Source organism: Dipteris shenzhenensis, chromosome 12 (assembly GCF_047967505.1).
Source record: "Dipteris shenzhenensis isolate YYH24624 ecotype China chromosome 12, Dip_SZ_1.0, whole genome shotgun sequence".
Lineage (NCBI taxonomy): Eukaryota > Viridiplantae > Streptophyta > Polypodiopsida > Gleicheniales > Dipteridaceae > Dipteris > Dipteris shenzhenensis.
In genome coordinates this window covers 20,685,717-20,757,805 of record NC_141607.1, presented here as the reverse complement: position 1 = coordinate 20,757,805, position 72,089 = coordinate 20,685,717, and the positions used below count along the sequence as shown (strand labels likewise).

Here is a 72,089-nt window from a genome sequence, read left to right as displayed (position 1 = left end):
CCATCAATAATTGAGTCATACAATTAATTCCATCAATTGGATAAAAAGTTAAAAAAAGGAAAACATATAAGGAAAAAATGTTTGAGACATCTAAGTTGCAAAATGCAACTAGAGTTTGCAAAAATTTCGATCAAAATTAAGAATTTTTTAATAATAGTGAGTTTGACAAACATAATATTGAAAAAAGATGTCGAATCCTTAGGTAGTCCACGTTTTGAGGTCAGGGTCCACTTAGCCCTCCACTTAGCCACCACCATCCAAAAAAACTAGGTGTTATGACATCATAGTTACATTTGGGTAGACAGGTAATGCCTGTTTTCCCCAGCTTGTTATCGCTTTCCCTAGGAATATAGACAACCATATGGATTCTTAAGTGAAGTTTAAGTCACAAGTGGAGTAAGGAGCAAATGACTGCATGGGTTAAGAAGGAATTAGAGAAGGTATGGGATGATTAGTGGGCTTGGTATGTGGGGTGGTTAAAAAGAAAGTGCACTGGGGTACATAAAAGAATAATTCATAGTTAGGGAAGTATTCATGTGGGTATGGGTGTGTGTGTGTGTGTGTGTGTGTGTGTGTTTGCTTCCACCAAAACAAAAAAAGTGTGTGTGTGTTCATGTGTAAAGAAATAAGTGTATGTGTGTGTGAGATACAGTTACTAATCAAATTTATTGTGTGTGTGTGTGTGTGGCCCACCACCCCCAACCGAGAGGGTAAGACCACATGGTGGAGAATAAGCCCACCATGTGGAACTTACTCCTCACCTACCGATAATAAGTGAATAAAAGTGGATCTATATGATAAGTGTCAAAATGAAATAATAACGCCAATAGTAAATGCGTAAACAACTTCTGCAAAATAGATATACAAGTTAGTAAAAGATAAGGTGGATCACAACATAACTAGGGATTATTATCCAATGGATGTGAATTAATTGTATGGCATGAGCCCCCGACCAAAGGCTAGTTGGGAAATCAAAGTGTGTGTTTAGATTAAAAAGTCCCATCAATAATTGAGTCACACAATTAATTTCATCAATTGGATAAAAAGTTAAAAAAAGTAAAACATATAAGGAAACAATGTTTGAGACACCTAAGTTGAAAAATGCAACTAGAGTTTGCAAAAATTTTGTCCAAAGTTAAGAATTTTTTAATAATATCAAGTTTGACAAACATAATATTGAAAAAAGATGTCGAATCCTCAGGCAGCAGTCCAGGTTCCGAGGTCGGGGTCCACTTACCTGCCACCATCCAAACAAACTAGAAGTTAGAACATCATAGTTATGTTTGGGTAGACAGGTAATACCTACTTTCCCCGGCTTGTTATTGCTTTACCTAGGAATATAGACAACCATATGGAATCTTAAGTGAAGTTTAAGTCACAAGTGGAGTAAGGAGCAAATGATTGCATGGGTTAAGAAGGGATTAAAGAAGGTATGGGACAATTAGTCAGCGTGTGTGTGTGTGTCTGTGTGTGTTCATGTGTAAAGAAATAAGTGTTTGTGTGTGTGAGATACATTTACTAATCAAATTTATTGTGTGTGTGTGTGTGCGCATGCGTGTATGTGCGTGTATGCACGTGCATGCACTCACGTGCACGTTTGGGTAGGCACACACGCACTCATGCAATAGTGTGTATTGGGAATTTTGCACACCACCAAACTATAACATGGCTATATTTTCTTTTTTTTGGATGTGAGTCCTATTTCCTAGCTAATCAATCCTATAAATTCATGTTTCTATTTAAAGCGATAGCGCTATAGCAGATTTGCACATGTGAAGCTGCCACATCTTTCTTATTTTTATTACCTTCTATTTATCTCAACATGCATGCATATATATTTTTTAGCTAAGCAGTTGCCCTTTTTTATGTGGTCATAAGCTCAAGCTCTCAAGTATAACCAAAGTCAAACCCAATCAAATGGTCTTTAATAGAAGATGCAAGACCAAGAGGTAATACCATGTGGCAAGCAAATGCATAGTTCCCATTAAGGCATGAAAAGATGTTTTTTTCTCAATGGGTGCAAATCCTTGTAATAGTCATGTCCATGTCAAATTGATCCTCCTAGCATCTACAAAGCAAGGTAGATAGGCAAGGAGCTTTGGGCAATGTAAGACCCTAGTATGTGAATAAACTCAAAGACGAGATTGTAAGAGTGATCATTGTTATCAGAAGCATACATGAATTTTAGTGCATCTCCGCACAAAACTACACATACATCAATGAGCAATCGACCATGCATGACGGGTCGACCATGCATGACGGGCCATGACGCTTTGGTATTTTTGCACTATTCTAGATTTGTGACCCCCATGCTGACAAGGTGTTGATGTTGAATTGGAACGACCACCACACTAGTTCTTGGAGTTATTTTAGTGGTGGTTGTAGCTACTCCTAGGTAAACCAAATGAAATGTATTTGACATTCCAATTTTCTACCAAGATCGATTTTAAAACTAATCTTGGTGAAATGCAAAGCCTCCTTTAATCCCCCAACCTATTGTTTGGGGGATGAAAGGAGGCTTTGCCTTTCACCAAGTTCAAATTTAAAACCAATCTTAATTGGGTGAAAGACTGAGCATATGGACTTTCATCCCCTATGTCCAAGATGAAGTTTAGAACCGATCTTGGGGATGAAAAGACAATGCTTTGGCTTTCACCAAGAAAGGCTTTAAAACCAACCTTGGGGGGGTGGGGTGGCGGGGGGGGGTTTGAAAGGCTGAGCATATGGCCTTTCATCACCCATGCAAGATTGGTTTTAATTAAAACTGATCTTGGTATTGGGGTGAAAGGCTAATGCTTTGCCTTTCACCCCCCCATCTGAGATTGATTTCAATCTTGGTTTGGGAATGAAAGGGTCAATGCACTGTCTGGTGTAGCCAATCAAACTACTAGCATGTTATGAGACACAATCTATCAAAACTTGTTGTTTTGAACACGTGATAGAGATCTTGACACATGTCGCTATATGAGCAAGTTTGCCCTCCTTCGTGCAGTCTTTGTGCATCAACTATCCACACTCTATCTTACCATCTATCCATATCTTATCACCTCTACGTGTAGCTTTCCTGATCTACATTCACAACCACCATGATGACATTGGCTTAGTGTGACCACCATGTTGGTTCTTAGATGTGGCTATAGCTACTCCTAATTAAACAAAATAAAATGCATTCACATTAATTGGCTTGAGACCCTCGTTGGAGTCCCACAATTGATCATATATTTTGGATCGAGTTTAAAACAAGTGGTTAAATGCTAATCCTAAACGTATTTCCTTGTGCAACCACCACGCTGATTCTATTTTAGTGCAAGTTAAAATGTAGTTCCTTGCAACCACCACACTAGTTGTATTTTAGTGCGGTGGCTGCACAAAGTTAAAATTTTTCCTTCGTGCTATCTTTGTGTTGCATCTTTGTGCATCAAACTATCCACACTCCGTTCTATCATCTACTCATAGCTCACCACTATCGTCTCCATGTAGCTTTTCTGTGCTAATCTAGATTTGCAACCACCACACTGACGTTGTCCTGGTGGTTCTTTGAGTTATTTCAAGTGGGTATACTCCTAATTAAACCAAAGAAAATGTATTTACCTCAATTGGTTGGATCTCCATTCATGTCAATATGGCCCTTGAGGGGTCCCCTTTAGGGGCATGGGCCATATAGACATGCCACATATGTCTAGTGGCATGCCACTTATATCCTTGTGCAACCACTGCATTGGTTCTTGAAACCAAGGAAAATGTATTTCTTAGACCAAGATCGATAGACCAGGATCGAGATAGCAATGCATTTGAGAGATTATCTCTTTGGGTGGAACATGCTTTTCACCTTTGTTTTAAATGAATATATAGATTCAACTTTAGCTTGACCTTCAAGATTAAACTCATGTGAAGTATTTTCCCTCTCCATAAGTATACCACCTTTTTGTTTATTCCAAACAATGTACATAGAGGTCTGTTTCTTGCATTTTCCAAACAACCATACATAGAGGTCTATTTTTATGAGAGCAGGGAACATGCTTCTGGACATCTATTTTTCCCATGCCGCTTTGCATCATGCCTCCTCTTGCAATGTTTGTTATCATCAATTTTTGTGTTTGCAATTCTATTCCTATTTTCCAGCCACGCAGTAATCTCTATGTATGCTATTTGGAAGGCACAAGAGATATCATGGGATAGGACAAGTGGGGCATATTATGGAGAAGGAGAAGACTTCACAAGAGGTCCAAGGATAATTTTTAAGGTCAAAATATGGCCAACTCTGGAGATTCATTCAAACTATAGGTGAAAACCACTTAGAGCGATAATCTCTCAACTACATTGCTAGCTTGATCATGAAATTGTCTCTTTCTCCTGTTGTTTACAAATATAGTTTGGCAAACAAGTTATGTTCTTATAGGCTTTAGAAGAAAAGTTAATTCTAAATGAAGAAAATTTTATCTCCTTCACACTAAAACCAGTCCAAAAATTAAACTGAACTAATTTAATTACTAGTAAACTAAACTAATTTAACTACTTGTTGGAAAGACAACAATTTCAACTATAGGCTATTCATCAATTATTTTGGTTGTGAAATATATTTCTATTTTCAATTTTTATAATTAGATAGTAAGAAAACTCAGTTTAGGACAATCACATCAACCAACTGAATTATATATTGCTATTAAAACCATCGGACTGGTTTTGGACAATCATTGTCCAAGCCATAGCCCCAGAAACTAAAGCTTTAAACTAATTTAACTACTAGTAAGCAATCCAGAAACTAAATTAAACTAATTTAGCTACTCATAAACTAAACTAATTTAACTACTTGGAAAATACCACCACCACCATACTGGTCATCAATTGCCACCAGCTAGCATTAAATAGGCAAGAAATGGAGACATATAATAATGATGGAGCGGAGAGAGAAATGATGGTGTGGTAAGGATTAAATGGCGGCCCTTCGAGATCAATTAGGATTAAGTGTGATGACTTAATGTCACTACTTTTTAGTCACGGGGCTCCTACAACCACCTGGCTTGCATGATGGGATGATCATCTAGTCAACAAAGATTGCAACTCTCTTGAGCAACCTCAGTGTGACTGGAGGCTTGATGGTGCCATCTAAATAATCACATGAGCCATCTTAATAAGCCACCTTAAATTAATCAAAATCTGAGCTAGTCTGGTGATTGGATGTCGCCATCCACATAATCATGAGCCAACCTTAAATTTATAGTAATCACATGCTGGGCCACCCAATCAAACGGGGTTGGGGGTTTTTTGCTTTTCCTTTAACAAAATAAAGTGCCAAAATTTATTATGATACCCCTTTTGAAGGGATCAAGTAGCTCATTGCTAGCAATTTGATCAAAATAGCTTAACTAGAAGGATGACAAGCTTGTCGAGGTGGCTCAGTGGGGGTACTAGCTATTTAAGTGACATGTAGCCTTGTGTACTTCACATTGACCCACCCGCATCTCCGCCACCTTTGTTGACTTCACGATTGTCTACCATCACTCTACCACCCTCGTTGATTTCACACAACTCCACCCTCATCTCCCACCCTCGTCTCTTCCTCCATCGTCTCCCACCCTCATCTCCACCATCTTCGTTGACTTCGCACTGCTCTACCTCATCTCTACCAACTTCCTTGACTTCACAAAGCTCCACCCTCTTTGTGCTTGATCCTTGTGTCCACCCTCTGGCTGTGTCCCACATTTAGTTGATTATGTTTGTATTCCTAATTGTCTCCAAAGTAGTGGTAGTTCACTCCCACAATCGTAGAGTGGATGAGATGCTAATGGACCTTAATTGGATGGGCAATCTTCCTGATTTAGTCACTTAAGAACTGCAATTCATTCCTACATCGATGATGTATATTTGTGGATTCTATATGGGCTACATAGCCAAGTTGAACAGGCCAAGGAAATGATCTTGCAGAAGTTTTTGCGACATCAAGTGCAGCCAAATCAAGATGAAGCTCATCTTTAGAAATGTTGGGTAGGTCACCATCTGAGAGTAGTGTCAAGTAAGCATTTTTAGGTACCTAGCTCACCAACTGAGCTAATCTTTCTTGTGTCAAAACTCCTAGCTGAGATGAGGTCTTTGTATATAATTTGAGCTTTCTTTATAATAGAAATTTTCACTTTAAGTTCTCCACGGGGACATATTAAGCTAATATTTCTTGTATCAACAAAATAACAAGGGAAACTCAATCAATTAGATCCCTCCTCTCCTTCACAAATCAATGAGGATTTTTGCAAAAATACTTTCTATATATTAATATAAGAAAAAATAACGATCAGTCTCATAAAAGATAGTTAGAACAAAGATCTCTATCCATCAATCTTACAACTTATCACCTGCATGATATCTATTTTAACAGCAATAGCAGTGAGAGCTAGTCTCAAAGAAATCCCACTTCTCGAGAACATCATGACTATACTGGTAGTCAAAAATTATCTTCTTTCTCCTTCTACATGTGCAAGTAATTATTGTCACCCTAATGACTTGCCACACCTAGTGGGAGGCAGTCGATAAAGTGAGCGGTGAAAAGCAAGTGAGCTGAAGGAAGCGAGCGGCAAAAAGCACACAGAACCCCATTATTTCTCTGTTGACTCCATCTTTAAAAAAACACTTCCAAATAAAGTGCATCACCACTACTGTAACTTGCCACTTTATTGAGGTGTATCACCCAATCCGAACTTGCCAAAGCAACCCTACCTCTTCCAAAACCCACATCTCCCCTTTATGCCCCAAAGCAGCCCCTACCGTATCCCTCATCCCTCCAAGAGTTGCCCTTTTTCTCTCCACAAATGCCCCTACCTTTTCCACTCTGTAGTAGGCCTAAAACTCCCTCTTGTAACAAAAACTCTCCTTCTTCCTCAAACCTCCAAAGTAGCTGCCTACTCCACTCCACTTACCTACACCACTCCTCCTCCTTCGTCTAGCCCCCCTCTTTCCCTGGGCTACTCTTCTCTCCCCCTGGCTGCCCTTCTCCCCCCTTGGGCTACTCTCCTCCCCCCTTGGGCTGCTCTCCCCCCCGCGGGCTGCTCTCCTCCCCCCTCAATCTACTCTCTTTACCCCCAAGCTGCTCTCCAACTTGGATTCCTCCTTCTTGGGCTGCTCTTCTCCCTCTTGAATATCCTCCTCCTCTCCCTCTTGGTTGTCCTATCCATCTTTGTTTGCTACACTCTCCCTATCTGTCCAAAGCAGCCCCTATCGATTCCACCCTCTCCCCTATCTATCCAAAGCAGCCTCTACCCTTTCCCTCATCCCTCCAAGAGTTGCCCTTTTTCTCTCCACAGAAGCCCCCACGTTTTCCACCCTATAGCATGCCTAAAAATCCCTCTTCTAAGAAAAACTCTCTCTTCCTCAAACCTCCAAAACAGCCCCAAACTCCTCCAAAACTCCTACTTCCACTCCTCCAAAGCAGCCCCAAAACTCATCTTTCCACTCCACTTGCCTACTCCTCCAAAGCAGCCCCAAAACTCATCTTTCCACTAAACTTGCCTACTCCACTCCACTTGCCTACTCCACTCCTCTTTCAACTCCAAGTGCCTACACCACTCCATCCCTCCACCTTCCTTCACCCCCCCTCTTCCCAAGGCTACTATTCTCTCCTCTATCCCCTTGGTTGCCCTCCTCCACCCTTGGGCTTTTTTCCCCACCCTCAGGCTACTCTCCCCGCTCAGGTTGCTCTCCTTTCCCCTCGGGCAACTTCCCCCCCTCTAGTTGCTCTTCTCGCCTCTCAATATGCTCTCTTTGCCTTTGAGCTACTCTCCCCCTCGGACTACTCCTTTGTGGGCTACTCTTCTCCCTCTTGGCTGCACTCTCCCTCTCCCTCTTTGTTGTCCTCTCCATCTTTGTTTGCTACCCTCTCCCTATCGGCCATCCAAAGCCCCATCTATTGATGACATACAAATTCTTGCTAAAGGAGACTTAATTAAACGATACAATACTTTGAGGTAGCAATTCTTAGCTAAGTGGAGAAACAAAATACTGCTTCACAAAGTCGAATCGGGAGATGAAAGCAAAACTTTCCACTAAATAAATACATGGAGAGAGCATCCGAACACTTGGAGATTGAATTTATAAAAGATCAAGTCAAATTGATAACAATCCTCATACAATTAAATCTCTTCTAGATTGTCACTTCTCAATAACAACGCTCATATAAAGCAACATTTTAGCACGGAATGGAAGGCAAATATGAACTTGAAGCACAATAAAAGGACATAAGCCAATTCCATTATCAACTCGACGAGCATTAATCATCCACATAAATGGAACGGACCCATGTCCTTTCCTTCAGGCTTTTATCAAATTTATCTATTTTCACCATTTTCCTCGCCATTGCTTCAGCATAGCATGGAAGTTTACTACAAAGACAGTACAAACCAAAAAACAAACTCATTGTCTGCAAGTCATGATTCTAGCTTGTAATTCAAAACATGAAGCAACATTCCAACAATAGAAAGTACTAAACAACATATGACAATGCCATGCCTTGGACCATCATGCACAAAGAAGGGCTTTAGATGTCACTTGTTGAGGACCTTCTCTCCATGTGATTCCTGCAACTCATGGACTTCCACTAATCCATTGTTGTGTTCTTTGATGACCTTGTATGTTCTTGACCACCTCGGAAGAAACGTTTTATCCATTTGGTGGTCCAATGATCTATCAAAGCACATCACTATATCACCTTTCACAAAATGCCACTCCAAATCCTTGTGATCTTAGCACTCATACAAGCCTTTTGTCGATTCTTTTGTATCTCTGCATGGTGCAATGCATGCCATCGGATTTCACCTAATCTTTCAAGCTATATTAACTTGGCTTCTACCTATTCTTCTTCAATCATCTTATAGATGAGAGAAGATGAAGATCTAGGTGGTATTCTTAACCGAATGTGTAAAGTTGTTGCTTCAAATTTGCTTTTGAGTGCCTCATCTTGTTTTCAAATATTGCTTCAAGAATGATCCAATTTTCTATTGTAGACTTGGTGGCATCCAAATGATGAAAATGACAAACACCTGGACTCTTATCTCAAAATCCTATTGTGACATTGATTTGCATCCTTTTGTTGAGGCTTCATGCCTATAGAGTCACAGCTTATAGCTACCCTTAGAAGTCTTGTTTAGAGTCATGATGAAGGTTGATATCAAGTCTTTGTAATGAGCAAAAAGCTTGATTAGGATGACCTCCTTTTCTTAAATGAATAACAGTGTGCTTTTGGTCTACAATTTTGTCTTGCAATCATGTCATTTCATTTGAGTATTGAGAGAGAGCCATATTTTTTGGAAGCTTGTCATTTATGTGAGGCAATTGGTATTTTATGTGCAGACAAAATGTGTTGAGTTTATTTGAGTTTCAGCAAGTGGTATCAGGGCCAATCTTCTAAAAGCCTGAGAGATTTTGAGTACAGGCTCTAAGAAATTTGTTGTGGCATCATCATTGTGAAGGTCTTGGAGAGCTTGAGCATGTCATTCTAGAAGTGTGTGAGAATTTTGAGATAAGAGTCCGATAAGCTTGAGCATGTCATTATAGAGGTGTGAGAATTTTGAGATAAGAGTCCGTGTACTTATCGGAATCTTATCTCAAAATTCTCACACACCTCTAGAACGACATGCTCAAGCTCTCCTAATGATGATGGCACAACAAATTTCTTAGAGCTTATCAAACCTCACGATGACACTATATGCATGCATTGCTCCAAGTTCCAAGTGACAAGTTTGGAACCATTAGTTTTAGGTTGATTAGACCCAAAACTTACAAAATAGGCCTAACTTACAAGATCAAGATCACCAGATCTTGCTTGAGTACTCATTCTAGACCACCAGTTCTAATTGTGGATCCACCCACAGTCATGCGTCCATGACTTACCAACAATTACTTGTTGAGATCTCTCGAAGGTCACCAGACCTTACTAAGCGCTTACATATCCATCACCTAGTCCAACATCAAGGTAGGACTATGGCCCCTTTCAGTAATGATTCCAAATGAATCACTCTTTTAAATGTCCTAACTTCTTAAGATTTCAACTAAACTAATCTCATCTAATTAAAGGTTACCAAACCTATGGCCATGTATAGCACCCTCTTGCTTGGGAAGAGCCCAAGTACTACCTTGGCTCGTCAACCCAACCTAAGAGAATGACTTAACCATCTCTAGTACTCCAACTTCAAGACTCTTGGCACCATGGATGCCTTCCAAAGCCCACCTTGCCTAACATCTCTGTATGATACCATTGTGTACATTTTCAAGGTAATAATTGTGCACATGCTCAATTCTTGACTTTTTCCTATTTCTATTGTATGATCCTACATGCAAATGCATCTACTACTTTATTATCCTACATGCAAATGCATTATTAATTCATTATTTGTCTTAAATGCTCATCTCGAGTTTAAGTAGGTCAATCCTTTGACCAATGTCAAGATTCAAACTTTGTCTTTGACAATAATTGTCCACCATTCAAACTGTGTTTGACCATAATTGCCCATATGATCTAGTACCATCACTTTGGTTTTTACCAAAAGTTTTGATTTGTTGCATTCCCTCCTTGCTATTCGTGAAGTGACTATGCTCACGCGGGATTCACTAGTAGTAATAAGGAGACGTCACCTACATGCAATAAATATATGAAAATTCCCCTTATCTACCCCCTATTTATGGGACCTTACCTTATAAAATGTACCTTCCTTCCCTCATATAACCCCCCTCCCTTACACTCACGTGGTACCATACGATAAATCCTAGTGGACCCCCCGGGACTATGCTTCATTCAATAATCTTTTGCTTTCTTATTCTTCTTTTCTAGCCTTTCTTTTTTACCTTGTCTTTTTTCTTTTCTTTTCTTTTTTCACAATCCTTTATTTTCTCAATAATCTCCTTTTTTTTTAATAAATGGTGTCTTTTATATTATTTTCTCTATAGCTTATCTTCTATTCTGTTATATTATTTTCTTTAATCCTCATTTTTATTTTAAGCTCTATGTTTTAACTTCTTTCTATTCTATCTTTTCCTCTTATTTCCTCCATTTTTATCCTTATCTTTATCCCCCGTTTTTTTTAATTAAGTATTTTGGAGTGTTTCCTGTTTTTTTTAATTAAAATATTTCTTGCATTTTGCAATGTGAGGAAAGTGGAAGAAATGAGGGACTAGGAGTAAGTAAGGGGAGGGAAAAATAAAACAGAAGCTAGAGGGAACTAAGGAGAGGGGAAGTGAGAGGGGTTTAAAATTTTGAAATAGGTGGGGTAAATTTTGAATAGTAATGATGAAGGAGAGGGGGTGCCCCTTTGATGTTGACAGCGCTGGCAAGGGGCAGCGGTGATTGGCTGCAAGGCTAGCGGGGCAGAGGAGACTGACATGGGCGGTAGTTGGCAGCTCATGGGACTACAGGGAGAGGCAGTCGCGGTCAGAGAGGGGGCTTGGCGACTGAGGATAGAGGAGGCGGCGCTAGTGGGCTGGATGCGGTAGAGGGCAAAGGCAGCAGCCTACAACTCAACGCAGGTTGCAGCACAATTTTTGGGATGGGGACGATGCAGATTTTGGGAGGGGTGGCCAGCACAAATACTAGGGAGAAGACATTGCAACACAAAGGTCAATGCCCCCATAATTAAAGAGGGGAGCCTAGGTAGTGGGGAGGAGTTAGATTGGACTGGTCACTGGCACTCACTACCAATTGGGCACCCGTGTAAGTTGGCAGTGCCAGTAATTTCTTCCATCAAAATAAGTCTAGCGAGACCATTCTCCATTTTGCATGCCATAAAGGCTATCAATTGGATCATGCCACACTCCCCCCCCTTTCTTTTTCAACATCATGTTACATCAATATGCCCGAGATTCCTATTTCCTTTTTTTGTAAAAACTCAAATTTCAGAGAGGAAAAGGGAAAGCCCCCTGGTGATTTCTTGATGGATGATTCTTGTTTCTCCTAGATTACTTCACGTTGATGTCAGCAACTATTGCAACTTCCACATAGCAAGCTCTCACAGTCAGAGGATCTTGGCTCTGATACCACTTGTCACAAATTGGTTGGAGGATGCACATGTGTGAAAGAATGATGCATAAATTGAGAAACATTGGCCCTCCAAATGGGGTGGAAGGAGTGCCCATGTGAGTGTATTTTTGCTATGACCCACTACTAGAATGCTCCTGCAATTCACATATCACATATGAATGTATAATGACTCATGCTCACATTCCATGCATACGAGAGGTCACAACCTCTCATGCCTCTTGGGATCCATCCCTTGGGCATACCCCATTATTCTACCCTTAACCTATGACACTTTATGCCTACCATTTATTAATGCACCCATGCATTCCTACCCATTCCTATCCTAGGACCTACATGTGTTAGTTCACCATTTATTCCATATCAATTAATATATCAAATACATTATCCATATGGCCTTAGCCATTTAAGCCTACCTAGCCTACCTTCTAATTAATACATTTCAATCAACCTAGCCTAATACATTCTAGGCTATGAAATCAAATAGTGACATGCCCTCTTGCTTGGGACATAGATGTCCTCATCTACTAGGTACTCTTCTTTTCCTTCATGGTCCTTAGCACTCATGTTGTATCTGTGCCAACATGGACTTAGATAGTACAGAATGTGTGTATAGAGTAACGGCAAAGCTCTGCTTGTACTTGCATAAGGCTAGGAATAATCTCTCTTAGGAATCCTCAACATGCAAGTTCTACTTGCAATTCCTACATAAGATTTCTACATGCAACTCTTACATGCAAGTCCTACATGCAAATCCTACATGCATGTTCTACTTGCAACTTCTACATGCAACTCCTATATGCAAGTCTTGTGAAGAGAGTGGGAGAGAAGTAAGGAGTGATACAGAGAGACTTAGAATCGTGAGAATTCATTGAGAAAACTTCCGTTCATTGCTTTGAGATATTTTTGTCATTCTTGAGAGAGAGAGAGAGAGAGAGAGAGAGTTCCTTTTAGAGATCTAGTTTGTGAGATAGATCTGTAAGGAGTTGTTCTTCTTCTTCTTCTTAGAGAGAGAGATAGGTACTTCTAAGAGATAAGAGAGACTCGCAAGCAAGCAATAAGGAGAGCTCTACATCTACAACTAGCTATCAGTAAGGTCCTATGACACAACACACTATGACACTCCATCAACTCAGCAAACAGTAGTTCACGACTCCCTAGACTTCAACCACTGCAGGCAGCTACTCTTGTGTAGCCATTCGCTCCAATCCATCTACTCTACAAGGCAGCAAGCTACTCTATGAGCTAGCCCTTCAACGGCCTCCACAAAGCTTATTGCCAAAGCTCCACTATAGATGTTGGCACAGAGTCAACAACTTTGTGATACAACTTTGTGTTACAACTTCTACATGCAGAAAGAGAATGTGTTACAACTTCTACATGTAGAAAGAGAATGTGTTACAACTTTGTGATACAACTTTGTGTTACAACTTCTACATACGACTTCTACATGTAGAAAGAGAATGTGTTACAACTTTGTGATACAACTTCGTGTTACAACTTTGTGTTACAATTCCTACATGTAGAGAGAGAAGCTCTCCAACTTGTATAAATACCCCATAATGGAATGAAGCCCACAATCTTTGGGGCATTGTGTTGAGTGTACTTTGGTATTCCAAGCATTTGTCTCAAGTGTCCATGCTTCCTTGCACTCCACGTCCAAAAGCATGTCCTAACCTTGCAACTCCTCCTCCCCTCTCCTCTAACCTTGCAACCTACCCTCTCCCTCTCCTCCTCCCTCCTCCTCCTTCCTCCTCCTCCCTCCTCCTCCTCCTCCTCCTCTCTCCTCTCTCTTCTTTCCCCCATGCTCTTACACCTTCTTTCTAGCTCCCACAATGTCGTACATAGATAGAAAAGCTACCAAGAAATCTGGCGAGTCAAGCTCAATTTGCTCCCCCTAAACCCTTTGTTCCTCATCCCTTAAATTCCATGATCTACGAGGGAGATGAGTTCTCCACCATGTACTCTACCCTAAACCTTGGAACCTCCTTCTAACCCTGGACTCCTTCTAAACCCTGGAACCTCCTTCTAAACCTTGGAACTCCTTCTAAACCCTGGAACATCCTTCTAACCCAAGAACCTCCTTCTGAACCTTGGAACCTCCTTCTAACCCTAGAACCTTCTTCTAACCCTTAAACTCCTCCTAAACCCTACAACCCCCAATGAAGGCGAAAGCCTTCATTACCTCAATCATGATGATACACGTCCCTTTTACACATGCATGCACTATGTTTGCTCACCCCACTTAAGCCTACGTCTCTTATCGGAACATGACTTGAGGTCCTAAGCTACACATATACTACAATGACAACCCCAATATATCTGTGGGTGACAAAAAGCCTCGGAACCTTGCATACTGAGAGAACCCAACTCTTCCTATGAAAGCAGTAGGAAAGAGCCAACAGTAGACCTCCTACATGACAAATCGACTCATCAATGCTCCAAGCAACTAGCCAACTCTATAGCACCATGGCAACGGGCAGCTTCCCCAGTAGCAATGCACCTCCTAAGTAGTTGCACACGAATGTCCATGCCTACAAAGGACCTCTGCGACTTGAGCGGGCTGCATGCAACTCCAATGAATAGAGCACAGCTTCGAACAACTCCGATGCGACTCCAACTCCTGCTCCAGCTTCATCGACGAGCTACTCCCATGTTCTACGCCATAGCTCACAGCTCCTGAGCTCCTCCATCTCTCGTAGCTCCCAAGCTTCTCAAGCCCATACCCGGCTTCTCTACAATGGCTCACTCCGTCAGTGCAGCTCGCAACTTCTGAGCTCTTCTGTTGCCATCATCGCAAAAGGATCAAAGCTCCGCTTTCTTCCTTCTCCAAGGTTCCCTTTTCTTTTAAAGCCACGTGGCAGATAAGGTGGTCAACTTTAACTGTGGTTAGGTTCAACTACCTTGGGTTAGTTGAGCCATGGTCAAAATTTGTGTAACCTTGGGTTAACCAAGCTAGGTTAAAAGGTCACCACAGTGCCACCTAAGCACAAAGTCCCTTGCTAAGCACAGTATGGAATTGTGCATGTGAATCCCTGTGCCACATTAGCAAAGGCCTTCTCTTCTTCACAAAAACTTCGACAAGGCGTAACTTGCAATCTAGGAGGAATTTGCACATGCTCCAAAAAGGAAAAATAATTGGTTTTTTGAGCTCTACGCACCTGTTGACTCAGATTTTCTATATGCAATTAGACACTGCTAGATACACAAATGAGGTATCTCTTGATGCATCAAAAGCTTTGGAAGACTGTAAAAGAAGAAATACCCACTGCACAAAATGATGCCTGGAAGGAAAAAGACAAAGCGGCACTATCACTCATTGGTTTTCACTTGGGTCCAAAAATAATTCATATATAGACTCCAAGGATCATGCCAAGGATGCATGGGATGAGTTGAACATAGTGTTTGGTGCAAAAGCCAAAAACCAAGAAATCCATCTTAAGATTAAATTCTATGGTATGCACATGGGCTTCAATGAATCCATGGCACAATTTGTCAACAAAGTCAAAAGCATTATAACCCAACTAAAAGGCATAAATGCAAAAGTAGGAGAAAAAGATGTACTTGCAATTCTCCTTAAAAGCATGCCTACAGAGTATAGTGCACTGACAACCACTTTGAAGAATTTGCCAGATCCAAAGTTTGAGGAGTGTGTATCCTCTCTTCTTGAAAAAGAAAGAGAGTTGAAGGCATTGACATCGACATCTACACGCAACAGCTATAATGAGGAACAAGCACTATTCAGTAAAACATCAACGAAGTGCTACCATCGCGGAAGGATAAATCACTATCAAAGTGACTGCAAACTAAAGAACAAACCAAAGCGTCACCATTGCAAGAAGCTGGGACACAAGGAAGTAGATTGTAGATTGAAGAACCAGTAGGTCAACTACATAGCATCGTCATCAAGCCATGAGCCAAAAGGTGACATCAATGGAATGTATTGAGAAACAAAAAACCTTGCCAACCTTGCCTATATTTTGTAAATCAAAACATGACCATAATAACCAATAAAGATGCACTTCTCAGCTTTTGGATACAACTTGGGTCTCAACTCATCTGGCACATGAACATAGGCAATGCAACCAAAAACTTTCAAATGAGAAATATCTGGTTTCCTACCAAAATACCTCTCCTCTAGTGTCATGCCATGTATTGCTGCAATGGGAGTCCTATTCATTATGTAGATTGCTGTAGCAACTTTTTCAGTTCAATAATAATCTAGCAGGTCTTTTTCATTGAGCATGGCACGAGATACCTCTCCAATATTCCTATTTTTCCTTTCTGCAAGTCCATTTTACTGTGGGGTATGACTGCATGAATATTGTTGCTTTATGCCATGCTCTTGTAGGAACCTTGCAAACTCATTTGAGAGGTACTCTCCCCCTCCATCTGACCTTAGGCATTTTATTTACAGCCTGTTTCTTTCTCAACCATAGCTTTAAAAGCTTTAAAATGCACAAACACTTCACTTTTCTTTTTCATAAAATACACCCAAACTTTTCTGCTGTAGTCATTAATAAAAGTGATAGAATAATTATACCTCCAATGAATGCAGCTTCAGTAGTCCACACATCAAAGTGGATTAATTCCAATGGCCTCTTACTCTCTTGAACATGTCTAGGAAATGGTTTCCTTGCCTGTTTTCCAAATTGACATGCTTCACATACCTTATGCATTTCTACAACCTTGAACTTAGGCAATCCTACAATAATATTTTGGGCCTGCATTAATTTAAGTCACTGTACATTCACATGACCAATGTGTTTATGCCAAATTTCAATATCTGCAACTACAGTGGTCCCATGTGCAAACATTGATGCACTCAATTCGGGCATATCCGCATCCAACGTAAACATCTTGCGCTTCTTCTTCCCTTTTGCTATCAAGCAACCTTTATTTTTCATATCCTCAACAAAGCATCCATGAGGATTAAATCTGACTTGCAAGCCCTACTCAACCATTTGACCAACAGAAACCAGGTTCTTGGTGATATTCGAGACATGAAATACATCAGACAGGTATTTCTTTTTCCCATCCTGCATAGACAAAGGAATTTTACCAATCTGCACAATAGGATGTGCAGTATCATCACCAGTCTCCACAAATCCTGATCTTTCCATTTTCCTTGCATCCTGCATCCATTTTGCATGACCTATCATGTGGTTTGATGCACCTAAGTCAACATACCACACATCATTGCTTTCTTCTGCACTTGTCACAGAATTGGTCATGTGCTGCACCATAAACAAATGCTCATTTCTGACATCACTGTGTCTACTAGAGGATGCATAATTGCCTTGCTGCAATTTTCCATTCATGATGTCATTCTGCTTTTTGTAGTAGTCTTTAGCCATATGACCCATTTTACCATAGTAGTAGCATTCAACATTGCTTTTTGCATTTTGGCTCCTGTGCCATCCACCACGACCTCTTTAACTCCCCCTGCCTCTAAAGTTACCACGTCCTCCTCCATAGGACTAGTTTTCTTGAATTTGCTGCATATTCTGATTTCTACCATAGCCTCCAGATCGGCCTACTCTACCTCTGCCTCTACCTCTTCCAGCATTTGAGTAGAAGATAGTTTCTTTTGAAGTTCCTCCTGAAGAAGATGCACCACCATTTCTCTGCTCTTCAGAAATTAGAAGAGCAATCAACTCCTCAAAATCAGGAAATTTTTCACGGACGGCAACGGATGTCCGAAATTGTGCATAATCCTTTCCTAGACCATTCTGAGAGTGCTCTCAACAGAAGTAGAATGGAAGAGGGAGAGAGAGAAACAGAGAGCCACACAAGTTTTTGGCGGGTGCAGAACACCCTAATCTTCTTTTTCATTCATTTATATATGTGTTTGAGTATTGTACATAACTAGGGTAAAGGCACAATGACCTTTAACCCTCACAACCTCCCACTTAAAGAACAATGTGCCTTTAAGGGAGAACAACCAATGAGCATACTATCCTATGCCCATCAATACACGACAATGCTCAAACCACTGACTAGGTAAACTCTTCATGAGCATATCTGTAGGGTTATCATTTGTATGAACCTTGACAAGCTCTATGCGCTTGTCCTCAAGTACGTCCTTGATGAAGTAGTACTTGCCCTCAATGTGTTTGGTCTTTGGATGAAAGACCGGATTCCGTGCTAGCTGAATAGCACTCATGAAATCACTATGCAATATCGGTACACCTGTATGAATCCCCAAATCTCCGACTAGCCGATCAAGCCAAATAGCCTCCTTGCAACCCTCTGTGGCTGCAACATACTCAGCCTCTATGGTAGACAAAGCAATGCACTTCTATGCACGAGACATCCATGACACTGCACCACCTGCAAAGGTGAACACATAACTAGAAGTGGATCCCCTACTATCCACATGCCTTGCATAGTCTGAATCTGTGTACCCAAGTACATGCATGTCTCCTCTACCAAAGCAAATGCACACCTCCTTGGTACCCTTCATGTACCTCATGATGCACTTAACTACCTCCCAATGCCTCTTTCTTGGATTAGCCATATACCGGCTAACAACTCCCACTGCAAATGCAATGTCTGATCTAGTAGCTATCATAGCATACATAAGACTCCCAACCGCTGATGCATAAGGAACCTTGGCCATCATGGCCCTCTCCTCATCTGATTTGGGACTATCTATATGACTCAGTTTCACATATGGAAGCGATGGAGTACTCACTGCCTTCCCCCCCTCCATATTGAAATGCTACAATACTTTTGTAACATACTCCTTCTGTGAAAGCTAAAGGAGTTTCCTACTCCGATCACGCGTGATGCGCATACCAAGAATATGACCTGCAAGTCCCAAATCCTTCATATCAAAGGCCTCATGTAACTTGGCCTTTAATTCATCTAGCTCATAAGTATTCTTGCAGCCAATAACATATCATCCACATATAGTGCCAGGATAATCAGGCTATTATCCTTAGCCCTTTTAGTGTACAAGCAGTGATCAATTTCACTCCTTCTAAAATCTTGGGACCGAATGAAAGCATCAAACTTCTGATACCATTCTCTAGGCGCTTGCTTAAGACCATAGAGACTCTTCTTTAGCTTGCAAACTAAATGCTCTTTGCCCTTTTCTTCAAAGCCTTCTGGCTGCATCATGTAAATTTTCTCATGCAGATTCCCATGCAAGAAAGCTATCTTCACATCCATATGCATAAGCTCTGTGGGGGTTAAAGGTCACTGTGCCTTTACCTCGGTTATGTACAATACTCAAACACATATATAAATGAATGAAAAAGAAGATTAGGGTGTTCTGCACCCACCAAAACTTGTGTGGCTCTCTATCTCTCTCTCTCCCTCTTCCGTTCTTGCTTCCGTTGAGAACACTCTCAACTGGTATCAGAGCCTGGGTGATATAGCTGAGCATGCGTGAATGCTTGGAAGCTCAGCAGCTCTAAACTGTCATGAAAACTGCCCTCCACCTAGGCTAATTTCACCTGAGCAAGATGCTCCCTCAAGACTCCACCTTCATCAACGATCCACCCCTCATGGATTTTGCCTAGAAGAGGGGAAGACGCTTGCATGGTGGCTCGGGAAACAGAGGGACCATGTGTGCACAGTGAGCAGCCGAATAGAAAGAACTTTTAAGGCTTTGAAAGAAAGAAAAGGGAAGAGACACTCAAGAGAGAGAGAACCTGAAGTGACCTTCATTACAAATAGAGTGAGAATCCACTTCAACACTACAAACACAAGGGAGAAGAAGAGGTTTCATACATACAAGAGGGAGCAAAAGCTCCAAGACTACTCATAGAGAGAGAATAAACTAGAGAGAGAAGGACTCAAGAGTCCACATAAGAGAATATCTACAAGAGGGAGAGAAGGCTCATGAAAGAGGCTTGGGGAGACTAGAGCTACAGCAACATGAGGCCTAATGGTGGAAGAGATTGATGAACAAGGGAGAGGAGGGCTCCTTTTATAGAGATTTTGTTACCCTCCTTCACCCATTTACAATTGCTGCCTGTAGATTCCTTTCCCCATCAATCACATAAGCACGTATGTCACCATCCATGTCCTTTTTGGCTACTCTTGCCATGTGTCCCATCAAAAGATGCTCAAGACTCTTAAAATATTGAGAAAGTCAAGAGTCTCCTCACATGGAGCCCATAGGGACCCTCTCTTTTCCACATGTCCACATCCTCCTTATTCCACATAGGAGTTCTAGAAGGATTCCTCTTGACTTCACACTCCTCCAAATGCCTTCCACACGCTTGGCATGTGGCCTCTCTTATATTATTGGAACACATGGACATGAGCCCACCTCTTTATATGACTCACTCTTGCTATTTTCTAAAAAACTCATAATATCCCATACACAAATAACTCTCACCCCATACCAAGGTATTTATAATTCATACCTATGGTATTTATAATGAGCCATTCCACTCATCCTCTCCATCCCATACAATATCATAGAAAATAGAAATAAGTGAGAGCTGCTAGGCTATCACTTGATACTCAAACTCTTATCAAACATAGAGAAAAACAATACCAATGCCAAATTCAAAATATCAATTTTTTGCGTCACAGTGTTGAAATGTTGCTAGCACATTGCACATACCAAAAGGCATCATCCGGTAGGCATAAAGGTGGTCTTTAATTGATCTTGCTCTCTAACCCAAACCTGGTTCTACCCACTGTATCCATCCATGAAGGAGTATGAGCATGACCAACTATTGTTTCGGCACTAAGTGGGTTGAGGCTAAGGCCATGAAGACATACATTGCTCAAGTCGTAGTCTCATTCCTATATGATCAAATCATGTCTAGGTTTGGCTATCCTATCGAATTAATGAGTGATAGAGGCACCCACTTTCTCAATGATGTCAATGCTGACTTCATCACCCAATTGCAAATCATTCACAAGACATCTAGTTCATACTACCCTCGAGCCAATGGCTTGGCTAAGAGCTCCAATCAGAGCAACAACTGTGTCTACAACACTGGCCACTTTACCAGTGGTGTCCCTAGCAACCCAAAGACCCACAAGACACAACATGGAGCATTCTCATCCTAGGATGGAGATTATTGTTATCTTGGATAGAGAGCCACCATGACCTGGACAACGGGAGGTCTCCCCGCACTCTCAAACTCCATTGAATCTTCTTCAAACCATGGGGGCTCTGACTACCCTCCCTTTGCCCACAAGCCTCACTCAGAGGGGTCCAGTGGGCTAACAAAAGCTTAGAGCCCTTCTAACCCCTCCTCTTATTCTTCCAACATCTGGGTAATGTTCAAACCTCTTTTGGATCTGAATCTCAAATTCTCTTCAGTGTTATCCTCTCATGAGATTGAGACCCTCTACTTGACTGAGCTTGACACAATCATATTTCCCCTAGTAGACATCGAGATTTAAAATGACTTTATCAGATCATATGGTTAAACTATAGACACTTTTGAGTTCTTGGGCTCGAGGCATCTTCTAACTCAAACTCTGGTATCTAAGTACATTATCTAAGTACATGGGACTCCCTGCTCTTCTTATTCAGCATCCCTTCAATGATTCACCACAACTTCTGTCATTCCTGTCCCAATGCAAATCGAATCGAAGGGGTTTTGATTGTAAAAAGGTCATCGAAGGCCATAGCAAAGAGGCAATGATCACTTGCCACTTCTTTACTACTCAATTCTACTCGGCACCAGGACATTACTTCATCACCAAGGGTTTCCCTCCTACTTTGAATTCCCTCTTCAGTGTCACTCCATTCAATTTTGCCTCACTTTTCTATTCCACATTTGGAGCCACTATACGCAATTGCACACACCCATTACATCAGCCTCTTCCCCACAAACAACATTGATAGTCACTTCAACCCTCCCTTTACACTGCCATCTCTAGGGCACTTTTTTGGGCCATCCCCTCTCGGGCCAGCCTCTAGTGCCTTACCATCTGTTTCTATTCAGGTAGAGACAATTTTCAAGGATGATATTTTCCAGGTCACTCCTTAGGTCTTACTCGAGGGATGACATCATCCCTTAGCTCCCTTGTAGTAGTGACCTTCATGAATTTGGTCATATCATTAGTTTTTGTAGGCTACACTAGCACACATATGTACTCCTCAACACAGGGTCATCTAGAACCTTCAATTGCTATGAGTGCAGTGGCCTCTTCCTTGGATTCTCATGCTGGATAGGTATGGGAAGGATGTAGACTCCTGGATTTGAATCTCACTCTAGGGACCACTCCTAACATGAGGACACCTCCTCGAGTCTCTCGATGAGTGACACCAGATCCGGGTGTGGAGGATACTGAGAAGGATCTGCTCGATATGCAAGCTGGTGACGTTTATTTTGCTAGTGGTTACCCTTTTTGGCTGATCGTCCTCCATTTCTAGAGGATGATATGTTGGATATATACTTTGCCTCCTCTTCAAGAGAATCATCCTCCCACAAGGTATAGGTTCGAGAGTAGAACAAGCATTACAAGCGATGTCTTTATGCCCTAAAGCGCAAGAGGTCTCATGTTTGTGTGGAAGAGGAGGACCTAGACCAACTCTTCACAATCCCCTTGCAGGAAACCATGGCTTGCAATAAGAAAGCACCTAAGGCTCCCAGTTGTTACCTTGACATAGATACACTGGCTCTGTTGGTAGCTTTGGAGACTAGGAGGATGAAGGGATGCAGACAACCTTTGAAGGGTATGGTGAGATCCTTGACATGACTGACCGCATGACATTTCAAGATCGGTAGCGTTGGTATGCGTGGGCCAAAAGATCGCTTCACATGGCACAACACATTATGGACGACAGCTTCATTCAAATGGGTGCTGCATTGTTTAATACTATAAGCCACATTTGCAAATTACTTTCCCAAAAACAACACCTACGGTTGGAAAATGTTACAACTCAACGTAGGGATTAGGACGCAACAGTAGGATGCAACCTTTTAGGCAAGGGAAGCTCAGTGCAAGGCTCAATAGGATGAGCTCCAGCAATGTCTTCGGGTACAAAAAGGTTATCGAGGCACTTAACTCAACCCAGCAAGCATCGTAGCTCTATGGGATAGTTACACCTCCATGATGGAGGACAAAACCAAAGCTGACCTGCAGGTGGTGGAGTTAAAGAGTCACCTGTCTACTATGGAGCAAAATCAGGAGCAACTCTTCACATTCAAGGTTGCAAGGGGATATTCTTGGGCTACATGCTGAAATTTATGCTCTTAGATCCCTGGCTACCATCGCTACAAGTCAAAGTATGAAGACTTGCGCAACCTTATGGACATGATCGAGGAGGAGGAGAAAACCAACCCCGGGACCTCCAAACATCAACTGCCACCGCTGTGTTGTACCTAACTTTTATCCAGCAAGTAGTGGCTCCTAGATCTCCCACTTTTGAATGTCTTTCTTTTCAGCTCCGTGGATTCTAGATCTCACAGTTTTGATGTATTTTCTTTAATTCTACTTCACTGTTTATAGGCCATGATGTGTGGTATGTAGATGATGGGGTTCTCTAGACATGTAAGGCTACGAGCCATTTTTGTTTCAGTTTTGGAGATGTATGGCCACGAGCCATTCTTGTTTCATTTTTGGAGATGTAAGGCACGAGCCATTTTTGTTTTAGTTTTGAGGATGTAAGGCTAAAAGCCATTTTTATGTGAACAATTTGTACTTGTAACTTTATAGCACCGAACCTCTGTGACGATCATTCACCGAGATGGTGAATGATAGTGCCGAGGGAACTGTCGTACTTATATTGGTTAGAACTCAGTCATGAGGGGTCATACCATGGTCACACCTTGGTCATACCTGGGGTCACACTTGTTCACATCTTAGTCACTAGAGCAACATATCAACAGTGATTAGACCTTGGTCACACCTCGGTCACATCTTGGTCACTGGCGCAACAGGCCAAGGATGGTTAGACTTTGGTCACAGCGGTGTCACACTTTGTTCATAGCGATATATCAAGGATGGATTAGACCTTGGTCACGCTTTAGTCACACCTGGTCACACTTCGATACTGGAGCAGTATATGACTAGGACATAACTGGTGAAATTCACGATTAGAGCGGTACATGACTAGGACATGACTAGCAGAATACATGACTAGAGCAGCATGTGACTTGAACAGTACATGTCAGGGTATGTCAAGCGTGGACCGTGACCTGGTCAAATCTAATCTGCACTTGGTTAGAGGAAAGTACTGGTGCACTATGGACTGTAGCAGTCAAGGGAGCATTGGTATACAGGGTATTTCCAACTAGGAGGAGCTGATGAGGGGGAAGCTGAAGAGGGGAAAAGGAGAGAAAATTGGGGCCATTCATTCAGATTGGAGTAGAGAGCAGGAGTAGAGAGAGAGAGAGGCTAGAGTCAAGAGCTTGCCTAGTGTGTATCTTCTCCTTGGTGTATTAGTCATCTGGTGTAACTCTCCTTGGTGTATGATTAATTCCTCCTATAATGAACTATGCTTCTTCCCATCTCTGCTCGCTACTCTAACACTTTTCCCTCTGTGTTCTCCTCCCCTCATCTCCCTTCACTTGGTATAATAGAGCATGTGTCATGTGGCTTGAGTTCTGTTCCATTCGTGTCGAGGGTTGGTTCTTGTGATTTCGTTTTGTTCTAGTCTTTTGCTTCGTTTACATCACTCTTGCACTTGTATCACTCGCACATCGGTGACACCATCATCCCTGCATGTTCCATCATTGCCATCATCGTCCAACACTCGCACCACGCACCATCGGTTACACCATTGGCACATCCTATTTGGTCCTAGGTCTCTGGTAACACTTTCGGAAGTGGTAGGAACCTCCCCCCTTTTTCCACCCACTGCTGCCCTCAAACATCTCATGTAATTGATAAACCCCGTCTTGCATGTATACATTTTTCAACCTTGAAATTTAGACACCCCTCCATAAATCTACACATATAAATTACATTGATTTGTTAGTTTATAAATCCCCTTAGGCATGTAAATGGCATGTAAGTCCCCTATTAAAAAAATACCCCTCCGTGCACTAACGTGCTATGTTACATGTTTTCTGAGTGACCCCCTCAGGGTTTTATGACACAGTAGTCCTTCAAAATAGGGTTTTCCTCATATCTTTATTTATCATTATTACCATAATCTTATGGAATCTAGTTAGAATGGTAGAAGGCACATCAAGATAAGGTGAAATAGCATGCCTAGGAGGCACGTGATAAATATGTGATTATGTGCTTGAGGCTTAGCATACCTTTTGACTAATCCCCACATATAGGGTGCATCATTTGTCATGATTGTTGGACAAGCCTTTAAGCTAGTGCCTAGGATAAGTCTATTCATGGAGCATGTTGCTATGAGCAATGTATCTTGACATCATTCATTGCAGACAAGTCCCTCCAAATTGAATCGAAGACTGCCATGCTTGTTGGATTTTCTACCTCCATGGCTCCTTTGGAGGGTCACGCTCACAAGCTAAATTTATCATACTTGTTTGCAACAAGGTGTTTCCTCTTAATTTAATTTCCCTCTTTCAAAACGAAGGTTCCATTGATGTTCAAGCAAAACATATACATTATTTCATATATGAGGCCCATTGAATTATGTTTTTACAATTGCGAGTTATAAATTATTAAGAGGAGTAGACCCATAGATAAAATCTTGTTGATTGATGTATGAGAACGACTGATGGTGACTTAATTGTGCCTTGGTGGATCTTCATACTTGTAGGCGCTCATTGTAAAAAGCCGAAGAATGGGTGGTTGAGAAAGGTAGACGATCGGCATGCCATTATCCATTATCTTGTGTGGACATGTGCTCTCTACTACGAGTTAGATGTTGATCAAGATTGAACTTAAATTGGAGAATAGGTTTTGATAATTGTCGGGTGTTGAATCTAGAATGGGCCCCGCAAAATAAGATAGCTTGAAATGACAAATTGGTTATCTATGCTCTTGCTTGGCTCTAAGTGGATGTATCATTCTCATTGTGCCACATGTAAGCATTGGCTTTACAGTATAAGGCCATTGTGGCTAGCAAAGCTGAGATAGAGCAACAGTATAGAAGACAACATACCTATCATAGCTACATGTTGTATCCCATGTGAATGGTGTATTTACTACATGAGGGTCGGTGGGGCTTATGATGTAAGCACCGACTGCGTATGATAACGTCACACTTATGTGGGGGGATGGAGTCTGATTGTGCATATGATGGGTTTGTACAAGGGCCTATGCACATGCAGCCCATGGGTATTGCTGAAGGCACTCTACATTGGGCCATGTGTATTAAGCGGATTAAAGATGAGGGTGCATCTTTGGTGTGCACAATGTTACCCTAGATTTGTGAGGTGCCTGATGTGTGGCACTTGTGCAACTTTGCCTTAGACCTGCAATGGACAATGTTCACTCATAGAATGATCGCCACCTGTTGGTCGATGGAGCTGCCTATCTAGCCAATGGCAATGTAGTAGGATTGTATTGGACGTGCAACATGGCAAGTACAACCAATGACGGTGCAAGTACAACCAACAGGGCAAGTACAACCAATGATGATGCAAGTACAATCGATAACCATGCAATTGCGAATTGGAGCATGCAAACACAAAAAAGGTGTGCTCCTGTTGCTCCTCCATCTAATCCCGAGTGCACAGTCTGGTCTGTGCACAAATGGCTGCATGTGCACAATCTCTAAGGCTGGGCTTACATCACTAGCCATCCTCCAAAAGGATTGGCATACCACCTGATGATCATCAGGCTGCTATTTAAAGTCACCGTGTGATTGGTATAGTGGTTAGAGGAGATGAAATGGGCCAATCATGTATTGGTTGGAGGAGTTTGCCATTGAGTGGGTTGCCTTCACAAATCTTTTGTGTTAGTGTTCGGGCTTCTCCCTCTTATTGGGCCAACTAAGACGACAACCTTGTATGAAACACCATACTAGGCGGCCATCCTCCAATTCTATTTCCTCCCCCATGGGCGGGCAGTGTGATCTCTCCCTAAGGCCATGGGGGTTAGTAGAGATAAGATGAATGACTACGACAAGTACACGTTGCAACTTGTGAAGGGGAGGCATTGTTGTGTGTGAATGGGTATCAAGGGCGGGTTGAGACCACCCATCCTGGACATGCTACCAATTTTCCTTGTCCTCCTTGGCCCAATGAGAGAACTGGGCCCAAATGAGTGACAACGAAAAGATAGTTTGCTCCTGGAAGGTAGCCTATGAAGGTGGGCGGCTGCAAAAGAAATGGTGCGAACCATAACAGATCCTTCAACCACTCAACCAATTGCAAACAGTTGTAATTATGTTGGTAGCTTCTCTTCTCTTCTCTATCTCTATCTCTATATTTCTATAGAGAAGGGTGCCATGTGATGAGCAATGGCACGATTCTTCCTTGCAAGTTGAGGCCCTCCACATGGCATGCCCCCCTCTAATTTCAAAATCACGAACTTCAAATTCCCTCATGCATTTAATGCCCGTGCAAAGCACGGGTATAGAACTAGTTTATATAAAGACTCATACTTGGCTGGTGTGGATGACACCTTGAGGCCTATTTCCTCCTCTCGTCTGGGGGAAAAAACAAGATCGAACCCGGTTCAATTGGCCTGCCTTGTAGGTTCTTTGTCATCAGGACAGGATGTTCTCTCAGGTACGGAGCACTAGTGAGGGTTTTGTTATTGCCGGAAATGTCTCACATGCATGCACACAGCGAGAGGCGGATCGGGCGACATGTGAAACGGCGCAAGTGCCAAATAATTTTTGCTATGGTTGGAGTCGTTGACTAAGACCTGCAAAAGGCAAGCCAAAAAAAAGAAAAAGAAAGCTTAGGTATGAAGGAGCATTGGGCGGGAGGAAAGTTCAAAAAATACTAAGGCTTCATCTTCATCTTCATCATCTTCTTCTTCATTTTCATCTTCATCTTCATCTTCGACCTGATCAACCAACTTCCATTTCATCAACAGCACCACAAGTTTTCGGCTTCTTCAGGCAGCTGCTCGTCCTTCTGGATCGAGCATTTCTGCATGACACGCAGTGAATTTTTCTCTGCGGTGGCATAGCACTCCGTCTTTCCTTTACCTTCCCCTTGCACTCATGGTTCTCAAAGAGAAGAGGGGCGGGCAAGCTAAACGGGCGGCGAGGACCGAGGATGCAGACGCCATATTGTACAGACTAGAGCATTTACTCGTCTCCGGCGTTTCTGTCTCGCTGAAAGCATACCTGGAGCCCATTCGGAAGCTAGAGGAGTCTTCTGGTAAGGAGAACACATTCGACACCGAAAAGCACCGTGCGGCGAAGCAGTACGTACCCTTTTTGGGACAGATTCTGAAGCTATGCTCTGCTGGACTGTCCAAATTGCCTGTCACGGATGAAGAGGAAACCAAAATGAAGGCAGATGAGCTGTTCTTCTCCATGTCTCTCGCTTTAGATTGCTTCGAACGCCTGCGCCATTGCCTCGTTGGTTGCGCCTTTGAGATAGAGATTCAAAGGTCTTGGCTGGTTCGACGTCTGATGGCATGGAAGCGATTCCAGGAAGCATTGACACAGGATTTGCGAGTCATGCGCTCATTGTGCCTTTGCGTTATAACAGAGGGAAAATCAGAAAGTCTAAAACGCAAGGAAGATACGCTAACTCTTCCTCCTCCAGAAAGTGCCCAACAGTTGACGCAAGGGCTCGTCGTACTCGTTATAGGAGCAGCAACGGATCTGATTGTTTGCGTGGGTGAGATGGGAGCACAGGGTTTGGCTCTCTTTGAGAAGGTGTTGGCCCTTCCTCAGGAGCTTGAGCCGTGGCTAAGGTACTCATGCCCATACTTTTAATGTAGTACGTCCCGATCTTATGCCCCTTGTTTATTTTATTTCACGCAAGGAACATTTAATGGTTTTGCTGGCTTACCAGAGAGCCTGACTAGATATGGTCAACGTAAATGTCATCTTGTCGTTCTACATTATCACTATGAAAGGTTGCTCAGGACATATATCTTCTTCACAATTCCACCACACATGGATCAGAGGCATACTCACTCGCCTCACGTTGTGGGCTCAAACGATGACGAGCTGCTATTCCCATCAAGTCAAAATAGGGATTCTGTGACGTTCAATACATAGTATACTACTATAACCAAGGGCTCTTGCTTTAGATCATCCATTGCAAACGTTGCTGAAGATAACCAGCATGTTTGAGCTCATGAAGCGACATCACTGTCAATAGTCGCAGCTAATCCAAAATCTTGCATTTCCTTTTTTTTTTGTTGGGCCCGTTTTGGGTGATATCAGTTGGTAAATTCTTGTCCTGCTAATTAAACAAACGTAGCTCCTGGACTATGCCAGAAGGAATTGCGATGATAAAATAGTTTTTGCTGGCAATATGTCATAGTACATTTGTAGAAAAGGGGGTAGGGGCAGATTAGAGAGAGGGAGATAGAAGAGCGGAAGGGAGAGAGGATGAGGGGGAGCAGGAAGGAGAAGGGGTAGGAAAGAGAGAGAGAGAGAGAGAGAGAGAGAGAGAGAGAGAGAGAGAGAGAGAGAGAGAGAGAGCTGCAAGTAGGAGGGAGGAGGGAGTAGATAGGATTAGATGTCACTTCAAAAAGCATTACAAGAGTGGAGGGCTTGGACTTATATAGTCCCCTCCACTATCCCCTCTAACCCTCACTAAAGCTTCCGTAATTTAACCCCCTTTTCCCCTTCATTTTACAGCCATCCCTCCTCAAAAATAATTTTGCCCTCAAAACTGCAAGTGGTGGCTGGAAACAAAGGCTCCTTGCTGCTGCAAAAAAGTCATGCATGCCGTGCGGCTCAAATGGAAAGGTAAGGTAGTTCTTGTTGGCTGGAAACAACAGCTGCTTGCTGCTGCAAAAAGGTCATGCATGCCACCTGTCTCAAATGGAAAAGTAAGATACTTCTTGTTTCCATAAGCTGTAGTGCCACCAGGGTCATGTAGAAAAGGGGGTCGTAGGGGCAGATTAGAGAGAGGGGGATAAAGAGCGGAAGGGAGAGAGGTGTGAGAAGTGCTGTGGAATCTGAACAGAGAGAGAGAGAGAGAGAGAGAGAGAGAGAGCACTCACACACACAAACTGCTCACGAAGAGAGAAAAGGACAAGAGAATACAAGAGGTCTCAGGCCAAAACCCCAAAGCCTGTTGGTACTGAAGAAGACTGCCCAAGAGCTCACAAGACTGCTTAAAAGAATGAAGCGGGATGAGGGGGTCCTATAAATAGCCCCTCACCCTCCTAGGTCGGCTGAGATAAGCAGGCATGCCATCTGTCTCAAATGGAAAAGTAAGATACTTCTTGTTTCCATAAGCTGTAGCGCCACCAGGGTCATGTAGAAAAGGGGGTCGTAGGGGCAGATTAGAGAGAGGGGGATAAAGAGCGGAAGGGAGAGAGGTGTGAGAAGTGCTGTGGAATCTGAACACAGTGTGAGAGAGAGAGCGCACACACACACAAACTGCTCACAAAGAGAGAAAAGTACAAGAGAATACAAGAGGTCTCAGGCCAAAACCCCAAAGCCTGTTGGTACTGAAGAAGACTGCCCAAGAGCTCACAAGACTGCTCAAAAGAATGAAGCGGGATGAGGGGGTTTTATAAATAGCCCCTCACCCTCCTAGGTCAGCTGAGATAAGCAGGCTGACCCACCTGCTCTAGACAGCTGAAGATAGGGACCTAAGGGGACGATCCCTTGTCCTATATCTAGGGCTTGCCACGCTTAACCTAGGGTTAACCATGGTTAAGTGTAGGAATGGTTTGGTGGTGAGGGACTGGCTAGAGGAAGTGCACACTTGCTAGAAGTTCCTAGGGGCAAAGTCTAGGTGCACCACTAGGTCCTAGGGGCAAAGAAAAGGCTTTAAAGAGGAGTCTAAAAGTTGGGCCTAAGGACATTGGTCCAAACCCATTACTATCAGTGATCAGCTCATCATCTATAAACATCTGAGTTTCTTCGAGAAATTATTGGAGTTACATAGGTCACCTCCCCATTTGTGAGCCCCCAAATGAGGAGAGCACGGGGGAGGTGCACCAAGAAAGAGTTAGCGATACCACGTGGTCATCCATGGGGACAAAACTGAATGCACTTGCATGGATGCCTCATGATCAGAACAATCAGAACAAGGACAGAAAAACAGAGCTGTGTAGGCCAGTTCTGACTTAGGGTTGGCAGATCAGGTTGGTCCAATGTGTAGGACTGATCAGCCTTTCTATAGACTGGGTCGGGCTACTTGCTAGGGCCTCCAGCCCTATTAGAGAGCCCCCAAAAGGGGCAACATTGCCAAGCCTTTGGTGCCTCAACTTGGGCTGCCACCGTTGCAGCAGGGAGGTTGCAGACCACCACAAGTGGTCTTCATCATTGGCTGCCCACACAGCAGCAATGAAGGTCGGAAGGGAGTCTTGTGCCTCACCATTGGGCTGCCTACACAACATCAAGGAGGTCAAGGTTCAACCGAGCAAACACAGCGTTACAAGGAGCTGGCTGAGGGAGTACTATGAAGGTGTGTTGCCTGGTACCATTACAAAGCCCACAAAAGCTTTAGGAGAGCAACACAGGATGAAGTGTTTTGAAGGTGCCATGAGGAGGTAGGTGAACACATTTTGGGAGCCACATGGGTCAACATCTAGGCAGCACCTTGGTGATAGATGGTTGCACACTGTGCCTTTGGGAATCGGCTAAGCTCGATTGAAGTAGTTACCCATTGCGGAAGATGAAGATTTGGAGTCATTTAGTGGTTCGGATGAGTTGGAAGTCACAACCTGAGTGGAGCTAAAGCCACAGTTTACCACTACTCTGACCGGCATGGTGATCCTGGCAGATCTTGTTGGCGCGAGGGATTGGATAAGAGGCTGCCACATGGACAACATATGCTTGTCCGTAGTGGTAATATTTATGACCCACTATACAGGGCAGATCAATTGACAATGAGAATGTTGTGGTCTGCACACGCTCAGCTATTACTAAGGGGATTCCAGCCCTATAAAAGGTCCGATTGGGGCCACAAATGCATACATCAGTTCTAGCCTTGCAAACTGTAATGGCCTCTGAAGGATGCTCCAGACATTGATAGAGGGCAGTAAAGGACTGTAGAGGATCAAGGCAAAACTCCAAGGCACTAGAGAAGGTGGAGACTACAGCAGCTGCAAGGTGCAACATAGGCACAAGCAACAGTGAGACGTCAGCACATGTGTGCAGCTCATTAGAGCACACAGGTGCAAGAAGATGGCAGTCATAGACATTTGGTACTCCTCCTTGAGCCACTGAAGACACCCATGGATGAGGTTTGAACAAGCTGCCACATGGGCAGTACATTAGCTGTGATGGGGGCAGCTCACCTTGGGCCACACATGGGCCCTGTGATAGGACATATAGGCAGCTATTGCACAGCCCCATTGGAGGGGCATTTAATGCTACAGCAGGCCCTTCATATGGGCAAAGTCTGATCTAGTTGGCAGGCCAACAGGTTTTTGGGGTCAACAAATCCACAAACTGGTCGACCAAAATGGCTAGAAAAGAATGGCATATAGAGGCGGCCCGGGAGGGGTTTGAGGGGGGGGGGTCGCTATGTTTGATGGAGCTCATGAGTTCTAACATTTTGGGTGACTATTATGAGGTTGAAACTGCACCGTCTATTTAGTTGTTAGAGGATGAGTTCGTGCATGTTCTTGGATACCTCTAGACAAATATACACCTTTTTTGTTGATTGTTGCTGGTTATTCTTTTGCTATTTCCCAAGGCTTTATTCTTGTGTTTGCTTTCATAAATTGTGATTACGACTCTCCATTTTCTTTTTCTCTCTCCTTGACATTATACTTCTCTCATGAATGCAGTTATTTGGAGGCTCAGAAAGTTGAGAAGCAGAGAGCCCTTCTTTTTAGAGGACTTCATAAGTGCCTTATGACTGTGATGTCAGATTGTTTACCAGGAAAATCAAAACTTGTGGAGACATGCTGCTCTCTCACACTTCATCAATGTGCGTTGTCTTCCATGAGGGACCACTTTTGCAAGGTACTGGCATGCTGCACTTGTTTGAGATCTCTCTTTGGAATGATTAAATCTTTTCAAGTTTGACATTTGCTTGTCCAATATAATCTAAATGCCTTCTTTTCAATATGCTTGAAGCTTTCCCGTGCTTGCTATAATTTGACAGTGCTAAAAATGAAAGGAATCTCATTTAATTACAATGCATTGACCTTAAAAAGCATGAGGCTGGATAATTGTGCTCAAGATTGTAGTGACAAAGCTAATCTCAAAGGATTGATAGTGTGCAAGAAAGACTGAAGTTTGAATGTAGTTTTTACTTGTAGAGCTTTGCTGAGTTCAGTTAAACCTGCAGGTAGCAAGGAGTATCTGTTCACAGCTTAGTTCACAGGGGCCAAACGTCCTTAAGCTTGCGATTGATGTGGGTGAAGAAGCTTTGGTCAAATATGCCCAGACAGAGCAGGTATTTGTATGGCCGATTGGATCAGTTTTGTAATCTAGCAGATGCAGATAGCTGGCTTTATCAGAGAACTAAGAGATTTTTGAACTTTGGAGAGGGTATCAGGGTAGTTTTTGATTGCATGTTTCCTGAGACTTTAATGTCCGTTGTAGAGCAGAATGGTTGACAAGTGCATAAAATCATGCACAGTTACAAAGAGTATGTTGCTCCCATGAAGTGCTGGATCTCATTGAATGCTATGCTCGAATTTGTCAAAGTGCAAAACGAAATAAAGATGGTTGGTGCCACATTTTCAAAACCATCGACCGGATAGCACAGGTATGTTGTAGTCCAGGCATTTTTTGAGCATCCCTGGAAAAGTGTGCGCACATAATTGAATGCTAAATAATGAAAAGCAGACAAACTGAATTTCCATGATTGTATGCAGGATGCATCTGCTTCTATTATCCTGGTGGGCGGACTTTATGCTGTTGGTTTGATTTTAACCAGCAATTCTTATAACACTGCTGATGAAACATTCACATCAGAGTTGTGCTCCGAGTGGGGTCTAGACAACAAGCTTGTGCAGACAGTTTGTAGAGTACTTCAAGGTGGCATAAAGGCAGCGCAGAAGGTTTTAGCTTGTTTGGATATAAACTCTGTCGTGAAAACATTCCAGACTGAGGATTGGAAAGAAAGGAGGGTGAATTTATTAAGCATCTACAGGGCACTGGACTTTGTCCGTAGGCCAGAAGTAAATTATGCCCAAATTCAATGGGATGCATTTATTTCAAAAAAAGAAGAGCTACATCTCTTGTCTGACTTGAATCTTACCATAGAACACTGCTTATTCCTTTTTTGCGAAACAGTGAAAGTTGGATTAAGGTGCAAGATCTAATTGATCATTTTGGGATGTTCAAGGGCTGATTGGCTGGTGCTCAAGTGCTTTAGAAGGTTCTTTTTGCAAGTGATGACATTGCTTTTGATAATTGTGTGCGCGCAGATGCAGTAATTTGAGTGCTGATGAAACACAGATTTTTCAAAGAGGCAGCAAATCCTTTTTCATTGCAGGAAGTGCAGCTTTGAGACTCTCTTTGCTCAGACAGGATGACGTCAAGGTAAAGTGACCAGTTTGTGGTCTTCTTATTGCATCCCAACTAAATGTCACAATAATTAAGTGAGAAGGCATTGGCTTTGAAAGTAGGATGCTTTATAATATCCTGTTGAGTTCAGATTTGTGCAATTTTTGATTGAAGGGAACTGGTTCGCTGATAAATCAATCCCTATCTGATCCTTTTGTGGGTCAAGAGGAGCTGCGGTGGCTTATGTCATCATCTTATAATATGGGTGTACAACTGTTTAACCTCAAGCTTCATGATTTGGTAAGTTCCATCTGGGAAGCTAAAATCTTCATAGGTTCTTTGGTTTGATGATGCACAAAATATGTTTGAAAGCTCCAGCCTACTTGGCTAGTTCTGAGTTTCTTAGCAGGCATCCATGTGTACTTTTTGTTATTACATATTTAGGATCAAATGTTTGTCTAGTCAGAATGAGCATATCTTTTTCAAAGGCATAATCGGCCATTAACGATACTCTCAATCAGCTTTAGTAGCCATGCAGTGTAATTAAGAGACTTTAGAACAAATATAACAAATGCATACATTTGTCTCAGCGTTCAGCTATCTATAGCCTCCATCTTCCTGCTTTGTCATGTTCATTTGGGGGGTTGTGGTTTTTTCTTTGCTGTGTATTCTTTGCAAGCTGTATCTTTGTAATGCTACATCTGATTAATCTGAAGTGTGGATTTAAAGCTATTGCTTTTATGTACAAGGGAATGGAAGCTATTGTTCCTTTTGCAAATAATGGGACATTGCTTGCAGGCATGTGAACCTTTCAGAATCTCTTTTGCCGCTGCATGGGCAAGAGTTGCCTTGATCAACCTTGACTATATAGACAAGCCACTTGGCACATTGGATATGTCGATCAAGACCACGGATCTTGTGGATGCTGTAGCAGACGCCTGTTCAAAGAGTAGTGTACTGGTTGATAGTTTGATTCGAAGTAAAAATTGGCAAGCAGTGCCAGAGGTTTTCTGTGAGAGCCTCCAGCGTTGGTCAAGAATTGGCTCAGAAGTTTCAAAGAAGCCCATTCCGCGATCACTTTTGCAGCTCTGGTTCAAGGTAGTTCTGCTTAAAAGCTTTCATTGGTTTTGGCTCATCTGATCTTATTATATTTAGACCTGATGCTTATGATGAGAAGTTGGGTTTACGGCTCAAGAGTCTAGGAATTTTGTGCTTGGCCACAGAAGGTACTCGCTGACAGACAAGCAAAGGTAGGCCATGATAAAGATATCTTGGAGGATAATATGCTCTGCAACCTTATTCTTAGCTTTGATCCTCCTCTACCACCAGATGCTGCGGGATTGCTTTTGGAAGAGGTAAGGAATAGCACAATCTTCAGTGCACTTGCTCCAGCAAATGTCTTTTGGTAGTGCATCCTAGTTGAGATATGTTTTGGTTTGTTTTCTTGCTTTATTATTAACATTATTTTGGGTCGGTTGTGTGTGTGTGTGTGTGTATGTTTATATTTATCACAAAAAAAAGTGTGTTTATATTTATATTGAGAATACGCCAGGTAGGTGTGTGATGCATACCCAAAGAGAAATGTGTGTGTGTGCCCGCACGGGGGGGGGCTGCTTCTGTCCTGTGATTGCACAGAGAGAGAGAGAGAGAGAGAGAGAGAGAGAGAGAGAGAGAGAGAGCGAGCTGACACTTTTTCTGATTGTTCAGGAGATTTTATTTTATGAGACCTTGGAAGAATCTGAACCTAGTCTCTCTTTGTCTATGAGAGAAAAGGTATTGAGTGTATTGCTTAGTAAAGTGTATGCAGATAAATCATTTCCATTGCAGCGATCTAAAATCCTTGTGGAGATGGGAAGAATCTCTCGACTGTGTAATTTGGAGGAAGTTAATGACTGCTTGATGCACTTAACACAGGCTATTGAGATTTTGGTAAGTCAGCTCATTTTTTGTGATGAAATTATATGGCCTGGATGTACAAAACGTTAGGCACACTTTGTGGTAGGAGTTAGAATTTTCTTGTTTTTGGCTATATTGCTGTTAGAATAAATTTGACATGTGATTCATAGAAGCATAAACTACCATGTCCCTGGATGAACAGGTAGACTGTCTGAGTGAGACTAGTGATGATTCAGTGATAGCTGGGCTAGCTTCAATGAAGGCACAATTAGCCTCATATTGTTTTCTAAGGGCACTCTGTTCTCAAGAAGTGGATCCTCAAACTCAGGTAGACAATTCAATTTTGTAGAGTTCGATTTGAGTGACAGGTTTTCGTCAAAGATTATAATATCACTTTAAAATCACAGGATTTTTTGAAAGACATCTCCTATGCATTAGAGTTATGGGAACATTTATGTTTGTCATTCAAGTCATCTCGGGATCAACAGCCATCTGAAATGTGCCAATTATTGGCACGATTAGAGGTTACTGGTTTACTTCAAAATGTCACCGACCTGTTGGCTCTGAAGGTAAATAGACAACAGTTTACTGGAAGTTCCTATTCTCTCTGGAAACAAGCAAAAGGGTAATTTGTGAGGTTTTATTCTAAGCAATGGTATTTATTCATCTCTGTGACAGGGCTATTCTAATTTGCAATGTAGAGTATATGGACTACTACTTGATATGGCTGCTGCAAACCAAATTAACTCAGAGGATGCGTGTGCTAGACTGTGTGGAAATGGCAAGATGAGTCATGTGCTTTGCCACACTCCTTTCCTTCCTGGCTTTTTAGCTCTTGTCGCCCAGAAATTGGGAGTAGATTCAAACTCTAGGGAGTTTTGGCAGAGTTGTGCCAGAAAAGACCCTGATGGGCCACTGTCTCTGTTGCTGAAAGACATCCTTCAAGATTTCACAAGAACAAGCAATGAAGAAAGTTCTTGTGATGACCTTGCCATATCCAACTGGGCAGAAATCATTCACAATTCACATGTATGGACCTGATGTCATTAAGCAAGTAGGTCAGACTGAGACATTTATAATTCTCTGTCGGAGAACTACCTGAATTACTGACCTATGTAAGATTCTGTTCTGCCAGGATTTCAAAACAAATGAGGATCTGTCTAAATTGTCTCAGGCATATTTTATGGTGGCAGATTGTAATGCAAACAGTGGAAAGCTGCAAGAAGTACGCTTCTCTTTCTTGCAGTATGATAATCCTGATGCTTTTCTCCCCCTTTGTGCTGTTCGTCCATCAGTTCTGAAGTGCTCATCTGTGTGATGTGTAGAACTGATTACACTTGTAGACGCTTAACTCAGTTTTCTAACCTTTTGCAATCCTTTTCAAAGGCTCTTGACAATGCAAGGGAGGGGCTTCGTCTACGTTTAAAATTATTGAATCGACATTTCAAGCTTTCTGGGAAATCTTTGGCTGGTACTACTAAAACTGAGCCTTCACATGCCAAACATGAATATCATCTTGAAGCAGTGGCATGCATATCTGTCAATAATTGGCCCGCCATGAATCCTTCAAGGATGCCTCAAGCAAGTATCAGTCATTGGCGAATAATTGGAGATTATTTGGAAAGTTTAATGCAGGTCTGCTGTCATCTACACTCCTTTTTCTTATGTTTTCCATAGCAGTAGGTTGTTCTGCTTACTTAGAAAGCATAATAGGTCTTCTTGTCTGAACTAGTGAGTAGACGATACAATCCGGTTTTAATGCAGGTAGGAAGCTTCGATGAAATGATGGGATGTGTGGATGACGGGGAGAGAAGTTTCCGAGAGGGTTGTCAACTTGCAAGCACTCACAATCTCCCTCTCCTACGAGCTCTTTTTAGTTCCTGCCTTGGTGCATATTCCAACCCTCATGATTTGATGTGTTCTTGTTTGATTATACTCTTCTACAGCTTCTTGCTCTCTGTTGACTATTTTGTTCTAATTATAGGGGAGGTACAAAGAAAGCGCCAATTATGGAAACTAGCCGAGAGCAGTTTTGAAAGTGCCTGGCATTTTTTCAATCAGAATGAGATGAGTCTGGTTTGCAAACGCTGCAAACAGATGGGCCAGGCCTTTTTGGATTTTCGCATTGGAAATTTGCAACGTCGGCGGACTGATAAGACTTTAGAGAGTCCTATAAAGACCTTTACAACTGCTGTGAGTGCTTATGAGCGGGTTGAACAAAGCTTAAACTGTCTCCTCATCGAGTGCTCAGAAAACAGCTTAACTGCAGGAGTGCACGAGATAAATCTTGGACCTTCCCCTGCAAAAAAATTGTATGCTGTAGTGTCAACTCAAGTTTCTTGTCCTAAGAATGAATCACGTGCAAGGCACAATGGTTCAGTAAAGACAAGGAATGGAAATGGAAGGATATCCACCACTAGAAATCTAAATGATGGATTGGAAACTGAGATAGTAGACTGTCAGGGTGTAAGTAATAACAAATATCTGCAAGAAAGCAAGGTACATAGAACTTCCAGGAAACAAAAAATTGCAGAGGGGGTGGAAAGGCCCAGAAAGCCAAGCACAAGGAAAGGGAAAAATTCTGACAAAAATTTAAATGAGAAGGATCAGGAAGTTGCAAAAGGACTGGATAGTAGTGCCTTGACAGAGGGAAATCATCATAAATCAGGGGAGAGAGGAACACAGAATATGAAATCCACAAAAGAGCATGAAGAGGTTCATACATCCATTGCAGAAGCAGGAACAAATGCTGCCAGGACTTGCTGGTGCTACCACAAAAGGAAAACATGGAGAAATCTGTTCTCTATGCATGAATGGATCGATTTCAAATGGCAAGAGTGTGCAAGGCGTTTGATGGCCAGGGTTTTGATGCAAAAAGGTATTGTGCTCTTCCCTTTTTGGTGTGATATATGCTTTGTAAGTGTGAGATATGAAGTTGGCTGGGAACTTACAGGTATCAAAGGAGATTAAGGATTCTTGCATGTGCACCTTTAAATTCACAATACAGCCTTTTTATGCAAACCTTTCATTGCAATGGAAATGCAGCTTTTTTATGTGAAGCATGCTTTGATATGTTATTTTCAAGGTTCTATGTCTCATGAATCCGTTGTATTATAAGAGTTGTATGTGTGTGTGTGTGTGTGTGTGTGTGTGTGTGTTGGCTCGGTCATTATGTAGCTTCAGAGCTGCATGTCTGACTTCATGGGGTTGAATAGTGCACATGGAACGGAGCATCTAGTGCACATGGAGCGAAGCAGCTACAAGAGGTCAGGTGGCATCTAGTGAGGAATGTTGTACAATGTGCATGCCTAGGAGTGTCAAAAGTTTGGTGTCAGTGAGAGAAGGGGATTGTCGCTTGAGCAACTCTTGCTAGTTCATGATAGGTTAGTGAAAAGCATGCAGGGACATGTAGACAAAGAAGTAGACAAGGACATGTGGTGTCAAGTGTGAAGAGAGAAACTCATGGGCTAGGTTGTATTGAAAAGGTGGCAATCTGCCCATATGGAGTCCAACGTCTGCAAACCATCTGCATGTTCGAGCACTCCTTGTCTCCCTTTGCGGCTAATGCCATAGACAAAGACAAGCGTAACCAAGGTAGCTTGCTCCATCTTGATGTTGTGGAGCTAAAGTCTCTAACACTATGAAGGTATGTGACCACTTGAAAGGCTGCATCAAGTTGAAGGCGAGTATCTCTAAGCTCTGTCAAGAGGATTTGAGGTTGAGCCGATGGTTTATTGTTGATCATAATTGTGAGTAGTAAAACTTGTAGCCTTTCTATCCATTGAACCAATCTACCCCTAATAAGTCTTGGCCCAAAAAAAGACCAATTGGGCGAACAAGAGAATTGAAGAGAAGAGACTTGTTCTTGGGATCTTGAAAATGTGATTGTAAGTATTGTATCGCTCAGGTCTGGTGAGTGTGGCATACTCTTTGCTTAGTCCAACTTGCCTAGCTAATCTCATCGTGAAGATCAAACGTGAGAAGAAGACTCTCAGATTGGTATAGGACATGATAATCTCCTTTGGTCTCGTTGAAGGTGAATTGCTCTCGATGTGTTGTTAATCAGGATGTGTTGGAGATTATAACCTTGGTTGACATTCAACTTATGTGTCTCGTAGGAAGTTTGGAGTACCCATTGATTTCCATGGACAAGGATCCGACACCCCTATAGGTTGAGGAGAGACACATCTTGATCTACAACGCAAGGAGGGAAAGTGGGTGGTTGTACGGGATGGACGCTCCTCATAGGCCCTTGTCGGACACCAGTCACCCTCCCACCTAGGGAGGCGAGATCTATGAGACTCAATACATCGAGACCCTGTATTGTATCATTTGGAACTATAATGGTATCTTATGGTCAAAGCCAGAGAACTTCTCGGAGTCTTACACAAGACGAGACATAGACTTCTACACAGAGACACATCAGAGTCTGTGGCGCCCACTACTGGTAGCTAGAGAATACATTGGGAGACATCTTATAGAGATGAGATGAGGGATACAGGTGAAATACGAGGGTTAGGAGGAGCAATACTTACAGGTCATCTCTTTTCGAGGCGATCTCAATAGAAATGCGGGACATTCACTCCAGATTTCTCTGGATCTAGATTCGACGTATGGCTAGATAGGACCTATTTGTTGCTTTATGCTACTTTCCACCTCAGACATCTCACTTTGCCTGAGATTTGTGTGAGGAGGTCGACATGTGACCGTATGCAACTCGTAGTCCAGGCATTTCAGCTTTCTCCACCCTCATAGAAGTCCTTCTCGTTGGGGACTTCAACGCGAGGATAGGTGTACGCTAGATATCGCTCCTTGACTTCTGAGACAATGCTATTTTGCTGTCGGACATTTATCTGGATGACATAGGTATGCTGCGAGTCTCCGTTGACAGGTAGGCCCCGGTCACTTCATATGGATATGGGTAGGATGCATGATCTCATTATATACAATGGTCTCAAACGATGGCCTTCTGTTGATGGTGGTTTCACCTGTTTTCAGCATGGGGGAGGCTCTAGCATAGTTGACTACATCATGGGATCTCTTGCCTTCACATCTAGTATCACTAACTTTTTTGTTGCACCACTCCCCAAGGGGAAGACCATAAATACCTCTTCTTTAGCATCTCCACCCCTCGTCTCGTGCTACCACTTACACCATCGATCACGCATACTACTCATCACAACATACAGTTCGACTGCAGTCTTTGGCCTAAGTATTCTACCCATCTATACACACTGCTTACATACATCGATCACATACTCCTACTAACGAACCGTGCCGCTCTGATCACTCGCTCAATTCATGAGGTTGCCCTTCATGCATTTTCCTACACCACTTGCTCCACACGGCCGCCACCCATTGGCTCTGTTTCTTGTAATAGCTGGTACAATGATGAGTGCAAGGATCCTTGTTGTCAACTGAGATTCAAGACCAAGCATAACCTTCCAATTGAACCAGAGATGATACGTTCGATGTTGATGTAGATGATGTAGAACCCTGTGAATTGTTGTGCTGCCCATTTGAGCCGCTGCGATTCAAATGCTTGTTTACATCCTTGAGCTTTAGTTTCCTTTGGTTTTGATTCTGATACTAATTTTTGTGCTCTTTCTTTTGCCTCTCCTTGTCTTCGTCTTTCTCCTTCTCTCCTTTTTCTGATTTGAGATTCAGCAAAATCTTTTTGTATATTTGCTTGAGAGTTTATCAAAAGTCTTTGAAAGACCAAAGGGTCTATAAGACTAAAAAAGACTTGATACAATGAGCGGAGGGGTGGAGCCACTAAATAGGCATCAAAACCCATGATGAACATAAGAAAAAATCCATGATCATAGCGATACCGATACATAAAGAGAGAGAACACTTTGAGCTCATGGAGAGGGTGAGGATTGGTTGCACTGTGATGACCATCTGGGGAAGGCTGGTGGAGAAGTCGAGCCTAAGAGGGGGTTGGCGATGTGCAAGGTTGCTGTGGCTGTAGAAAATTTGTGATGGGGCGTTGATGGTGGCTGTCAACACGTGTGGTCCACTGTGGACTCCTAGCAATGGCCCTGCGAGCAACATACTAGTTCCATTGTCACACCAATCGGTCGTGTCTCCGATCTGGTAAGCATGGAAGGAAGGTCCCCTAGTGTGATTTGTGTCTCAACTCGGTGGTGTGTCTAATGTGTCTCCCGCTTTGATCCATGGGCATGTTGTCTCTCTGAACATTGTTGATAAGTGTTGTTTGGCTGGAAAAACTCAGTGATCGTGCTTTAAGTGGAGTTTGGCTATGTGTGTTGATCTCGCTTGTGTGATCTGAGCAAATGCTCCTTGTGTCGGATGATCTCATGGATGAAAGTTGCCACATACCTTTGATGTGGGTAAGCCAAAAGGCTGAATAAAGGCTTGAAACCATCCTTGAAGAGCTAGTGATAGCGACCTTTGATCTTATAGTACATCGGGCATCTGAATGCAAAATGCTCCTACTTCAGCTTGCAGTCGCGATCCCTGTTTTCTTCTTCTCCCCCACAATCTCACCAGCCATCGTCTGGCTTCTACTGCGCGATCCTTCCTTGCTCAACAGCTCTTGGACATCCGGCGCCCTTCATCTCCTTCAACCCCCCAGCTCGTGTACTCGTCCTTTATTACCCCCAGCGCATCCTCCAGCCCTCCAGCAAGTATTCCTTCTTGCATGATCCTGCTCTCCTCAGCCACTCCCCCCGAACTTCCCCGTTCTCCTCCCCTTCTTTACGTGATCATCCTCCGTGTGCCCACGAACTCCTTCCCGAATCCACCTGCAAGCTGTCACCTTCATCTACGTCCAGCTCGTCGACTAGAAGCATCCCTTCATCCATCACGTAGCCACCTTTGCATGAGCAGGATGCCTTCCTAATCAGTCCAGCCACCTCAGCCTAATTTGCCACCTCATCAGTGACATTTTACCACTCTCAAGACATTTCCCCCGAATCACGTTAAATGCACATTTTGGACCTTTAGTCACACAATTCCCACACACATTAGCATGCACATTAAAGCTTGCATGCACCCCCGTGCACACACATGAAAGGCCCCTTGACATGGACACCATAACATATCAAATTCCCGTAACATGCAAGTGCACATTGACTCAGAAAAATATTAAAAAACCCTTCATGACTTGACTTTACATGACCCCAAAAACATTTCACTTGACCACACACTAGACACCCTCGCTCTGGAAGTCTGGTACAACCACATTGCATTTCATCATTTCCCATGAAGTCCCTGCAAAACATACTTTATTATCTCAAAAAAATATACATTAGTTTATCATGCTTGTGAAAGAAAAATCCACAAATGCCAAAAGCCCACACCTACCCTAGATGTGTACAATTATGTGCCTACCCACATCTATATACAGTGCTAAAAAACTTGATACAGATTTTGTCCTATCATTTTGCCCATCCCCAAGTCTGCAGACATTCATGTCTTGCAGATAGAGGTATATAAGATTTGCATTTCTTCAGAGATATCCTCATCCATGAGGTCTTCCGGCTTATCTGGTTTCATCATAGCAGGTCCACAGCCGCCCACACTCATGATCCTATGAAAGTATTTCTTTAGTCTGAAGCCATTAACTCTATTCTTATGCTGCTTACCATCCAAATCCTCAAGTTGATATGATCCATTTTTGAATTTCTTCGTCACACGAAAAGGTCCATCCCATTTGGTCACAAATTTCTTCTTGAAGGTAGAATCCAGACTACTGTTGTATCTCAAAACTAGATCGCCCTCCTTGATTTTCTTATCCCTGAATTTCCTGTTTGCTCTCTTCTGATTCTCCTGTTGAACTAAAGCATAATGTTCCATCGCCTTTTGTCTATCTAGTTGTACTTCCTGCAAATCCAATAACCGGTTCTGGAAAGTAGAATTTGAATCCTCATTTATCTTCATTAACATCTGTAATGCAGGAATTTCTACTTCCAAGGGCAACAGAGCTTCTTTCTTGTAAACAAGATGAAATGGTGAAAACTAGGTGCCTTCTTTTACTCCAACTCTGTAAGCCCATAAGGCCCAGTGCAAAGCAAGATCCCACTCCTTCTCATAGGTTCTCATGATCTTTCCCATGATATTAGTACACAAACCATTAAATTTTTCATTCATCCCATTACATTGAGGGTAATACGGACTTGCATATCTATGTTTAATCTTCAGCTTACCACATAATAAATCCATCAGTTCACTCCTGAAACCTGGACCTCTATCAGAAAGCAACTCCAGTGGTACACCAAATCTACAGCAGATATCCTCATACACAAACTTACATATAGATTTTGCATTGACATCCTGTACAGCTCGTGCTTCAGCCCATCTCGTCAAATAATCCACAGCTGCCAACATATAACAATTTCCTTTGGTTGTCATGGGTAGAGGACCGATGGCATCTATTCCCCATTTCTCGAAAATATTATAAGCAAGTATGATATATCTGAGTTCTGGATGTAAGATCCTCTTACTCATTTGCCTACACTGTAGGCATGACTTGTACCAATGTCTTATGTCTCTCTGGAGGGATGGCCACACATATCCTTCTGTAAGTATTTTCCTCAGCATGATTTTGAAAGCAAAATGTCCTCCACATACTCCCTCATGATAGGCTTGTAGAATATGAAAAACTTCCTCATGCCAGGGAATTCTTTTGAGCACTAGATCAGCCCCTTTCATGTAAAGAACATCATCTATTAGACAATAAGAAGTATTTTCTTTGTTTCGGAACTTCTTCAGGCACTTTACCAGTTAACAGGAAGCTTTCCTCACAAGCTAATGTCTCCCTTCCTTTGTATAAGGGTTCCTGCACTCCTACTGCATCAACATAGGCTGCTGTACTTTCCTACGCAGCATCATGTGCATTTACATTCTTATTTCTTTCAATATGTTGGAGTGTCCAGGCATCCAGTTGATTTAATAGTTTCTTCACCGCACTTATCCATCTCTTCAGATGAACATGCTTAACCTTCCATACACCTAAAATTTGCTTCACAACCAACAGAGCATCTCCCTTAATCATGAGTCTCTTAATACCCAGACTAATGCATACTTTCAAACCTTCGAAGAGGGCTGCATATTCAGCTTCATTATTACTGTTGGCTTCAAGCTGAATTCCCATTTTCCGAATCTCATTTCCTCCAGGATTATAAATGACAATTCCTCTTGTACTTTTATTTAAACTTTTTTTGTAAGATCCATCAAAGAGTCTTGGTCCAAGAGTCCTGGAAGTGAGAGTGAAAGCATTGTTATTCAAGTCTGACCAATGTGGAGCATCCCTTGCGTAGTCGAGCTTGTAATGTTGGTCGCATTGTGAAGATTGGGCCAGAGAAGAGGACCCCTAAGTATGTGTAGGATGCAACCACCCCCATCAACTACCCATCCAAGATAAAATGCTCTCTATGCATGGCTACTTGGGATATGTGACTTGCAAGGTTGGTTTTACCAAGGTTGACCTCCAAGTCATGTGTCTCACAAAGTGTGAAGTGCATCCTAGTGTCGTTGGAGACCCTCTGTTGAGGAGAGTAAGACCATGTCATTTCCGTATAGGAGAATCTGGAGCAAGGATCCGGCTACCCCTCCTAGAGTCCCAATAAAGGTCTCAAGCTCATCTATGTAAAGGTCGAACAAGGTTGGTGATAACAGACAACCCTATTTGATGCCAACGGTGCTCATGATCTCCTTTGTTCAGCTTGGACCTGAGAGAGAGAGAGAGAGAGAGAGAGAGAGAGAGAGAGAGAGAGAGAGAGAGAGAGAGAGGTCTTCACCAGTCCTCACAGGACTATGAGTTTCACTGCATCTTTGAGACTCAAAGAGTGCACATGGCAACTCAACTCAAGATTATTTAGCACGTGTCTAAGTTTTGGTACTGTAACGAAAATGGCCTTCATTACATCAGTTTAACACTGAGAGTCTTTAGATTTAGATGTGAAATCTCTAATTAGTGCAATCCCACTTTCCTGCTTTCCTGGCTTCTTTCACCTTTACAATTTCAGTGGTTCTTTGCTTGAGGTTTGTCGGAGTGAGTTCCTCAGATATCCATATCTTCGTGCCCTTCAGCTTTTGTGTTTGTTGGAGAATCTTGGTCTTGGTTGCCTTGTCACCGAGAAAGATTTGTATGTGTGTTCCCTTTGGCTCAATACTCGAGATAACATCTGGATCCCATTCCACTTGTGGTATCTTCTCTATTAGGCAATCGATCTTATCTTCTGTGAATTCCTTTGTATCAAGGCAACCTTTTGGTAGCCCCCCCCCCACACAAGATCTGCTTGTTGGCTTTTCTGGTTTGCTGCTCTTTCAGTTCCTTGTATAGATCAGCTTTGTTTACTTTACTGTTTATGTCTACTGTCATCTCTTGTTTCATAGATTTCAAGTGAGTATTGACCATTTCCTGCCATTTAGAAACCAACTCTGGTGTTGGGGGAGATGCATCGCACTTGTGCTGCGCGAGGGGCTGCGGGGGGGAGCGTAGGGCTGCAGGGGCTGAGCGGAGGTGAGCGGGGGGGCTGAGCAAGGGTGAGAGTAGATAGGACTGAGCGAGGGTGAGAGTAGATAGGAGTAGATAGGTGAGCGGGGGGGCTGAGAGAGAGAGAGAGAGAGACCCACCCACCCACCTTGTTTGTCCATATGCACGCACATACATACATACATACATACATACAAGCTAAGGGGTCGGGTCCCTAAAGTGGGTGTGCACACCCAAGCATGAGATATGAGGGAAGACAACAATTAGATAGATACACTATGTTGTGCGGGAATGCAAAGGACAAAAGGGACAGTAGTTGGTCATCTTTTCAGCTGATCATTTGAGTGATGGGACTTGTGTATATTATCTGTGGGACCAACTCTGTCGATCGGCTAAGGATAGAAGAGATGATATTGGCCGACAGTGGCTCTAGATATGGTGCGAGCTGGTGTTGTCAAGGAAGGAAATCAGTAATAGAATTTGTTGGTGCTCAGCTTAACAGAGAGTGCATTGCGCAACAAACAATTCTCATCTAATCGCTGAAAGCAAAGCACAAAGCAATTTGTCTGGGCTTCTGTCTCGTCTTCTGTAAGTTCCGGCAAGTAACTTGTTGTTTGACAAGCAGTACTGTCACTCTAGTGGTTTGTCTCCCCAAGTCGATAGTAAAGAGATGTTTGCAGTCTTCATATGAGGGTCCACCCGACGAGGGCCAGTCTATCGTGTTGTGCTCTTTGGGTCCTTGCTAGCCCTTGGCTCAAGTCAGCAAAAAGGAAGTATGTGATCATCCTCTCATTGGGATTTGACATGCCTTCTTGGGCTCTCTTTTGCGCTCACAGTAGTTGGTCTCTATGTCAGTGGGTCTCAAGGAGGAAAAGTCGCCACACATTGTTGATCAAGATGGGCCAAAAATTCTGAGTGGACCAAATCCGCTCTTGAATAGATAGTAGTGCCATCCAAGGATCTCATAGTACACAAGGCATCCAAATGCAAAGCTCCTTTGTCTCATAAAGTGCAGATGTATTTCTCACATGGAATGCCCTCTGCCCATCCTGGATCAATACGTAGTTGGTGAGAGGATACTCAAAATTCCCAATTGAGATCCTTAGTGCATGTGGGAGATGGATCTGAGTATAACCTAGGGGATTGGTAAAACCTTCCATTGAGATCCACAGGCATGGGCTGTGTAAAAGCTGCGTTTTACTGAAATCTCATGGGGTGTTAGCCAGGTCCCTCGCAGTTTGTAGGAGGTGCACACGTATATGCTTTGTGGGCATGCATCTATATACATTCGTCCCCTTCTTCCCTACAAACAAAACCACAATGGAAAAGACAAGTCCTCTTACATTGCTTGTGCCCCTTTTTACTGATACATGTAAACATATATCCAAGGATACCTACTTTCGTTAATGTTTACAGTCAGCAGAGAATGTGTTGTAGTCAAAGTAAATATCCGAGGATACCTACTTTTGTTAGTGTGTAGATATCCGAGGATACCTACTTTTGTCAACTATTTTAAGGAGAGAATATAATATTTGATGATCAAATCAAAATCAGCGTGTATTGAAACTTAAGCTGTGGGTATTATGCAGTATATGTATTGAACATTTTTTTCCTCTTTCAATTTGTGGTGGACAGGCAAATGCTCTGTGAGTAATGGAAGTTTCCACGAAGCACATGAATACTTTCACAAAGCTCTTTCTGTGCTGAAACTGGGAGATTACAATGCTTCACATTTACCAGACTCATCTAGTTATTGTCAGGTTGAATGTCTTTCGTTGAAACGAGTATCAATTCTTTACCCAATTGAAGAGGGATGCCTCTTATATCATATCAGCATGCTTGGCTTGAAACAACACAGTGGCACGATTTTAAGGTACCTCAATATGTAAAATTTATTTATTCTATTAATTGTCACTTATTTAATGTGAAATTAAGGTTATATTATTTTTAATAATAACTCGTAAAATAATTCATGCATACATTTCTGCTTGCGAATTTCAAATTTTAACATTTCTTGCTTCCCAAACTCTTGGTCACACAGCTGAAACGACACTTGAATTTGCCATGCAGGAATAAATGTTGCCACCTGTCTCATGTTCAAGTATGTGAAGCCTCAAGATTTCTGTGTCGTGCTTTTATTTTATGTAGTGAAATCCCACCACTGTTAGGGAAGGTATGCTGGTCTGATCATTGTTTCATTTGAATGTCATTACTATTTTCTTCATGTGTGGATGTGATTAGCTTTCAAGTTTTCAACCTCAATTTTGATGTCCTTTTACTGTTTTGTCAATGGAATTGTTCAGATAGCAAAAATTTTGGCCATTCTTCATGTGCCCAAAGAGTCAGGAGGTCCTTTTGCAGCCTTTTCTATTAGTGGCTTACAACCTACCCAAATAGCATCATATTTTCACCAGGTATCCTTGGGGGGAACTCTAAGACAACAACATCTTTCAATGCTGGATGCAAGGAAGTTCTCTGTTTCCCCGGGCAAAGCAAAGGCGAGTGAATCAATTTATTACAAAAAGTAAATCTAGTTCAATTCCTTCAAAACTGCTAAATTTAACTAGTGCTAATTCTGTCTTGTCAATGCATATGCAGTTATTTAATTTTATTTCTATATATATTCACAGATTTTAGGCTCCTCTGATGTTGAAGCTAGTATTGATAAAATGCGGCAAGCCCTCAGGTATCTGAAATTTCTTTCCTTGATTGTATTTCTTTATTTGAGCTCCATACTTGTCGCAGCTGTTCATGTAGCCTTGAGGAAGTCTCGTTTTGGATTTTTTAAACATTCTTACTGATGTGTCAAATTCCAACTTATTGTTGCAACTTCACAGGATTTCACCTTGGGATCTGAATGATCTGAAGTCAAATATACAAGAGGATATTCAACTTCCTTGTTCAACAGTCTGCATGAGCTTGGTGGATCAGGAGATTGGATATTTATTTCATGTGCCTGACAGGAATCTCTATCATACATGCATTTTAGTCAGCCGCTTTGATGTTGGCATGGAGCCTCTATCTATGATTCTTCAATGTGCTCCTCTACCTGAAAGTAAGCATACTTTATTCTTTTCTCTTGCACCGGACTAGAGGCACTTCCAGAGCCAGTACTTCACAATTATGTGCCCTGTTGTTCCAATAGCATGGTTAGTATTGTGGTGTAGCTACATAACCCATGGTGGAATGCATGCATGTGTGCTTTGTTCTTCCAACTGATCAAATTTAATTTTCTGTTCGTTTTGGCATGGTGTTTTGCAGACATAATTAGCTCAGGATCTTGCAGTGTGTACAGCCTTAATGATCGAACGGATTCCACATCAGCGTGCTTTGCAGCTGCAGTAGATGGTTGTAATGAATCATGTGCGAACACAACTTTTGAAAAAGCTGTTTCTGAATTTACGAGCATATTGGATGAGAGCCGCCAATCGACCTCTGGCATCCAAGTGCTGAATTCTGTAGAGGAGAAAAGCAAATGGTGGGAGTGGAGGACGGACCTTGATGTTCATCTTGCTTCATTGCTCAGGTGCATTTTGCTTTAACTTAATTTCTAATTCACAAAAAGTGGCCTGGTTATTTATTGGATTTGACCTTAAAAAAGACTTTCGTTTGCAGGACAATTGAAGAGACTTGGCTGGGCCCTTGGAAATGTGTTCTTCTTGGGAATTATCCTAGCAAAGGATCAAGAGCTTTTAGAGAAGGTGCAGAGGTCCTTAAAAAGCAGCTGGAATCAATGGTGAAATTTTCAATTCCTATCGATGTTAATATAGTTACTTTCCTTATACAAGGAACCGGCTCCCTTACAAGGGCTGAGCTTGAGAAGGGAGTTGGTTGGTTGCTTGGTAGGAAGGACAGTTTTTCCCATTCCACGAAACAGATGGACTCTGTTTTTGTAGAAGATAGGGATCTGCGATATACACAAGCTGATTTAATCAACAAAGCAGTGAAGGCCTTTGTTGAATTGTTTCATAGCATAATCCAAACAGGAGTTTGCCGTGAGAAATCCGATACAAGAAAGGGCAGAAATTTCTATGGGGAGAAGGAATTGAGTTTGCATCAAGAGTGTGAAACGTTTGGCATAAAATTGCCAAGAAACCTTTCAGAGGATTTTGAAAATGTAGACAAAGTCGAATTTTGTCGAGAACCCTTAATACTTGTACTCGATGGGAAAATGCAGGTGATTTGTAATGCTTCTACTGCTCTTTCTTTGACTATGCGTCTCTATCTTGAGAATGCCGGTTTCGAATATGCCATGATGAAGCTCATGCTCTGCTTTAAACTTTGGATGTCTCTTTTTCTTATTGCAGGTATTGCCATGGGAGAGCTTGCCAGCATTAAGGAAGGAAGAAATATACAGGATGCCATCCCTAGGTAGTATAAGGGCTCTGATGATCCAGAGTGCTTTTTTTAAAGGAAAAGGAAAGCAAAATTATGGCAGGGGAAATACTGCACAATTTGGATTTGGAAATATGCATATGCTACCTACTGTTGATCCTTTCAATGCATACTTTTTGCTCAATCCAAGTGGGGATCTTGGAAGCACTCAGGCTGCATTTGAGGAATGGTTTAATTGTCAGCAAGGGTGGGAGGTATTGAAGACCATATTCTTCCTGGCCTTTGCAAGTCTTCAAGTCTGCTTTGTCGAAAAAAGCCTAGCATACTGATATGGAAAGTTTTGAAGTAAATTCAGTGCTGCTGTTATTTTACCAAGCTCCTATGTAGGTGTTGTTTATGCAGAGATAGACATTCATTATATGTAAATGCCAGAGGGTGATGCAGAAGTATTTGAACCTAAATTTTTTCTCTTTTTTGCAGGGAAAGGCAGGTCAAGTACCAACAGTGGACGAGTTCATGACTGGTCTGCAAACACATGATCTTTTTGTATACTTTGGCCATGGAAGTGGTAAGCCTCTTTCCTGCAAATATGCATATATGTGTGGGTGTGGATATGTGTACGTTTAAGGATTGCATAAACAAAAGTATGCAACCTTGGCACTGATGAATACTGTTGAGGATGTCATAGTATCATGTCTACATATGATGGATTTGATGGCTTGTAACTTTTTCATGAGCTTTAGAACTTTACGATGCAACTTGCTGCTACATGATCTCCTATTGTGTGCTCGGATTCATACATAAAACGTGCATATCTTTAAAACACGTGGGCCACGAGAGAGAGAGAGAGAGAGAGAGAGAGAGAGAGAGAGAGAGAGTTTATTAAAGTCTTTGGTCTATGAGACTGAAAATTTTGGTACAAACGAACTATGAGGGGGGAGCTACTAAAACGAGCATCCACATCAATGCAGAATTCAAAAATGCAAATTGGTAGTACTAAGTACAAAGTACAACATAGTCATGTCAATGGTCGACTACATATCAATCTCATCATCACCAACATCGTCAGCATCATCAAGGCATCAGGATGGATGAGGCAATGGAGGCATGAATGCGGCAATAGAGTGCTGTTGACCGCTCACGGGTGTGGCCTTGTGATGTCTTTTGGTCATAACTCTGCGCCTAACAAGGGCTAAAGTAACCCCTGTCAGTCGAGCTGCGACTTTGAATAGGGAGGGGATATCCCCAAGAGAGAGAGAGAGAGTAAGACCGATGGGTCTATGAGACTGTGAAAATCTTGGTACAAACAAGCTGTGAGGGTGGAGCTGCTAAACGAGCATCCACACTAATGCAGAATGCAAAAAATGCAAAATGATAGTACTAAGTTTAACAATCATGTCAGTGTGGTCGACTACATATCAATCATCATCATCATCACCATCATCATCACCATTAGGACATCAAAGTGGATGAGGCAATGGAGGCATGAAATCGGCTATAGAGTGTTGTCGGTTGCTCACGGGTGTGGCCCTGTGATGTCTCTTGGTCATAGCTCTGTGCCTAACAAGGACTATAGTAACTCCTATCGGCCGGGCTCTTGACTTTGAACAGAAAGAGAATATTCCCAAGTGCAATCTGCGCGTCAACCCTCTGTTTGAGCTGTCGAGTCACTAGTTTTGGGTCACGATCATGTTAAGGCCTCATATCGTGGGGGTCCGTGTGATCTGGTTGGAAGAACTCCGTGATAGAGTTCTGAGAGGGATCTGCCAAGGAAGTAGTCTGCTCTTGTCTTCGTGATCGAAGTAGCCTCTCGAGGTGCGTGATTGCCTCATGAATGAAAGTTTCCAAGAATCTCTCGTCTAGATAGGAGAGGAATCGGGACAAAACCTCAGAGCTATCTCTGAAGGGGTAGTAGAAATGCCTTCCGATCTCATAGTAAACAGAACATTCGAAGATGAAGTGCTCCTTAGTCTCAACCTCCTGTATGTAACATAATGTGCAAATGCGCCTCTCCTTGGGTAGGCCCTTTGCTCTACCGCTCTCGATACGAAGTCTATATGAAGAGACCCAAAATTGCCCAATTGATCCTCAGTGAGTGGGGTAAGTGGATATGCGTGTATCCTGGTGAGTCAATGAAACCCTCTGTGATATGCAAGCAGTGATCCTTGTAGAAGTTGAGCTTCATTGGAAGCTCGCTTGGTCCGGAATGTGTGTAGCTGTAAGAGAACCTCACCGATAACTTGATTGATCTCTTGTGACAAGAGAGGAGAAAATGGTGCATCAATACTGTACTGGAAGGGAGGGAGCTTATCCATGTGGAGCCCTAGTCATGCAAACCATCTCTTTGTGTGTGCATACTAGCATCTTCTGTTGCGCTCAGAAGTGTAATCCCCGTACTCCTCGACTCAATGCAGATACGTAATGACTTGAAATGTTGCATCTAGTTGTAATGGGGGTGACCTAAACTCAGCTTGAATGATTTGGTGAGGAACGGATGGCTTACGGTGAATCATCTGCGATAGCACGAGAACCTGTAGCCGCTCCTCACGAGCCTACTTTATATTCGACAAATCTGGCCTCCCATCAAGGCATGCCATACATCCCCGCTAGGCGGATCAGGGAGTAAAAAAGCAGCCCTTGGTCCAAGCAGGCCTGCATTGCAGGTCTCATAGTCAAGATGGGTTCGGAGAAGACAACCGCAAGATACGTGTATGACGAAACTATCTCAACAGGTGACCCATCAAACATGAACTACTCTCGGTGCAAGACGGCTCGAGATGTATTGAAGATCATAACCTTGGTTTTACCAAGGTTGAGACCTTCAAATCATGGGACTCACAAACTGTAATGTGTCAAGGTGTCTCTGGAGCCACTTTGTTGAGGAAGGCAAAAGTGCCACGTCATCTGTATACAACAATATTCGGATCAACGTGCTAGCGAGAGAGAGAGAGAGAGAGAGAGAGAGAGAGAGAGAGAGAGAGAGAGAGATTTATTAACGTTTGCGAGAGGCCTCGTGGGCCTATGAGACAAAGTACATGCCAAAAAGGTAACTCATACAAGCCACTGAGGGTTAAAGCAAAGGGCTCACTAAGACCCTTGCTGAAAGATAAAAAGCCAAAGTGCTAAAACTAATGAATCAAGTGTCTAAATGCTAGAGTAGCGAAAGCCAAATAACAAAGTAGTGTCAAGTGTCCAGGGCTAGCACTCCTAGTACATGCTCAGGTTCCATATATCCAAGTAACCTAGTAGCTCTTTGATGAGATGTGAGGAGCTCTCGTATCTATGTCTGTCGAGCTATCTCGCGGCATGGGGGAGGGCGCGGTCTCCCCAATCTCTGGATCCAGTGTGCTACGTCAAGGGTGATGCCTCGCCTTTGCCAGTTGCCTCTAAGAAGGGATGAGATAGCTCGAACCTCGATCGTGCGTGCTCTGGTCCCTATCTTTGTCGCACGTGGAGTGTGTGTCCCTCGTCTGGCAGCATCGTGGTGGACTCTGCTAATCCATGATGCTCTCATCTCCTCAAGCTCCTCTCCCTTAGCCTCACCGTCGGTTGACTCAGATGCATAAAAGTATGTGACCTGTCAATATCGGTGACCTTTGGCATCAGTCTTTGTTGCTCTCTGATTTGTCGCATCAATGTGTCTCTCCGTCGGCGCATCTCAATCAGGTAGAGCCCAACACAGACTTGATCGTGAAAATGGATCAGTCGTGTAAGTGGACCAAAGCCATGCCCCTCTTGAAAGAAGCAGTGGTATCGTCCTTGTATCTCGTAATAGATTGGGTAGACACATAGAAAATGCTCCTCCATCTCGATCTCCTCCATTTGGCATAGTGTGCAAGTCCTTTGCTCTATGATCCGTAGACGATGTGATGAGACTCGCACTTGACCGATGGCGACTCTCAGTGCATGTGAGACTCTCTTGTCCTCGAGATACTGTGGTCTAATAACAAGATCATGCTCTGAGACCCTCAAGAAGTGGTCATGGTAGAATTGATTCTTGGTGGGGAACTCCTCTCTCAAGCCCTAGATGTATGAAGCTGAAGGAGGTCCAACCGTATGATATGGTTGATCTCATCTTGTGGGATCATCTCGGGTGGAGCATCCAGACTATATTGAAAAGGGGGAAGTCCGTCCATTTGAATGCCGTGGCTACCAAACCATGTGGATATCCGTGCATACCATGCAGTATCAACACCGCGCTTTGCTAGTCGCCTGGAGGACTCTAATGATAGCCTTGGTAATCTCCATTGTGGTAAGGTCCAAACTTTGTGGAGGAACGTCACTGTCTGAAAGATGACATCAACCTGGAGAGGGGTCATGGCAAACTCTGCCTGTATAATTTGGTGGGTGACTGAGGGTTTACTCCGAATCATCCCGGATCCCATAGTCATCTGTAACCTCTCAAATCTCCTCCACTCTGTCATTGAAATATTGCTCCCCTAGAAGGATGTTGCATACATGGCAGTCGGTCTCACCAGTGTGTCAAAAAGCCAACCCTTTGTCGGAGGGTCCTAGAAGTGTGCTTGGAAGCATCGCCTCTCTAGTCCGGCTAGAGCGCCCGTCCTTGTGTGAGTCGTGCCGTACTTGCATGGATCATCGTGAAACTTGGCCTGGTGAAATGTGTAAGATTGCACGATCTCCACAGGCTCGTCATGGTATGTGAAGCTATGTTGACGATACACTCCTCGTGAGGTGTTGAAGATCATAACCTTGGTTTTCCCAAGGTTAACAACCAAATATCTCTCTTTGTAGAACATCTCCAGAGCCTCTAGATGAGAAGCGAATCCTCTCCACCCAAGCGATCGGCAAAAGAAGTGATCTCATCAATATAGAGCCCGAAAAGGGTAGGTGATAGGGAGCAACCTTGTTTTACTCCGATAGTGCTCTCAATCTAGTGTGACATGCCTCGTGGGGCATGTACCCTCCCTCTGATGGACTCATATAGACTCTTGAGTCCCCAAATCATGATCTCTGGGAGTTGCAACTCTTGTATCCTCCTGATCAGGTGAGAGCGTGGGACAGTATCAAATGCCTTACGAAAGTCTACGCCTCGATTTGCCTTCTCAATATTGGCCCTTAGGGAGGGTGAAAATGTGGTCCAAGGTGGAGTGCTGTCTTCGAAATCCCGTTTGCCCAAGTGCATGCTACCGGTGACCCTCTGTGTGGCTGCTGATCTCCCTCTCTAGTATCGACTCGTATATCTTAGCCAAAGTGTGGCCAATCATAAGAGTGCAGTAGTTCTCAGTGTCCATGGGATCCCCTGTCTTGTGTATCGGTACTATGGTGGTGGTGCTCCCAGTAGGTGGTAAGCCATGGCATACGACATGGTTGAACAACTGTGCTAGGATTGGGGTCAAGATCTCCTGCCCATTTGTAAAATGCTGAGTGTGTAGTCCCTCATGATCTGGTGATCTCCGGTTATGAAGCCGGAGAAGGGCAGCTCATATATTCTGCGGAGTGAGCAGATGGCACGTAGTGGGTCTAGGCATGGAGGACATATCAGGTGGTGCTTGACTTGGGACGTTAGATTATGCTGTCTACTTGTCCTTTTTGATCTTGTATTTGTTAATCTCCACTTTGGAGATAGCCTGGGAGTATATGCCTCACCTATTTCGGCATTGCTTAGAGTCTCATGATTTCTTGCTTCTTGTACATCAATGACCCCAGGCTCGTTTCCTTAGTGCTCTTTTCAGCAAGAATTTCTGGCTGTGTGGTTTCCTATGACGCAGGAATATGAACTATTTCTCTATTGGGTTTGTTATTGGGCACTTTGGACCCTATGGAAGGACCATAACCATCGGGTCTGTAGTGATCTGATCTGCTCTGGATAAATGTCAGTTCTTCCGAGCATCTATACGACAATCATTTTATGATTGTCTACATGCGCAGGATCTAGATTATCCTGCCTACTTCTCATATAATGACATCTTTTAAAGTTGTAGCCGGTCGTCCCTTGCTTTGGGACTGTTTTCTTTGTAATTTAATGACAAATGGATTGAGAGAGAGAGAGAGAGAGAGAGAGAGAGAGAGAGAGTGACTTTGTTCTTTTTGGGGTGTGTGTGTGTGTTTGTGTGTCTTTGGTGAACGGTATGAGCCTCTTTACGAGCTTCTTTGCTTTGGTCTCTCGGTTGGAAGTTTTTATATTACTGTTTTTGGTTATGAGTAGTAGCTGTCCCACTTTGGGACAGCTATGAATGTAAACGTTTTCTTAATGCAACATTTCTTTTACAAAATGTGCCTTTGGTGACCCTGCCCTGTCTAAATATCATTTCTTCCATGCTTCTCTACGGCAATCATTCTTTGACTGCCTACATGCACGGGATCTGGATTATCCTGCTTAAAGACGTTTTGTCCTATAATGAGATCTTTTGATGTTGTAACTGTTCTCTCTTTTTTTGGGGGACAGTTTCGTAGTTTCCTGTAATATAATACAAATGGATTTCACAAAAAGTGTCTGTGTGTGAGATACTCATTTGTCATTGACTTTAAGTACTGCTGTTTTTGGGTTAGTGTGCCGCCGTGGATTTTCATCATATTGAATTGCAGACCTTGTATATTTGGCCTCTGTTTCAGTTTCGTAGTTTCTTGAAATATAATACAAATGGATTTCACAAAAATTGTCTGTGTGAGATACTCATTTGTCATCGACTTTAAGTACTGCTGTTTTTGGGTTCGTGTGTTGCGTGGATTTCCATCATAGTGAATTGCAGACCTTGTATATCTGGCCTCTGTTTCAATGACAATCAAATGTATCCAGGGGACCAGTACTGTCCAGAAAGGAGGATGAGGAAGATGGTTGAATGTGCAGCTTCTTTGATAATGGGCTGCAGCAGTGGACGGCTCTTGCCACGAGGTGATTATGAACCTGTTGGAGTGCCGTGCTCATACTTGATGGCTGGTTGTCCAACAGCGATTGCCAATCTTTGGGATGTTACAGATGGTGATATTGATCGGTTTAGCAGAGTTCTGCTTCAAAAGTGGCTTGATTCAGACCCTGGGAAGGTTGACACACAATTGGAAGTTGATTCTAAATTACGAGACTGCAGCAGGAGTCAATCACTCAAAGGGAGAAAAAAAGGAAAGCAGGTTTTCAATCCAGCAAAGACTCTGGATGGACTATACCCTGATGACCTATATTACATGGAAGCAAGATTAGCTTCCCATGTTGGGGAAGGGAGAAATTCTTGTAGATTACCTCATTTGATTGGTGCGTCACCTGTGTGCTACGGGATTCCTACTCTAGTGAGAAAGAGCATTACTCAGTGAATACAGAAACTTCACTTATTATATGTAACATGAAGAGCCCGTTTGAGATGATCTAGGATGCATCGGAAGTAACAGGCCTTTCACCATTATGTAATCGAGAAGTTCAATTCTAAGCTATTGTCATGAGAATAAGTTACCAGCAGAGCTGATTGGGCTGGCTAATTCAAAGTGTAAATAAATTTGAAATAGTACAGGCCCTAACCCAGGAGGCCATTATAGGTTTATGCAAATAGAAGATAAGAAAATATCATGATAATTTGGCTCAAAACCTTTGCTTATTTATTCCAAGGAACAATCACATTCTCTCTCCCTCTCACACACACGCGCACGCATGCACGCTCGTGTGCCGCCCCTCCCCACAAGTGCGTGCATCCTCGCACAAAATGGCATTGTATCTATCACAAATCTTAGTATCGGATCTAATTATTAGGGGATTACCAATACTTGCTAGGAAGTGTGAACCTTGCCAAGCATAATGAATGACCATTCTTTTTTTTTTGGCATTGGTATCATTAATTTCATCACCTTAGTAGTGATACCACTTGTTGGAGCAGCTCTTTTGCGAACGGAGGTTTAAGTACATGCGATGCTTTGTCCAAATGTCAAACTAAATTTATTGATTTGAGTCTTTGTGAATCGTAGGGTGGATTTTATGGGTACGTGTACTATCTGTACCACTTGCATGATGACCTTACCTAACGTCTTCTCTAATAATTAGGGTATTGATAAGCACCATTTCTTGTTTTTCACATGGATCAAGATCCTCTTTGAGCTTTGTTTCATGCTCTCCTTTGCCCTCACACTAAATCGGTCTTCTAGACTTATTAATATTTTGAACAAACCATATTCAATGGTCTTTTCTCAGATAAGGGTCAAAGGTTACACTTCCATCGTTCTCAATTGTACTAATTCTACTTAGGTGAAGAGGACCTAAACTTCATTTTCGCGGATAATGTTTCATGTGATGATTTGATTATCTTGGCTCTTTTTGATCTTAATGCCCTATAGCTAGGGGACTAGGGATATAAGTAGCTTAAAGGTATCCCAAATGGGTTCTCTTGTTCATCGGCTGTGTGTAACTTATCTTTTGCCTTTTTGAGTATGACTTATTTCTTAAAAAGACGAATGTAAAGGAACATAGGCGATGCAATGAAAAACTTTCAAATGAGAAATATTTGGTTTTCTACCAGTATACCTCTCCTACAAGTCTTTTAGAGAGGTTTTTTCATTCATTTTGCTACATGGATGACTTGCTTAGTGTTAACAATCATTACTTTCATGAATGGGTTACAAAAATTTATCCATAGATTATGTGTTGATTGAACCTACATGGATTGATTGCATGAAATGTCTTTAATATTCATATGTGACACTATATAAAACCTCGAGATCACACTACTTCCTCCATGTATTGGGTGATATGTTGTGAGGTATAATTGGAAGAAGGATGGTTTACCAATCCTTTTGGTGTTTTTTGGCTTGTCACTTTTAAAGTGGAAGCCTTAGTGATGGCACTCATCTTGGCGAAAATAGGGTTAAAAAGAAAACAAAATTGAAACTATACGTGTCACTCTTATTTCTTGCTATTTGCACCTCTTCTTTTTCTCCCCCCCCCCCTCTCTCTCTCTCTCTCTCTCTCTCTCTCTCTCTCTCTCTCCTCTTGCCTACCTTCCACAATTCGTGCACACCATCTCTGGCAAGCCCACTGAAGTTACTTCACCTTGCAATAAAGTTGCTCAATCTTTAAGAGCTCTTTTAGGAGCCTTACATTTGAGACTCTATTCGTCCAGTGATGCGTTTGTGGCTTACGAGGATATAAGTAGATTAATTAACAAATTTTGTTAGAATGGGTTTCGTCGACATACGTTGACTAATGTGGTTGTTGAGTCTTTCAATAATAAACATTGGCAAGGATTGCGGTATAACACTGACATTATAGTCAGTTTGTTAAGGCAATAGGCCCATCCTCTAGGCCTACTGCGAGAGCGCGTGGCACGCATGCGTGCACACTTACACATAGACGCAATTGGGGTCTTAGGGTTTTTATGGGAAACCCCTTACAAACATGGCGAGACTAGAAGCTTCAGTTGCATGTGCTACCGCTTGGCACAGAGGTTGGCAGGTGACTAGGGTTTTAATGCAAAGAACATGCGATGTTAGGCTATCTTGGCTCCCAAATTTGGCGAACGCATTCGTATAATAGAGGGGTTTTGCTTCGTCTTCACTACTCAAGTGAGAGCGTACATTGCAAGATGGCATGGGGGTCTCGATTGTCGCCTCTCAAGTACACGACTAAGACCTTGCTATTTTTTTGCAATCAGGGATGACGTTGGGCTAGATAGTTGGTGTTGAATTTTAATTTATCAATGTATGGGGGGACACTGGCTCAACTTTATTATATTCCTATTTGTTTTGGACCATAATGGTTAATGAACTTATGTTTGTTCATGGATTAATTGATTTATTTGGGTTAATTAATTTATTTTAAGCTATGTCTGAGAAGAGCACACATTATTTAAGAGGGTAGGATTCAAATACACAATGTTGTCTTTTCGACATGTGAGCCCTACCACTAAGCTATAGAGTGGAAGAGCATACCGAGTGCTAACTAAATATGAGTGGTAGAAAGAGATTATTGTTGGCCCTTCCTTCAAAAGATGGCATGTATAACAGGCCAAATGGTTGACTTTGGTCTTCACTTATTGGTTGCACACATTGGAATACAAGATCTTCTTTTCCTCTTTGGAGTTGCCTTTTGTTCCCTCATAGTGTCTTTTGTGAATGTCATGTTCTCTTCTCCTCTTCCCTTCTTCTCCTCCTCTCCCTCTCCACTTCCCTCTCCCCCCCCTCTTCTTCTCCTTATAAATTCTTGATCGCAACAAGCCGAGAGTTGCTAGAGTGACATTAGTGGATAGCATTTGCATGCATTGCTCTCAACCTAGAGTAGGTTTGAGGAGTACTGCATTGGTGTTATTGCAAGATCCCCACAACGTGTGGGTCATCGTCGGAGAGTACACAATGGCAGTTAACATTTGGATTACAATCGAATCCTCCCTGCTAACATACAACGCTGCCATTTTTCAATTGAGCTCAATTGCATTGTTCTTTGGTTCATGCATTCAAAATTTTCATATCTTCCTCCTTAAGAAGCACGTTCTTTACAACTATCTTCATGGCTCTTCATGGGAGAAACCTTTTTTGTAGTAGGAGCATGCTTCTTTAGATTGGCTTGGAAGGATTATTGCCATCAGAAGCTTAATTACATTGGGTACTTTCACCTCCATGGAGCACCTTGCTTTAACAATATCACAATGCAATAAATCTATTGTCCTAGTTCATTCTCTAACGTGACTAATTCTTGACATGATCAAGGCATCACACAAGCAAACTCAATCAAAGCAGTGAAGCCAATGACAACAAACCTACAAAACATTGGTAAAGTAAACTATAGGAACCCTTAAAGAAAAAACAATGGAGATGATGAACCAGGTGTTGATGTGTGGTAGGTAGGGATTGATATTCACACATCATCAATACTACCACATCAATAGCCATATCACTTTCCCAATTAGCATATCACATCACTATGCCATGTCCAACATGCCACATCATCTTATCATGTGACATCATCCAAATTTTCCATGTCATTTGAGCCTACATGCCCCACCCTCTAAAAATGCCATCAAATTTACCATGTCATCTTGACCTACACAGTGCCATATCATCCAAATTTACTAGAACTAACTACATAGTGCCATGCCATTAAGTACATGTGGTCTGCCATATTATTGCCACCTTAGTAGCCACCTCAATAATGCTATCTTAGTATGGATAGCTTAAAGCTACCACATTAAAGCCATGTGGCATACTACCACATCATTATGTGCTATATAAGCACGTATGCTACACATGCACATTTATTTATGTAGAGTATGCACACATAATGCCACATCATTATTTTTGGCACTTTTTTTAAGATAGTTTAGCAAAAAACTTTACATGGCCACCATTACTTTGGATCCATGAGGAATTTGTGGAACAACAAAACACAAAAATATACAATATCCATAGTATAGTTTTTTGGATTCCACAGTATAATTCTTAATCTAAAACTCATCATCAAAACCATCTCCTAATCCATTGCAGCCTCTTTATACCATCGCATAAATTGAATGAATATAAATCTTTTGTTGCATTTCCCATATCAACTTGCAACCTAACTATAGGCTAGCACACCTTAGGGTAGATTGAACTCCACAAAGATAATTTAACCCTTTCTTGAATAACTCTATTAGCTTCAAATGGAGGTAGCCCACACTGATTAAAATCAATGGCATTCACACTCCATATCCCTACTTTGGCAGCAGGTAGTATCAAAAGCTGTGACTTTGGCTTTGGGATAGGTGCATATGTGAAGTCAAATTATTGGCATTCAATATTTGACACATACATCAGGATTCTATAGCCTTTTAGCAATTTCGAACCCATTGTTTCCATTATCATATTATAGGCTTTCATCTTTTACATACTAGTTGTTCCATCATGATTTGGATCAGACATTTGTTGAATAGTCCTCTCACATCTATGCAGGTTGGATTATAGCCTACAAAATAGTTAATTTTTACAGGGAGTATTCTAGATTAAGTAGGTTGAGCATAAGATAGCTCAAATTTGCATACTTAGATTAATGGATCCTCATAGATTAGCATTTGCCCATAGTTAGCACCCTTTCACAACAAAGCATTATTATATTGTTCTCATGGGTAGAAACTATTGATGGAACATGGGTAAGCCTCTAGCACAAAGCACTAGATAGTCTCCAACATGGAGCTATTTGTATTCATATCATAGTGATGATATTCCAATCGTGACTTCAAATCGTATTTGTGAGTGTAAAGAAAAGCTACTTTGACATTTAGTTATCAAATGGTATGTATCAAATTATAATGCCAATTCTAACCGAGTCAATAGTCTTGAGAAAATGGAAATAGATTCATCTTGGTGACGTACAACCATCACATGATTGTATAGATCAAACTCCACTTTTTATCCTCTTTTGATTATGTGAATTTACAAGTAAACCCTCAAAATGAGGCCCTTTAATCTCCTATATATTTGGAAATATATGCCATGGTGCATTGGTTATGGGTTCACTATCTACCACCGATTTAGACTAGTGAATTGGTCCTCAAGATGCTACAACGTTTTTTATTTATGCCACAATGCACCAACTTGGATTTGGTTGTCACCACCAATTTAGATTAGTAGACCATTCCTTAGCATGAGGAAGTTTGAACATCAATTTAGTATTACCACAATGCAAATGGTATTATTAGTCTTTGGTATACAAAAAAATGCAGAATGATAGTGTACCAATATGTATTCATTATTATTTTTCATAGTCCATACATTTTGTATGTTTTTGGTGTTACCCAAGATTATGTACAAGTTTCTTTAGACGAAATTCCTTCATGTTATTTTAGCATGCCGTAACTCACATCATGGTTTGAGAATTTAGGTGTTCCAGACATTTAGGTTATTCAAGCTATTAGACCACATCACATTATTGAACTATCATACTGCTTTGTGATTATGGGAAAATTCACATAGTGGAGTCTCTTATCTAAAAATATCACACTTGTCTTCTAGTCCTTCATGTAATTAGCCCCTGGATCCCTTTGTCGATAGTGATCATGTAGTTTTTAGTTTCTCCATTATTTAACAAATCTGATACTACTTTAACATATCTTATGCAATGTTGCCACTTTACTAGTTTGGTGTGCCACTTGTATTGGGTTGTCACAAACTACTAGATTATTTTGTCTCATATCCACTAATCAACTTCACAACTAACTTCTTCAATAGAATAGTTTCATAGTTCACATCGACTTGTGGCATGTTCAGCTTTGGATCAACCATGCATAATAAGAAGTCATTGATAGTCTTTGATACAATAGAACTTCATTCTTTTATGCATATTTACCTCTACTCTTTAGCTTATCTTTTGTGTCTTGTTCCCAATGGTGAAGGATTACTTACAACTTAAGAGGGGAAAATGATACGAATGGATTTGGTACTTCTCCCAATCATGATTTCACTCAATTGTATCATTAATTTTGATTTGAAATATAAAGATCTTTTGGGATTGGTGCCCATTAGGTGACTCTTTGTGGGTACCTAGAGGATTTGATCCCAATTTCTAACCCCTCTTCAAGCGCACTCACAAAAGGAGGCATAACAAAAAGAGATCTTGTTGCAAACTAGTACGCATACCAACCCTCTCTAGGAAACAAGAAGTTGTTCCCCAAGTTAAGGCCCAACAATAGAGGCAGACAACAGGTGACAATTATGATGGAGTGGACCATGATCACCCCCATGTAAGATAGTCTCATCTTGACTCCATCCAAGAGGAGAGGAAAGACCATGTGGAGTGGCACAAGATGTACAAATAGAGGGAGGAGAACCTAAAGATGAGATAGAGTGTGATAGTCCAGATACACGTATCTCTGCATTTGTTGATGAGATGTTGCATGATGCCTATTAATTTTCTATCCACACATGCACTCATTGGCTTCCTCTTGGGTACTCGTCCTCTTGCCCTTTTCATTGAGAACTAAGTGAAACACAATTGGGTGAGGAAAGGACAAGTTGTGACCAATGTCAAGTTTCCAATAAAGGGCCCTGATTTTGCCCTCTCCTTGTGCAACCAAGCTAACAGTCTTCGTGAAGACCTGGGTGAGGTAATTAGGTTTGAGATAGAACAGTTCATCAATCCCATAGGGAACCCCCAGGCGTGCATCAAGATGGACCTTTCTCTCCCTCAATCTTGCTTCCTCTATGGACAAGCTACTCACAAAGTGAAGGATTGCCCCCTCAAGAGAACTAAGAAGAAGCATATCCCCCCTAGGAGAACAAGGTAGCCTGGGTGGTGAAGAAACAAAAAGTTGTGCAAGATAAACCTCAAGATGAGGACAAGAGGCAGACAATCTCTAGACAATGGAGGAGAAAAAAAAGGACAAATGTAAGGATCCCTCCTTTTTATAAAAAATTGATTTTGATGCTCAAATAGACAAAGAAACAAAGGACTAAATTACAAAAAATTAGGACAATATAGAAGAGCTTAAAATCCAACCAGGTTGGTCATCTGAATTTGAGAATGAGGTGAATTAGAGTGATGGTATGATCACTGAAATTGGGGAGGATGATTACTCAGAAGAGGAACTCCCACCTCTTGAGACAATTGAAAAGGATTTCACAATCAAGGGAAAAGCTGCTACTGTTATTCACAAGAGAATGTTGTTTCAAACAAAAGAAGCCACCCCCTAGATCAAAAGCCCTTCCCCAAGGCTAAAAATGGTAAAAATAGAAAGGGTAAGTAAAGCTAGTTTCTACCTCATAATAAATGTGTGTGGTCTGACAGACCTGTCAAGAGGGGCTGAAATTTCTCATTGGTTAAGATCCAACTCCTTATCACCAACCTTTTGGTATCTCTAGGAAGTAAAACCCATTGGACTAGATATAGCAAAGAGGTTGAAATCTATTGACAAAAGAAGGACTTGGTGCTATACCTAGCATGAAGAACTCTATTGACAAAAGAAGGACTTGGTACTATACCTAGCATGAAGAGGGTAGGGTAGGGGCTGCTCTAGGGATACTCTCACACTACCAAGGGGGAGTAATTAGGAGATTTTATAGTTAGCAAGGTCGATTGCCCTTAGATGCAACTTAAAGGGATTCCTTTTCAATATAGTTTTCTGTAGGCCCCTATTGGTTCCCAAAGTAGAATTCAAACTAGGCATTCTCTCTCACTATTAGAAGGGGACACTTTTTTGCTTGGGTACTTCAACATGGTTGAAACCTCAAGGGACTAATGGATAGGCAAGGTTGTGAACAGAAGCACTAAAATTTAGACTCGAGAAATACTAAAAGACTATCTCTAGCTGATTGACATTGGTACTCTGATACAAAACTGGGGGTTTGGTTTTGGTCACATCTCAACCCACAAATTGAAGAAGAGAGAAGAGATTTGGGCATTAGACGAAGCTTAAAGAGACACTCACTCTCTATCTTCTCAAATCAAAACAAAGATATAGATGTCAAAGGTGAGATTGTACTCTATCATTGGAAATAAGAAAGGTTGAGGGGAAGCATTGATTTGAGCTAATCGGTCAGCCTGAAAAGTAAGGGCGAGCCATTGTTGGAAGGACATCTTTTGACTCAACACAATGTGAACTGATGTGAAAGGCGTGAATTGATAGGGTTGATTTGGCTGAATGGGATGGTTGGGAAAAAACATAGATCTCAAAAAGACGAAGATTTTGATATCAATTTCATTCAAAACGGAGCTTGGAACAGAAAGTAATGACGGTTTAAAAGGTTCTCAAAACTGCTCCAAACAATAGACCCCACCACTCAGACAACAATAAATTTTATTCTACTAAATGGAACAAATATCTGAATACATCAATAGATGGATCTTGAAAAGATGAAGATTTTGATATAAGTTTCATTCAAAATGGAGCTTGGAGTAGAAAGTTATGACCATTTTACGGAAGACTGTCAAAACAGTCCATACCCGACTACAGATATGGAAAGGGCAACAATCTCCTTTAGCAGAGAAGTAGCTTCCCAGATACATGGAAAATTGAGGTTGCCTAGTGGAGTAGAGAATACCCTTAACACAGATCTAGAAATGACTCACTCATGTGGGTACACTAAGCTTTAGAGCGAGGAGAGAGGAGATGGAAGAAGGATGAGGAAAAGGAAGCATGAACTTTATTCAAAACATCAAAAGCAAGAAGAGGGTACAAAGTGAGAGCCTAATGCTCTAGGGATAAAAGAAAAGATAGGCAAAGCTAGAGACAAGTGATGGCATAACTACAAAGGGAAGAACCAGATGCTGGAGAGGGAGGAGAGAGGTCTCTTTTATAGAGCAATTCTCACCCTCCTTCACCTTGTTACATTTTTAGCCAGATTCCTTCACCCCTTGGTGACATAAGGACATGGGTCACCATCAAATGCCCTTTTGGGCACATTTTGACAAGTGTCCCATCACAAGATCCTCATGACTCTTTAAAAATTGAGAAAGTCAAGAGTCTTTCCCCTTGGAGCCCATAGGGACCGTCTCTTTTCCATATGTCAACATCCTTCATATACCACCTTGGAATTCTAGAAGGATTCCTCTTGACTTTACACTCTTCCACACTCCTCCACATGCCCTCCATGTGCTTGGCATGTGCTCTCCATATTATTTTAGTACATTATGGAGGCCATGCAGTCATCTGGCCCACTCAAAATACATGACTCATTTCTATTTTCCCAATTACCAAATAATATATCTCTCAAACCATTCTATCCCTATACCAAGGTATTTATAATTCATACCCGAGGTATTTACAATGATGCACTCCACTCATAATCACATTGGCAATCATTTTCACTAATTATTCTAATTAGTGTTAAATCCAAATTAATGATTACATGAAATAAAGTAGTCGACATCAAAAGATTGACAAGCCACAACGAGAGTAGCTACAAAGAGCCGTCTCCCACCACTAACTTCTTTGTCATGCTTCTTGGTTCTTTGTCTCCATGGCTAGCTTTTGTCACCTTGCGGGCCCCACAATCCTCTCACAGGTTTCAAAAAAAAATATCATTTTTTGTTGTCACTTCTTTGGCCCCTAGCAGATCCCTGTGCTTGGCATGGGGGTCTGCTAGCCATTGTATCGACGGATAAAATACTTTTAACTGGTACTCATTGGCACGTCCAAGGACCTCTTGACCATTTGCTGGATTTATTGTTCTGGTTCACAATACTGAATGGGTTTCACCAATGGTAGTCATCCCAAAGAAAAACAACAAGTGGCGGGTTTGCATCGACTATAAGAAGCTCAATGCTGCCACCAAGAGGGATCATCATCCTCTGCCCTTTCAAGACCTCATTCTTGAGAAGGTAAGTGGTCATGAGATGTATACTTTCTGTGATGGTTACTCTGGGTTTTATCAAATCAGAATTGCCGAGGAAGATGTGCTTAAAACCACATTTGCCACACCCTGGGGGACATTTGCATTCAAAGTAATGCCATTTGGCCTCACCAATGCTCCTGCTACCTTTCAAAGATTTATGTAGATGGTGTTTGCTCCTTATTTGGGGGATTTCTTGGAGGTGTTTTTAGATGATTTCTGTATATTCTCGTCACGTAAGGAGCACATCATGAAGGTTAGATTGGCCTTCCAAAGGGTCAATGATGCAAATGGCAGTCTCAACCCTGAGAAATGCACCATTGGAGCCACTCAAGGGAGGTTATTGGGACATGTTGTCTCATCCGAGGGCATCAAGCCTGACCCCGAGAAAGTAGAAGCCATCCTCAAGCTCTCCCCGCCTACAACCAAACGTCAGGTACGCTCATTTGTCAATCTAGCAGGATACTATTGCCGCTTCATTGATCAATATGCTGCTTTGACATGGCCCATGACTATGCTATTAAAAGATGGGGTTGATTTCTCTTGGGATGAGGATTGTGATCATGGGTTTGCATAAATCAAGAATGCTCTGGCTTCAGAACCCATTCTACGCAATCCAGACTGGTCAAAGACCTTCTATATCAATCCTGGGTTTGGTGAGCACACTCTGGCAGGTATTCTTCTCTAGCAAGGGGAGGATCGGTTCATGTATCCCGTTCGATTTGCTTCTCAACAATTGCTCGACACTGAGCGACGCTATTCAGAGGCCGACAAGCATGCCTTGTCTTTGGTGTTTTGCATTGAGAAATTTAAGCATTATGTGGCTGGAAAGTCCTTCTTTATACTCACTGGCACTGGTCTTGCAAAGCAGGTTCTTCAATCACCAAATCCCATGGGCTGGTTGGCCAAATGGTTGGCAGTTCTACAAGAATATGATTTTTCTTTCAAAATTGTAAAAGGGGGTTGTTCCAACTTGAAGAATGCTTTGATTGATTTAGAGGAGTGCCTTGATGTAACCCTTGTAGCAGCCATAGAAGTTGGGGATCCATGGTATGGTGGTATCTACAAGTTTCTGACTACTTTCTCCTTTCCTTCAGAAAGTACTAGCTATGAGAGAAAGAAGATCTGCAGAGATAGTAGGCGCTACACCCTCGTTGATGGGGTGTTGTACCGTCAAGGCATGGATGGGGTACTAAGACGGGCCATTGATGCAGATGAAGTGCCTAAGGTATTGAAGCATTATCATGATGGATTTTGTGGAGGCCACTATGCCAGTGACTATACAGCTAAGAACATTTTACATGCTGGATACTATTGGCCGACCTTGTTCAAGGATGTCACTTTGTATTGCAAAACCTATGAACCATGCCAATTCTTTGGTAGGAAGGATTTGCGTCCTGGGCAATATCACCCAGTGATGTCCATCCATCCATTTCAGAAGTGGGGAATAGATTTTGTCGGACCCTTGCCCATGACTGCCCGCAAAAAGAAGTATCTTTTGGTAGCCACTTAGTATGTCACCAAGTGGGCTGAAGCTATCACCCTCCCCGTTGCAAATGGTAAGGCAGTTTCAAATTTCATATTTGACCGTATCTGCACAAGGTTTGGGACACCCATGGAGATTATCTCTGACCATGGGAGTCCATTCTTAAATGAAGCAGTGGAGTTACTCATGGATCGCATGGGTATTGATCATCACACTTCTAGCATCTATTATCCAGCATCCATGGGTCAAACAGAGCGGGACCAATGGCCTCCTTTGTAAAACCATGGGAAAAATGGCCACAGGGAACACGAGCCAATGGGATCAGAAGGTCACTGAAGCCGTGTGGGCTTACAACATCACTCATAAAACATCTACAGGTCACACTCCTTTTGAGTCGGTGTATGGTACTGAGGCAGTTTTACCACTAGAGATAGAGATTCCGGCCTTGAGATTGGCACAGGAACAGAGGATGACAGAAGATGAACGTGTAGAGGCCAGATTGGTACAACTTGAGAAGTTAGATGAAACCTGAGGCCTTGCACTACACCAAACAGAGATCCAAAAGAATCGACAAAAGGCCCGATTGGATCCTAAGATTCGCAAGGGATGGGAAAGACACTTTGCTGAGGGGGATGTTGTGCTATGCTTTGATAACAAATTGGGCCACCAAATGGATAAGAAGTTTCTACCATTGTGGACTAGTCCATACAAAGTCATCAAGGAATGTAGCAATGGGTCTGTACAAGTTCAGGAGCTGCATGAACCATATGGCAAGAAGGTGATCAACAAGCGTTACCTCAAGCCTTTCTTTGTGCATGATGGACCCAGGCATGGAAATGCTGTGCATTCCCTGCCTGGGGGGGGGAACTGTTATGGATAAAATTGTCTAAGGAAAAAGGCATTAATATGTATGTGTGTTTGTATATGTGGCAATAGTATAATAAACTATGGTGTGCATAGGGCCCAAGGTTGAGGTGGCAGGGCATGACCATGTGCCATGCATGGCTCCTCCATGTGCCACCCCTCCACCTAGGCTGCATTTAGTGAGATATGGCTCAAAGTCCATGGGGGAAGCAATTTAAAATAGGTGGAGATGGATATTGTATTGAGTTATTCCCTCCATATGGGATAGGCCCATGTGGGGGAGGTATAGAAGGTCCAAGAGAGCAAGTTAAATAATGGGGAAAGTAGGATGAGGTGGCAAGATTCCTTGTGCCAACCCTCCACTTGTCCTCCTAGAGGTTTGAACATATTATAAAATTGGAAAGAGACCAAGGGAGTATCATAGACTTGAGATATGGGGCTTGATTTATGTGGAAAATTGAGGCAAAGGGTTGTCGCACACAATTGAGAGTGCGTAACTGCCTAGCCCACATGGGAGACTTTTCCACACACACCATGCATGTGGGAGGATACATTAATGGGGAGAGACCCCCTCTTTTGGCTATAAAAGGAGGGGGCTATTCCTTGATGAGACACGCTCATTCTTGTAAAGCCACCTAGCTAGTATTTTTATATTTCCCTCTCATCGCTTCTTTCAAATAAAGTATGGTTCTCTTTCCTTGATGTCTCCATCTCTACATTCGTCCTCCTATCATGTACATGCTTCTCTTCCCCCTCTCCTTTTCCCCTTGTGTCATAATCTCCCTCTTCCTTCCCTCCACTTCTAATTCCTTTTTCCCTCCTATGACAACCGTTCGCCCTCATGATCTCCTTTTCTCTATGGCCCTTGAGCGTCGCCATGCTTAGCCTCTAGCCTCTGGTCTCGATTTCTTTTCCGGCTAATAGATTTGGTGTGGCTGCTGGGATACGAATCTCCATGGCTAGTGGCGAATCTTCTACTCGTACGGGTCACATCTACAAAACTATACCATCTGTGCTCTTTCTAAGCTACTGCGCATGCATTTGATTCGCGCGTCTCCTGTGCGATAGTTTTTTTGGGCTGCTGCAACTTCTGGTTGCGGTTAGTTTTCTGTGTTCACCCGCGCGACAGTTCTCTGGGCTGCTACAACTTCTGGTTGCGGACAGTTTTCTGCGTTCACCTGTGCGACAGTTCCGACAGTTCTCTGGACTGCTGCGGCTTCTGGTCGCGGACAGTTTTCTGAGCCCCTGCAATCTAAGCCCCTACAAAACTGTAATAGCAGATCCCGCGCCCCCGTCTCTCTTCTCTTCTTCTTCTTCTTCTCTTTCTCTTCTCCTTCTCCTCTCCTCTCCTCTCTTTTTATTAAAGAGTAGGATTTGAACCCAA

At 42.3% G+C, this 72,089-nt stretch overlaps 1 protein-coding gene across 1 annotated transcript; it reads left to right on the top strand.

Moving 5' to 3' along the window:
• Positions 1–28,019: 28,019 nt before the first annotated feature.
• On the top strand, positions 28,020–58,671 carry ESP (separase). The gene is made up of 27 exons (XM_087383095.1): positions 28,020–28,744; positions 32,759–32,936; positions 33,265–33,372; positions 33,559–33,687; positions 33,797–34,233; positions 34,352–34,466; positions 34,605–34,730; positions 35,229–35,528; positions 35,654–35,785; positions 36,138–36,359; positions 36,529–36,654; positions 36,734–36,895; positions 37,005–37,355; positions 37,462–37,551; positions 37,713–37,961; positions 38,091–38,214; positions 38,311–39,204; positions 48,427–48,664; positions 48,862–48,964; positions 49,095–49,289; positions 49,422–49,477; positions 49,629–49,846; positions 50,053–50,317; positions 50,407–50,968; positions 51,099–51,380; positions 51,607–51,694; positions 57,884–58,671. Exons 1-27 carry the CDS (start codon positions 28,041–28,043, stop codon positions 58,390–58,392), a joined length of 6,963 nt encoding a protein of 2,320 aa, XP_087239221.1. The 5' UTR covers positions 28,020–28,040; the 3' UTR covers positions 58,393–58,671.
• The last annotated feature ends 13,418 nt before the right edge of the window (positions 58,672–72,089 follow it).

What these genes read in the sequence shown, in the direction of transcription:
- ESP (XM_087383095.1), top strand. Translation starts at nt 28,041, where the DNA reads ATGGTTCTCAAAGAGAAGAGGGGCGGGCAAGCTAAACGGGCGGCGAGG. An exon ending in ATTTGGAAAGTTTAATGCAG is followed by an intron (nt 37,962 to 38,090) that starts GTCTGCTGTCAT and finishes GTTTTAATGCAG; the next exon opens with GTAGGAAGCTTCGATGAAAT. An exon ending in ATACTTTGGCCATGGAAGTG is followed by an intron (nt 51,695 to 57,883) that starts GTAAGCCTCTTT and finishes AAATGTATCCAG; the next exon opens with GGGACCAGTACTGTCCAGAA.